This window comes from Rhincodon typus, chromosome 26 (assembly GCF_021869965.1).
Source record: "Rhincodon typus isolate 14 chromosome 26, sRhiTyp1.1, whole genome shotgun sequence".
NCBI classification, from domain to species: domain Eukaryota; kingdom Metazoa; phylum Chordata; class Chondrichthyes; order Orectolobiformes; family Rhincodontidae; genus Rhincodon; species Rhincodon typus.
Window position 1 is genome coordinate 12,368,750 of NC_063357.1, and position 72,089 is coordinate 12,440,838.

The 72,089-nt window shown below is 40.3% G+C and overlaps 4 protein-coding genes across 6 annotated transcripts in view; 1 reads left to right on the forward strand and 3 right to left on the reverse strand.

The window, feature by feature from the left end:
• exo5 (exonuclease 5) overlaps positions 1-12,935 on the reverse strand; it is a 13,322-nt gene extending 387 nt beyond the window's left edge. Inside the window, exons 1-6 of one of the 2 annotated variants that reach the window (XM_020530469.2) lie at positions 12,782-12,935; positions 7,516-7,612; positions 6,033-6,289; positions 4,035-4,139; positions 3,473-3,645; positions 1-1,350 (exon numbers count right to left, since the gene is read on the reverse strand). The exon at positions 1-1,350 is cut by the window's left edge and continues 387 nt beyond it. In XM_020530469.2, the coding sequence (XP_020386058.2) occupies positions 883-1,350; positions 3,473-3,645; positions 4,035-4,139; positions 6,033-6,289; positions 7,516-7,612; positions 12,782-12,935 (1,254 nt within the window). In that variant the 3' untranslated portion in view covers positions 1-882. Of the gene's footprint in view, positions 1,351-3,472; positions 3,646-4,034; positions 4,140-6,032; positions 6,290-7,515; positions 7,613-10,104; positions 10,495-12,781 lie in introns of those variants that run through there. The other variant, XM_048612634.1, reaches the window with a different exon arrangement.
• A 210-nt stretch (positions 12,936-13,145) lies between these two features.
• On the forward strand, positions 13,146-19,968 carry c26h17orf97 (chromosome 26 C17orf97 homolog). The gene is made up of 2 exons (XM_020530473.2): positions 13,146-14,057; positions 18,299-19,968. Exons 1-2 carry the CDS (start codon positions 13,844-13,846, stop codon positions 18,733-18,735), a joined length of 651 nt encoding a protein of 216 aa, XP_020386062.2. The 5' UTR covers positions 13,146-13,843; the 3' UTR covers positions 18,736-19,968.
• Positions 19,969-28,216: 8,248 nt separating this feature from the next.
• Positions 28,217-46,470, reverse strand: rflnb (refilin B). Of its 2 annotated transcripts, none has more exons than XM_020530474.2 (4): positions 46,353-46,470; positions 45,816-46,071; positions 30,005-30,114; positions 28,217-28,741 (listed from the first exon to the last, which is right to left on the reverse strand). In XM_020530474.2, the coding sequence occupies exons 2-4, from the start codon at positions 46,029-46,031 to the stop codon at positions 28,408-28,410; spliced, it is 660 nt and encodes a 219-aa protein (XP_020386063.2). In that variant the 5' UTR covers positions 46,032-46,071; positions 46,353-46,470; the 3' UTR covers positions 28,217-28,407. The 2 variants fall into 2 exon arrangements, with proteins under 2 accessions (XP_020386063.2, XP_048468707.1); XM_048612750.1 differs by having other exon boundaries at positions 46,202-46,438.
• A 20,016-nt stretch (positions 46,471-66,486) lies between these two features.
• Positions 66,487-72,089, reverse strand: part of vps53 (VPS53 subunit of GARP complex) — a 229,999-nt gene continuing 224,396 nt past the window's right edge. The window contains exon 21 of the mRNA XM_048612349.1: positions 66,487-70,200. Coding sequence (XP_048468306.1) covers positions 70,030-70,200 — 171 coding nt within the window. The 3' untranslated portion in view covers positions 66,487-70,029. The remainder of the gene's footprint in view (positions 70,201-72,089) is intronic.

Here is a 72,089-nt window from a genome sequence, read left to right on the forward strand (position 1 = left end):
GAGGCTTGTACTTCCAGAAAGTTAGTTCTTTCAAAAGAGGAAGGGGAAAGAAGGTAGGGAAGATGAAGGGCAGAAAATAAGTGATAGCTAAAAATTATTACTTTTTCTTTCAAACCCCCTCCTCAGTTTATAATCATGTTTCCCAAATTAGAAGGAATGAGAGGGTAAGATCAATAAGACGTTTTAGGTTGTATCATATAAAACTGACAGCAAAGAGCTGTGAAAAGAGAAATTTGGCAAGCCCGAGTGATGATGACCACTTGTATTGTACAACCTGTACATCATCAACACAAAATTACTAGCTCCACTTTACAACAATCACTATACTTCAAAATCATTTCATTGCATGGCCTATCAGATTAGAGCAATTGAAACTGTTTTCCTTTCCCCCACTTTTACATCAAGTATTTAAGGCCAGGAGACTCGCACACAAAAAATATGATGGGCAAGGTTTACATTTTTAAAGAAAGTGGCAGCATTTAGGCAGAGATCAACAAATGCTGAAAGAGACACTGACTCCTTACAACCTTAGCCTGTTGGAAATCACATCTGCCTAAAAGGCCACTTACTTAATGTCAATAGTTAACAGTATCACGAGGCACTTCACATACAAAAATACATTAGAGTGAAAACTGCTGTGAGGCAGTAGAAAGGCGTTAATGGAAATCCCCTCTGCAGAAAGCAGCATTTCCCAGACAATATTTGGCAAGTTATGTTCTGGGCAGCAAAGTCACAGAATGAAATCAGTATGCTGGCATTAATTGAGGAGCATTCAGATATTACTATGCTTACATCCTACAGCAGTACCGTGATGGTGGCTTCCTTCTAGTTAGGAGGCAAATCTGTTGGTCCCGGTTTAAAACCGGATGTTGATTGCAATCCTCATTTGCTTCGATTTGCTCGATTCTTTTGCGTAGCTTCTTCAGCTTTACTTTGTCTCCACTCACAAATGTCTGCAAAGTCACAGGACCGACATTTCCATGCCTCCTCAATATCCACACCCTTGGCCTCCCTCTGGCCCTTCCAGAAGGAGCAATAATGCTTTAGCTCACTTTTAACCCACTCCTCTTCAAAGTACACCACTTCTGTTCCAATTAGAGAGGCATCCGCTTGGTAACAGTATTCTATCTTCATGGTGTCAATATTGGGGATCTCTGCATACGTCAGGTTTAGCAACATTAAATCCAGAAGGTCACCGAACGTGTTTATGGAAAATCCCACCTTTTGGGCATGCATCAGAATCTCCGAACTAAACGGCTGCTCTGTCCGTAAGTGAAGGTGGTCAGTGATGGTTTCCTTGTTCAGTTGGCCTTTTATCATAGCCTCGAAGAGAAGTTTGTATATGTTAACCTGGTAATAAAAGGATTTAGTTTTATGAAATGATCAATACACAGAGCCAACATCACTCCAATATAGACTTAACATCTCCACAGATGCTACCAGAACGGAGTTTCTTCACAAATTTCTGTTTTTTTGTTTCCGATCTCTAGTATGCGCAGTTCTTTATTTCACTTCAACATACCTTTGCTATTCATTTCACACACCAAAGGTCTTCATTAGTTCCCTGGTTGTGCAGCATATTTTTTTTTAAAAAGCTTTATAATCCATGCAGAAATGACATGACAGTAATTTATAACTGCTCCCCAACTGGAATGTAGTGACATCATGTTCAATTTACCGAATGTGATCACAAAACACAACAACACCAGGAAATAAATAATGGCATTTAAACAGTGGGTTTTCTCATTGAAGAACTTCCCTTTTTAAGAGTGCTAAAACTGTTCTGTGTGGAGCCACAGCAGCGACAGTGCAGCAGCAGTGCCCCACAAGTATTAGTGAGAAATTGGTTGAAGGAGGAATATTGATCAGCGAGACTAAATGAAGCAGTATTTTGAATCAGGCAGCTATCACATTCGATAACTATAATTACAGGATTAAAAACCAGCACATGATAGAAATAAGAGCTTTTCCAATTGATTTCTGTAGTTGGAGAGAAACCAAGCTTCGTGTTTCCAATATATGCATAGTGTAGACACATGTAACAGCCAATTACTGTTGAATTTACGTATCAAGTCATTTAAGTCCAACCAGCAACTAATCAATCTACATGAAACCCTGTAAATCCTGACTCCTGCTTTATCAAACTGTACTGAATCACAGAGAGGTACAGTGGAGTACCAAGATTTTGTAGCTAGAGATTACAAGACAAAAATTGTATGGAAATATTATCTTTACTGTTTTTAAGGATATAACAACATTTTCTATAAATTCTATAATACAGAATTTTATAGTTTTAGAATATGATATTTTTAGAAGAGAATTAATCAAAACAAATATCAGGTCTAAAGTCTTGACACTTCAGAAAATCTAATCGCCTCCAAGATTTTTCGTAGTTAAATCATTAATAGTTGTTCTGACCATTATCTTGAGTTAAGAATATTAATGAATAAGTGAAAATACTTTCAAAGGGCATTGAGAGTTACCAGAGATTAATCTAAACGTGGTTCTCAAGCTGGAGACTACAGACTCCTTTCCAGGGGAAATCAGTAAGTGAACAAATGGGCAGCAGCCAGAGATGGGTCTGTTGTAAGGTCGGGGGGAGGAGTGAAGTGTAGAGGCCACAAATGATGTGCAGAGATGCTGGTTATCTCGAAGCACAAGAGCGTATGGAGCAGCATTCAGAGTTCATCGGGTAGACTTGCAGTCACCAAGGCTCCTGGTAGGCATTGGGTGAGTTCAGCTTGCTCACAAAAGGCAGTCTTTAAAAATAAATGTTTTAAAAAGGAAGGCACATTCACTTACCTAAAAACATTTCTAAAACACAACATGCACAACTTGAAAAAGAAATATCATACAATATTATGACCATAATTATTAACATATTTAAAGTTGGTCCTTCATCAACAAAGCTTGAGAACTACTGGCTAAACACAGAGCAAGAAAGGAAATGGAACCAAAGACAGCAATAAATCTAAGGAATTTTTTTTTTTTTTTGAAAAAGAAAGAGAACCCCAATGTTTTCCATGTCTAATTGAACTACTGGTGTGAGCAGATAATATTTAAATTTGACTTCTCCTAAACTCCAGCAACAGTGCACTGGACGTGTTTGTTCACTAGAGACTTGATAGGAGGCTTAAAACTTTCTGACCCATAGGTAAGACAGCTATCGAATAAGCCCAAGAGACAGTTCATGAAAGTATCTCCACAATCCCAACTCTGAAATTGCACTAATGTGCAGAGACTCCATGAACATATTGAACTGTAAAGTTAAAGTTAGTGTTGTGTTGATAATGACCCTACTAAGCAGTGGTACAAAACATAATTAGGATATATGCTTTATCAATCCGATTACCAGTCATTGTTGTTCCAAATGGTGTAAAGCATGATGCGAAAGGATGTTGTTGGTGTTTTAAATAACCCACTAAAGTGAGCCATGAAAACAGATCCTTTCCAAATTACTGCACCCACTTACTTGAAACAGATGACTCTTCCTTTGAGCTGCACTGGGATATGTTCGTTGACCACGAGTTTTCAGTTCACACAATTCCAGTTCACCTTTGGAATTATAGCACAGCTCATCAACAACACCAACAAGAAAAATCCCCTCTAGCTCTCCAAACACTGGCAGCTCTCGGACACGCTCTCCTATTCAATACACAACCAAATCACTTTGTTACAGTACAGTTGAATGGACAGCCACAATGACATTCACTACTCATGCTGATGGTTAGAAATTTGAGTCCTATGTTGACAATTACTCAAACTTGATTATCTTTCAGCTAGACAGTTTTCAGCTGTTTGCATAGGTGGTACATCTCACCATTATGATGCTGCTCATATTCTGAAGCGGCAAATTTTTTAAAAATCCTATCCAGCAGGTTTGGCAAAGTGGATGATGCTGTGGAAAATGCTACCAAAGCAGATTTCCTGGCTACAGTAAGATACTTTGAAGTATAAAATATGTTTGAGTTTTTTTAAATGATGAAAGAAGTTTCCTACTTTTAAGGTAAATACCTGACAATATTTTAACATACCTGCTTGCAAGAACTGGATCATTGAGAGAAGATTAAATATCTTCACAGCCCAGCTATCTTCCCGGCTCTCTACATTTATCGGGACAATATCCTGGATCTCCAATTCTAAAACAGAAGAAACAGAAATACACTTCACTGAAACTTCTCCTTTAATACCAGGACTACAGCACACAGCAGAATTGCAGTGTGAATTAAACTGGATAGATAGGGAGAGTTTAAGTCTGCCACTAAAAGTTCGAAAAATATCTACATTAAAAAGAAAACATTTCAGTCCCAGCCCACTTTGTTCATTAATGGAGCAGCACTGGTTCTTAAATAATTGTCAGGAGCAGTGATTCAATTAAATCTCAAGATCAGCCTTGGGTCTGCCAAGGCAGCGGTTTATTTAACAAAATGAACAGGTAAATGGGGCCTCATTCAGATGCAGAATCAGCTTCTGATTCCTCCTCTATTCATGTTAGATTATTGCAGAAAATAGTGCATAATACACAGTTCCAACTTCTGATCATTACTCTGTGTCCCTGCTGGAAAATGTGTGCCCTATAAATTATTTAATAGGAAATGGTCATTGTTGGCAAGGTCAGAATTTGTTGCCTATCCCCAACTGCCCTTGTACCGAGTGGCTTGCTCGGCCATTTGTGAGGGTAGTTAAGAGTCATCACATTGCTGTCAGTCGGATTCTCACATGAGCCAGACCACATAAGAACAGCAGATTGCCAGATGAGTTTTTATGACAATCATTCACCATTACTAAGATTTCGATTCCACCAGCTGCCACGATGGGTTTTCAATCAGTAATCCCCACAGCATTAGGTTGTACCTCTGGATTACTAGTCCAGTGACATTACCACTACACCATCGCCCCCTAAATATGTGGATAGGATTGGACTTAGTTGCAATGCAGCTCAGAACCAAATAACAAGCCCAAGCTTGGAAGCAAACACAGTCAAAGATGAAGTGACTGTGGACCCTCGGCACATTCGTGCCTTTAGAAGAAGGGGGATGAGAAACAAGAAATAAAAACATTGAAAAATAGATTCCCTCACCTATGAGCTGTATACGTAGGAAAATCACCAGGAAGTCAAGCGAGCAGATCAGTGCAACTATTATTTAGCAATATTTTCGGTGCATGCATAAAAGAGTAATAAGTCTGTTGACCATAGAGAACAAAACATTTTAAACTTAAAGTGGAAATTAAAAAGGGACACTTGCAAAAGTACACTGTGTATTTATGGTGCTAGGTTTAAACAAAAGTCAACTGCCAACAATTTAAAAAGGTGCTACTGAAAAATCAATATTTTATTTACTTGGAAGTACAGGATCACTTTATCTCTCTTACCCCTCCCAATTTTGAAGCTATTATATGCCTGTGTTGATATCAGTTGACCTTTGATCAATGGGGCCGGGATGGATAAATACAGCCAACCAGTAACAGGGAGCTTTTGAACTGGATGTTAGAAGGTGCACATGAATAACACTTGGCCGTACCAGCTTTCTTTTCTCTTTTCTGGAAAGCAGTTTATTCCTGTTTACTGATCTAAAAGGCACAGCATAGGATTTCACAGGACATGTGGTCCATGCCAGCTCCACTCAAGATGCTTCCAGTCTTTCCTCATCTAAATCCTCTATTCACTTTCTCACATTTGTCTCGTCTCCACTTAAGTACATCTTTCTATACACCTTAAACACTCAGTGTGGCACCAGGTTCCACAATCTCACCACTCTTTAGATGAAGAGGTTTCTTCATTCTCCACTAGATTTCTCATTGATTTATATTAGTGATCTCTGGTTAGGCTATTCCCCCACAACATTCTTTTTGCATCCACTCTAATTTTAAAACCAGTATTAAATCACCCCTCCCACCGTCAGCCAGATTTTGTTTTCCAAGAGCATAGAATTGTTGATGAAGGTCTGCATCTTAGGATCGTGTGGTTTCCAGCTATTACACCATGATGCTGGGACAAGCAATGTTCATTTCAGCGTTAAAAAAAAAGTTACCTCTTGCCAGGTGTAGACAGCTACCAGCTTTCACAACTGGAACTTCTTCTCGCAGTTGTTCAATGTGTGGCAGTTCCAGTCCATAAACCACTTGCTGCTCACACCAAACCTGTCTACTCAGGTCAGTGACATTCAGGTATTTTCGGCCAAAGCGCTCCAGCGGGATCCTTTCATCCTGCTTTCTCCGTTTAGTGCTACTTCCCTCAGGTGGCATTTCGCTTTTCTGTTCAGACTGATTGGAGGATTGCTCATTTCCACTGGGGTCAGGGGAGGGCAAGAGAAAGATTGATTGCCCAAATTTACTTTTCAATTATGGGGGCAGAAGCAAGCAAAGAACACCTCAGCATCGAATTCTCCTTTTAATAGGAAATACTTGTAATTAATGACCAGCTGTCAAAACCAGGGGTGATGTGTGGTGTTAAAGCATGCAATTATGGGACATTTTAATTATTAGATTGCTCTACCTGAAACAGAAACAGTTTCCTTCTCCTAAATAATCACTAGAACATAGGAGCAGGAATAGGTCATTCAGCCCTTTAAGTCTGTACACCATTCTAAATCATGGGTCATCAATTACCTCAATGCTATATGCTCATGTTGTCTCAAATCCTTCAATGTTATTGGTAACTGGAAATATATCAATTTTTGCCCTGAATTTACTTAATGACTGAGCTTACTCAGCCCTCTGAGGGAAGAGAATTCCAAAGATTCAACACCCTCCTCGTGAAGTAGTTCCTCCTCATCCCAGTCCCAGACAGTCTCAGAATAAGAGGCTATGTCACCCAGTTCTAGACACCGCAGACAGAATAAGCATCCTTTCTGTATATACAGTTTATCCCTTTTAAGAACTGTGTAACTTCCTATGAGACTGCCTCTTGCTTTTCTAAATTCTGAACAGAGAATACAGGCCAAGTATCCTCGTAGAACAGTCCGACAATCCCAGGGTTTAATCTGGTGAATTTCCACTGTATTCCCTCTACGGAATGTATATCCTTCCTTAGGCAAGGGGACCAGACTGCATTCAATAGTAGAGGTATGGTGTCACCAGTGTTCCTATACAATTGAAGCAAGACTTCTCTTGCAATTAAGGCAAATACACTATTTGTCTTCAGAACTACTTGTTGCACCTGAATGCTAGCTTTCAGTGACTTATGAAAAAAGATGTCTTTCAACACAACACTTTCCAAACTTTCACCCATTTAGTGTTTTGCACCTTCGTTTCTTCTTTCATTTCACCGAAAAGTATTAAAAAAGGATTTCACAAGAACTGCAATTGCCAGTGTTGGAGCCTGTAGGAAGGCACCAACAATGTTTTGTTTAACATTGCTAGAACAGCTGAATTGATAAAAAGCGTTGACACATTCAGCTATTTAAATGATAAATGAGCAATCTAACCCATATCTCCAAGCCAAGACTTATTATAAATGTACTATAAGGATTAGCCACAGTAATATATAAATGATATTAAATACTTAAAAATTACCTACAAATATCTTCAACAGTTCCTTGTCCAGTACAGCAAGATTCAGCAGATCTGCTAGAAGTGTGACCATCATCTCCCTCATTTAGTTCAGGTCTGTCTAGGAGATCAGAAATTAAACAAACAGGTCAGGATACATATTTCTGTAAACTTTACACATTCTCTTTTCAAACTGATTTAAAATTTCAGTTGTGCCAGAACTGAAAACCTATACTTCCCTCCAACTGGCTACAAAAAAGTTACAAAGCTGTATAATACTTCAGGAAATGTATATCTGATATTATAACTTCATACAACTATTAAGAAACATTCAGCTTGTTGAACTTTAAAGTAAATTGCATGCTCGTTCAAAAAAAAAATAAACTGGTTGACAGATAGAATGATACATAAGATTTAATGACAATAGGTGATGCAATTTATCAATAATTTCACAACTTTAAATGCATTCTTGGGCTGTCAATATTATTCACAAAAACAAAAATTCCAGCATCAATATCTGCCTAGTTGGTCAACATTTAACCCTCAACTCACCACTGAAATAGACAGTCGGTCATTGTCTCATTGCTGGATTTGGTGTGTGTAAATTGGCTGCCATTCTTTCCTACATTACAGTAACATTTCACAAATATTTAATTGGCTGTGAAGTGCTTGGAGACCTCCTGAGGTGCTACATAAATTCAAGTCTTCGTGCTTCCACGCAACCTGTACTTATTTCCAATTCTAGGCACTTACTACATCATGGGACAGCAATTACCACGAGTACTCTTCCATCATGCTAGCCTACATCAGATGGCTTGGGCCAGCTGACCACACATAGGCCAGTGTGCAGCATTGAGATAGGGAGCTGGTGGGAAGAATATCAGCAAGATAAAAAAAGGTGTACACAGTCAGGTTGACTAAACAAGATTTGATGTGGGTGCTTTCATGGGTGAGAGGGGGCAAAATAAAAGCGAAGTGATATCTGATGTGCACACATATAAAATCCAAACTCTACCAAATGATAAATGAATATTTATCAAGTCTATTCAGTCATAACTGGAAATAAGATCAGAGTCTTAAGTTTGGACAAAGAAAATTTATAAGTATACAGATAAATAGGGGACACCATTAGCTTATATGAACTTAAGTCTTCTATTTCATGAGTGTCCCAAGTTACTCCACAGGAGTGTTATAAAACAGAGACATTCAGTCACAAAGGTGACATTAAGTCAGATGACTGAATGATTGGTCAAAGAAGTAGGTTTTAAAAATGGCTTAAAGGAAGATACAGATGGGAAGAAGTGGGGACCTTGGGCCTGAGGCAACAGAGGGGATGTCTATCAATGATGGAACAGTTAAAAATGGGAATGCCCAGGCGGCCAGAATTAGAGGGACACATATCTCAGGGAATCGTGGGACTAAATGGGTTATTGAGGGATTTGAGAATAAAGGATGAGAATTTTTCAAGTGATTGTGGGTCAGCAAACACAGGAGTGATAGGGAAACAAAACCGGATAAAAGGTTAGGAAAGTTTTGGAAGACTTGGAGCAAATGGAGTTTGGAATATAAGAGACCAGCCAGGAGTGTGATGGAATAGTCAAGTGGTAATAAAATCATGAATGAGTGTTTCAGCAGCAATGACAGACTGCCATGCTTGCATCAATGGGTAGGTTCTTTTATAGTGAACAAGTCCAGGACTGGAACTTGAACCCAGGCCTTTCTGGCTCAGAGGTAGGAAGACTACCCATTGAGCCACTTAAGCCCATACCTTGATGCTGACACACTATATCAATCATAATGAAAATATATTTTGCCATCATACATAGGGCACAGAATTCAGGAAGCTCAGCAAGATGACAACACGCCTTTTTAAAAAAAAAACTATGATTTGTTGATAGAAAAAAATCTCAAGCTATTTCAATGAGCGAGACAGGTGATGAACTATAAAGACAGCTTAGGAAAAACATAGAAGTGACAAAGGATTAATCAAAAGATGGGTAGTTTAAAAAGAACGCACAAAATTGGCACTGTTACATCTCACTGGGATAGCATGTGAGCAATCAAGCTTGGCTATTCCTACAGTCATCACAAAATTTAACATAACAGCTCACAAAATTCCCCAATTTATCTGTCTTTCAGACCCAGGTTGACAGAAATCATGGACCAGGTTTCTGTACTTAAAAATTAGTATTTATTACAAATAAATAGATTTGGCTACAGGTAAATAACTATGAACCATCAATGTATAACTCTACTAGTTGAAACTCTAAGCACCTTATAAAATTCCCCTATACACACACCTACAGAGAGAATATAAAATACAGGAGTCATAGGCAGAGGAAGGCAGTCTAAATGGTCCCTGCTCAGCTTGTCCTGGCTTGCTGCTCCTCAACATTCCAAGTACTTTCATTTGCTCACAGGAGATACAGAGTGACTAGTTCACACTAATAAAGTATCTCACTTATTGGTTAACCACCACAGCTTACAGCAATTGAAGGGAAATAGACTTTCTTCAGGCGCAAAATGTTTTTACTGCAGAGAGGATACCTCCTTCTTTTCTAGAGGTCCAATGACTCCTACCGAAACATTCACACCCACAAGATGGTCAGTTACCTGGGAGCCAATTACACAGTTGTTGACAGGTGTTTGTTATTGGTCTGGTGGGTAGTGACCAGTTGTCCATCAGCTATCTGTTGCCTGACAAAAGTTCCATTCGTACACACCCCTTGGCTCAGGTTTGCCTGCAACTAGACTTCCCCTCTGCTTGAGCAAACAGCAGTTTAAAATAGCATTTACAATGAAGGTCAAGTAACTTGCTTCTAAAAAAAGTGTAGTATTCCTTTCCAATATCGTTGGTTTTTAAAACAAACAAACAAACAGTCTGTTCCGTTTTCAGTCCACAAACAAAATTACAGAAAAAATATACAGTATTTACAGCCTATCCTCAGGACCTCAAAACAGATTCTGCATTACTTTTTAAATTGTAACTACTGTTGTTTACTCATAAATCTGATAACCAATTCGAACACAACAAAATCCCACAAACAGAAAATCAGAGAAATGATCAGTTGAAATAATAGAAAATGCTGGAAAAACACAAGTCAAATTCCACCTATGGTGTAAATCTGAAATTAAGAGAGAAAATGTAGGAAGAAAGACATCAAAGGAGCAATACAGCTAATATTTGAGCTAATATTCAGCAAAGCTGAACTGGACTTGAAATGTTTATGGTTTCTCTCTCCACAGATCTGCCAGACCTGTTGATTTGCTCCAGCATTTTGTATTAGGCCAATTTTTGTTTTTTGTTAATCGAGAAGAATGTTGGTCAGGTTACTAAGAAATTGCCTGCTCCTAAAAGGAAGACTGGCATCTACACAACACATTCCACAACGACAGGACATTCCAGAGCACTTCACAACAAATGAAGCCATCTAAAAAGTGTAGCTGCTATAGTAATATTGGCCAATATGCACACAAGCTCTCACAAGCAATAACATGAGAATGATTTGATTTTCTGTTGTGGGATGTGACCTCCCTATTATTGTTCATCCCTGCCTGCCCTTGAATTGTGGCTAGCAGACCACATGGAGTCAACCACACAGTTGTAGGTCTGGAGTCACATATGAGCCAGAGTTGGTAAGAATGACAGTGAAGTAGATGAGGTTTTTAACAGCAACTGACAATAGTTTCACAACACAAGTTTTCAACAGAGATAGCAGGAACTGCCGATGCTGGAGAATCTGAGATAACAAGGCGTAGAGCTGGATGAACACAGCAGGCCAAGCAGCATCAGAGGAGCAGGAAAGCTGACGTTTCAGGTCTGGACCCTTCTTCAGAAAGAAGGGCCCTTCTTCAGAAGAAGGGTCCAGACCCGAAACGCCAGTTTTCCTGCTCCTCTGATGCTGCTCGGCCTGCTGTGTTCGTCCAGTTCTACGCCTTATTATTCCAGTTTTCAACTCCTGATTTTTCAATGAATTAATTAATTTGACTTTTCGCAAGGTTGAATTAAAAGGGTTAGTCTCTAGATTACTAATCCAGTGATATTACCACTAAATCACAGCCTCCCTAACTGCTGATTGAGGGATAATTACTGAACAGATGAGTGTATTGGAAGTAACTTCCCTGCTCTTCCAATGAGTGTGCTATGCTCTTGGTACTGCACCAGAAGGGAAGGTCAGCCTGAACTCCAATTCTGAATGCTACTTGAACGCAGACCCTTCTGAGTCACAGGAGTGTTTTTAGTTGCTCGTGGAATGTGGGCACCACTATTTTGACAAGCATCTATTGTCATTTCTGTGGATCTGAAGTCACACCGAGGCAGCAGTTTCCTTCCCATAAGACATTATTTAACCACATGTATTTTTTCCCAACAATTGACAGTCACCGTTAGACCTTTAACTGCAGATTAGAAATTGGGTTTCTGAATTAATAGTCTAGCAGTAATAACATTAGGCTATTGATTCCACTGCTAACGAATCTTTAAACAGCCACCTGAAAAGGAAAACAGTTAACAGTAGGGCCCCGGGTAGTATTGTTGAACAGACAGACCTAGGGGGTTCAGGCACCCAGTTCTTTGAAAGTTGCATCACAGGTAGACAGAGTGGTTAAAAAGGCATTTAGCACACTTGCTTTCATTGCTCAAACCACTGAGTATAGGAGTTGGGACATCATGTTGAGACTGTACAGGACATTGGTGGAGTCACTTCTGGAGTACAGTCTTCAGTTCTAGTCATAGGCTGGGACTTTTTCACTGGAGTGTAGGAGGTTGAGAGGTGAACTTATAAGAGGTCTATAAAATCATGAGGGGCATAGATAAGATGAATAACAAAAGTCTTTTCCCGAGGGTGGAATATCTTTAAGGTGAGAGAAGAAAGATTTAAAAGGGACCTTGAGGGACAACCTTTTCCACATGCAGTTCTGAGGAAGAGGACCCGAAACGTTCACTCTGATTTCTTCCTTCACAGATGCTGCCAGAACTGCTGGACTTTTCCAGCAACTTCTGTTTTTTTTCCACACGCAGAGTTGTTCGTATGTGGAATGATCTGCCAGAGGAAGTGGTAGGTGCAGGTACAGTATAACGTTTAAAAAACATTTGAACAGGTACATGAATCGGAAGGGTTTGGAGGGATATGGTCCAAATGCAGGCAAATGGGACATGTTAATAGTTTGGGAAATATGTTCGGCACGGTCGAGTTGGACCGAAGGGTCTGTTTCCGTGCTGTATGCTCTACAACAGACAGGATCAGCTTCACTGTAATGCTTCATCTACAACTATCAATGAACCAGGTACCACATTCGGCGCAGAACAAATCCAATTCCAATGCGAGGAGCTCCGCGTCACTAAGCTCCGGCTGCATCGTTCCAGTCGACTTCCGGCAAGTTTGTCCGTCCGCCTCAACCATCCCTCCAGCGCCTTCGAAGGTCGGTTCCGCCTCGGAGTTCATACTTCAGCCGCACTGAAACTATTCTTTACATTCCAAAACCGATCATCTCTCATTGCTTCCGCCGCCCCCGAGCACGGCTGAGAACATCACGGCTCTAAAACTGGGAACGGAAAACCAGAAGGCCGCCCGGCATTTTGTAGCCGCAGCCAGACGAAGCTCAAACCGGGCGCAAAGTGGGACGGCCGCGGAATGTTACATAAACCGAAGATGATTAGGGAACCGCGAAGCGAAACAGAGTCACCACCGTAAGATGTTGTTAGCTGAAAATTCCTGGAGGGTCCTTGACGATTTCAGTTTGTTTTTGTTTTAATTGGTACTGTGGTTATTTTTATGGGGACTATGTTCTTAGGCGGATGTATCAAGGGAAAGGGAAGAGGCGTTTCCATGGTGATGAGTCGTTTGGATCCTGAGAGTGACTAAAACACAACAGAGTGCAGGCTGGAGAAGTAGGATTTCTAGCTTAAAACAGTGAGAGAGAAGGGGAGATAAATCAACTAACTTTGACTGGGGAAAGAATGCGAAGAACAATAAAAAGAAAAAGTGATAGATTAAACAGGAAGCTGTCTGAGTAAGCATGAGGTACAGGCTGGCCTGTTCGCTCTAGGTGAGAGCAGTTGCTTCAAAGCAAAAGATCAAACGATATAATAATGTAATTTTTTAACGATAAAGAACTGGAGGGAATGACTATAAATTAAAATCCGGGACAGTTTGGAGGAGGAGGAAAGCGTTGAAAATAGTTTCATACTTAAATTCTGTTGCGAATGTGCTTTTGAGACCCAGGGATTAGTGCATCCAAAAATATTCTTTTGAAAATCCCTGCCCTGTAAAACAGGTCAGTAATATTAAGAAAATGAAACAAAAGATTCTTTGACATGAAAAAAAGAAAAAGGGGAAATTTATGAAATTGGATGCAAAATTGCAGGTTGAGCAAGATCAATAGTTATCTAGGAATGGAGGATAAAATACCTACCAGCAAATGTAAGATGAAGTCAACCACAAATCTGAGTGTTGAATCAGAAGAAAAGAAGAAAATTAAGAAGAGAGATAAGGCAAAGAAGAAATCCTCTACGACAAGAAGAAATTCTTCAAGTACTCCATCGACTTCAGATGAGACAGTTCTGGGTAGGGCACATTTCAAATTTGGATTATTAAAATCTAAGATTGTGAAATACATGGAAGACAAGGAATACACTGCCTTTAGTAAAAGTAACCATAGAAAACTGCAAGAAAAGTGACTGGTCTGTCAGCAACTTTGATGACAGGAGATAGCATTTTCGACTTGTGCACTTATTTAGGAATATAGAAGTATACTGGCATCAGAAAGTGAATTGGAGGGAGAAAAACTATAGATATAAAAAGACAACACAGAAAATGGCAAGGCAATTATCTGTTGGCGTTCAACCAAATTAAATATATTTTTAAGTGAATAGCTCAGGAGGAAGACTAAAGCAAAGGGGAAAAAATTGGAAAGTCAAAAAACTTTGGTAAATGTTTGAAATGAGAAGTAAACAGTGGCCCACGAAGCCTTAAAATGATATAGAGCTGGTCATCAGGGTTAGGTACAGCCTTCCTACACATCAAACTTCTTTTCTAGTGAAGAGCCTGAACTCAGCACCAACTCATCTCCCATCCAATCTGCTTTTGTTTCCAGTTGTGCTTTAATATCTTGCTAATATGGATTTTTCCTCCAATTTCTTTTATCGTAGCAATGTTTTAATGACCTAAACAGAAACAAAGAGGAATAAAAATAATAAGCGCTGGAGCAGAAGAGTCCAAAGGAGAGTCATATTGGACTTGAAATGTTAACTTTGTTGCGGTCTCCACAGATGTTGCCAGACCTGCTGAGTTTCTCTTGCACCTTCTGTTTTTATTTCAAATCTGCAGCATGTGTAATACTTTACTTTTCTAAGAAAGTAAGAGGACATGCTTTACTCCTCTGTATCACAGAATGATGGCATAGTATAGCCTGCTCATTTAAGAAGGAGACCATGACATAGTTTTCATGTCACTGGTCTAGTAATGCAACAGACCAGGCTAATGGTGATACAGGTTCAAATCCCAGCAATGGCAGCTGATGGAATTTAAATTCAACCAATAAATCTGGAATTGAAAGCTAGTCTCATTGATGGTGACCATGAAAACTATCATTGACTGTCATAAAAATCCATCTGGTTCACTAATGTCCTGAGAGGGAGGGAAGTCTGCCTTCTTTGCCTAGTGTGGCCATGTTTGGCTCCTGACACGGAGCATTGTGGTTGATTCTAAACTACTGTTTAAAGTGGCATTAGCAAGCAACTCTATTCAAGTGAATTAGGGATGGGCAACAAATGCTGGTCTTGTCAATGATGTGCTTGTCCCTTAAAGGAAGTCTCCACCAGCTCTTTTAAAGAACTCACCTGCTTTTTCTTTATTTCCCTGAATCTTTTTCTCCACCAAAAATTTATCCAATTCCCTTTTCTAGGATACTGAATCTGTTCCCATCACCTGATCAGGCAAAACATTCCAAATCCCAACCACTTGTTACATTTACAGCCATCACAAGCATTTTCTTTTTTCATTTATCTAAAGCCATCATTACTTTAAACTTTGCTTTCTCTGCTCTAAATAGAACAACCTCAGTTTCTCCAGTCTATCCACATAATTGTAATTCCTCATCCCTGGAAGCAATCTGGTAAATTTCTTCTGTACTTGCTCAAAAGTATTCACATCTTTTGCAACCACAGAAGTGTGATATTTAACAATTGCGAGATATGATTTTTCTGACTGAAGTCAACTTCATAGTAAAGTTTAAGTCACTTTTTTCTGGCATTATAACAATAAATGCATTTGAGTTGTTTTTCATCTTACAAACAAATTGTTAACTGTAAACCCAGTTTACTTCCAAGCATACTTCCTCAAGATGCTGGACAAAAGAATCATTTTAAAAGTCCCAAGTTTATTAATTTAAAGATAATTTACCTTCCCCCTAATATCATATAATTTTCCATGGAGACATGAAGCAAATGGCAGTGAATATATACAAATGTATTTGGACTGTTTCCCAGTTACCATCTTGTACCAGAGCTGGAAGTTTGCTGTAGAAAGCTACCTGAAGCTCAGCAGAGCTCAGATTTATTCTGAATCCATGCAATCTGTATAATCAAGTGTTAATTGCTTCTCATTACTGTATAATTAAAACAGCATCACGCACATGGCAAAACATTACTATAATAGGAATACTGCCAAATTCTTACGGTAGGATTATTTTATTGCAAATTGTATGGATTCCAGTAGATGGCATCCTGTGATTACAAGTTGTAACAGAACAAGCATGAGTTTGCATGCCTGGAATAGTATTGCTTAATCCTGATGTGAATGCTCCCCTTACTAAGTTACAGAATAAATAGGTACCTGGGAGTGATGGAGAATATTTACAGAATCACAGGGTTCATGTGGCACTGCATGCTAAAATGTTTCGTAAATGGTAGCTGAGTCACCAGACGGAATTTCAACTGCTAACTTTCTCCAAATAGAGTTATGTTTTATTATCATTACAGATTAGCTGTTTTATTATATTATGAGTGCAGAGTAAAACTTTATAGTAGTCACACGTGCAATTTTTCATGTCAGTATATGCACGATATAACTAGAGAAATCTGGTGGCCTTATCATTTTTTTCAAAAGGGAGTTCAAATCGCCATTCTTCAATACTTTCTTTTAAATAATTCAGAGTAGCATTAGCAGACATCCTAAGCAGATTTCTTATTTACATTCCTATCAGGATATGGAAAAGATATTTTATAATCTGGAGAGAAATCAAGGAGGCGATTGTGGCTGAAGAGATAAATGACAGTAAGTTGCAGGCTCATCTAGTGATGCTGCACTTTTTTCTGATCTCAGTGTGATGGGAGTGTTGCAATGGTTCGCTGAGCAAAAGCTAAATGCTAAGCAAGTACAAAATATTCAGCAGACATCATACTCCATATCTCCATCATAGAGTTATAAGAGATATACAGCGCAGAAACAGACCCTTCGGTCCAACTTGTCCATGACAACCAGATATCCTGCATAACTCTAGGCCCACATCTGCTCCTATGATGCTGCTTGGCCTGCTGTGTTCATCCAGCTCTGCACCTTGTTGTCTCGGATTCTCCAGCATCTGCAGTTCCTACTATCTCTTCCTCTAAACCCTTCCTATTTCGTATACCCATCCAGATGCCTTTTAAATGTTGTAATCATACCAGCTTCCACCACTTCCCCTGGCAGCTCATTCCATACATGGACCATCCTCTGCATGAAAAAGTTGCTCCTTTGGTCCATTTTCTATCTTTCCCCCTCACCTTAAACCTATGCTCTCTAATTTTGGACTCCCCCACTCTGGGAAAAGATCTTGCCTATTTACCTTATCCATGCCCTTCATGACTTTATAAACCTCTATAACATCACCTCTCAGCCCCAGATACTCCAGGGAAAATACCCCAGCCTATTCAGCCTATCCCTGTAGCTCAAACCCTCCAACCCTGGCAACATCTTCGTAAATCTTTTTTGAATCCTTTCTAGTTTCACAACATCCTTCCTATAGTAGGGAGACCAGAATTGTACACAGTATTCCAAAAGTGACTGAACCAATGTCCTGTACAGCTGCGACAAGACTGTCCAGTGTCTCTCTCTGCCTGATACAGTTAAGTAAAGGGCTAGTGATATTGCAAAAAAATTATAATTCTTTCAATGATAATGAATCTTCAACCCCGAACAACCTTTGGTAGTTCCGTGTCACAACAGTCTGAGTTGCTGCAATATACTTCCAATAAACTGTCTAAAACATTTCAAAAAAAAAACTGGAGGAGGAATCACCCCTCAATTTCTAATTAAGTGCTTTTCAGCTTTCTGGACTCATGAGGTCAACAACTTCAGACCATGAACTCTTTTTTTTCCATTTTGATCATTTTTTTCCCAGTATCTATATCTTGATTTCACAATTTTGCTTTCAGTCAGAGCTGACCTTTACTCTGCTTTTCACACCAATTGTGGAATAATGCTTTGATTCTTCATTACCATTCTTCTTTGCCCTTTGTTCCTCAGTAGCTTTGATCCCTAATCCTCTTTGCCCTCTAATCTTTTTCTGATCTTCACTTTTTTCTACCTGCTCCTTTCCCTATTTTCAACAGCACAAAATCCATCATATTTTCACCTCCCTTCACTTCCCAAGAAGTTGTATTGGACTCAAAACATTAAATCTATCCATAGGTCAGGCCAGAGCTGCTGAGTTTCTTCAGTATTTTCTGCTTTTGCATTATTTTAAAACTGACTAAAATCTTCAAATATGCTATCTCTTTATAATCAATCATTGCTGTCCAGCTCCTAACAGCTTCCTTTCTCTATAGCTCATAAACACCGGAAAAGCAGTAAACGGCATACACATGCTACATCTCCAAATATTGAAACGCCGTTTAGTCAAGGGGACACCAAGCAAAATCCAAAATCTAGGAATATCAGCGATAAAACCGACAGAAGTCAGGATTCAGATGGTGATTCCCTTTACTCTGTAGATCAGCTGGCAACGTCAATAAATGAGACTTTGCGGTGGGATGGAATTCTTGAAGATCCCGTAGCAGAAGAGGAGAGGATCAGACTTTACAAGCTAAATCGACAGCTGAGGTACCTGGCTGCCCAGAAAAGTTCTTACAAGGATATTGAACTTTGCCAACAGGAGCTTTCTGCTATTCGGTCTCAGAAGGAGAATCCATATATTATCAGCAGTAAGACGTTACAGCAACTAGCCATAAAGGATCACTGCAACTCTTATTTTGTGGGCCAATGATCCTGAAGCCAAAATACATTTTTGCCCGAGCCAGAGTCCCAGTTCATATCCCTCTAATCACAATGATACTTGCAGTTATAAAGCTCTGGATACAAATATGAAAGTGGTTTAAATTGCCTTTTTTATATGGTTTCTCAAATGTTCTGAAAGAAGATCTTAGGCTGAACAACTAGGACAAAGGAAGACTGTTGCATATCAAACCTCTTCAGTTTGGATTCAGAATATTGACTGAAATTATTAAGTGAACATTGACAATCTATTTGAGCACTACAGAATTCTGTAAAGACAACACATATTGAGCTCAGTGAAGAAAAGAAATTAGGGTTTTGAATCCAATTTGTGTTTCCTTTTTTTTCAGGGGGGGAATAGGCAAAATCGTTGTATCTTAATGGGTTAATTGGATTCCAGTTACTATTAGGTAAAATCAGTAGGCATTTAAACCTACAACTGCTCAGACTAATGGTTTCTTCCCTCATTCAAATTGCTCGTTTAGGTGTTTGAACAAATTCTCTCTGTGTAAATTATAAGCTGGGAGACCAAAGTGTCATTTTTCTTCATTGTGAGGTTTTGTTGTTCTTATAAGATGCTGCTATTTTGATTTGCAAGCAAGGTACAGTGATTAGTAACACACTAATCCGCTCCTGCAATCTCTCTTGAATGGAGTGAGCAGCCATGGAGGTGAGAAATTACTGTTGAGCCAGTTCTGGCTTCTCCCACACATCTTTGTATAGCCATTCCAGGTTTCATGTTGGCAGTACTCTGAACTGGGTCACCAACCATACCCTCAGATGATGTGTTATTTATTTAAGATGTGAAATTGTGACCAGTTGTATTAATATACATAAAGACATTTTAAAAACTGATAAATTCACAAGTCAGTGATATGTACTCAAAGATGCAAAGGGAGAACTTGTAATGTTGCACTAACTCTCAGCACGATTAGTGCATCAAAAACCTCATTTTGGCTACCAGTGATTTAAAGAGGGATTGTAAAACAGAGCTATTTTTAAAAGCTATGGTTAGTTTTGAGCACAAATTATTTCATACTTTTGTTTTGGTGAGTCAAATATATCTGCACTTTCAGCAGGAATTGTTCAATCAATGAAGATCTTGCCTGATTGTACATCTGACTTTTAGATTCAGCCTCAGGCTTATCTTTGTTAAATATCCAGCTTCAAAATATTTTCTATACTTCCAACATATATGATAGGCTGCAGAGTTTTGAGATAGAAAATTGACACTGCTTTTAGATGTAAAAATGCTTAAGTAAAATTATTTACATCAAAAATATATTAAATCAAAGTATACTAAAATCAATTGTCAAAATCAATTTTGCAATATTTGTACATTCAAATTTAACACATTTAAAATTATATATTTACATTTTTGTTAAAGCAAATGTTTTCAAAATACCTTTACAAGAAATTGCTGTCAGCCTCAAATGTTTTTCTAAACTATTCTACATACCAGCGATTCTTATTTTAAATTTGCCCCATGGTGCAATTAATCAAGGATTTGATAAGTCAGTTCACTGTTCAGTTGGTATGGATTATCACAGGTTCTGTGCTATGTTGCACGCACACAGAGCTGTCATTGATTCAAAGGGATGCAGTGGACTACATTTTAAAATACAACTTTCAAGCCATTTATCTAATTGAAAAATTTTACATTAAGCGATCCTATTTTCTGCCTATGCAATCATGGATGTCACTCCTTGTGACAAAAGAAAGCAAATATGCTCTCAGAACCAAAGTATCCCAGCATTCAAAGAGCACATGAAAGGACATTATTTGTATTCATGAGGCGTTATATCTAGATAGAGCTACTATGCTCAACCTCCTGTCCTGTTTGATTCTGTTAAGCTTCCAACATCTTATCCACTCCATCATCAAGATCACCTATTCCACTTCCATAATATTGCCTTTCTCTGTGTTTCAATTAAGCAGTTACTGAAACCCTTATTTTATTACTTCCAGATTCAATTATTATAATGCTTTCATAGCTGGCTTTTTATCTTCCTCCCTGCATAAATTTGAGATGATCCAAATCTCTGTTGCTTGAATTCCAAGCCTCACCAAATCCTGCTTTGCCATCATCCCTATACTTGTAGGTCTGCATTGTCTGCTGGTCCATTTTAAGATTTCCGTTATGCTCAAATCCTTCAGTGGATTTTCATCTCCCTTTCTCTGTAACCTCCTCCAGACATACTATCATCCATGATTCTGTATTCCTCTAACTCTGATCTCCTGTGCACTGCAATTCTATTTGCCACACCATTAACCATAGTACCTTCAGCTGTCTTAAATTCTGGTAATTGTCTGTCTCTTCACTTTTCCCTCCTTTAGGATCTTCTTTAAGTCTTACCTGGTCTCAGTGACAGTTTCTCAACAAATGTTATAGTGTCATTGGATGCTTGAGCAGGCTAGCAAGCCAGAGATTCAGTGGTAGCTAACAGCAATTAAACACTGGATCAGCAACTGCCTTGATTCAAATGAGATGAGTAATAACTACCTTTTATGTAACTAGTAAGTTATTTCATTTTACTTGCTTCTGTTTAATTCTCTTTAGATTCTCTTGCACACCCACTAATAACCAGCTTCCAAGGTGCATTGGCAGAAACCCAGAAGCAAGTTACCTTACAGATCGCCATGGATTATGTGCAGAGTAGAGACACAATTCGAAAAACAAAAGAGGAATGAGTGCCATATTGAGCAGAGTATAACATGCATACACTTTGCCTCAATTAAACAGAAGACACCAATAATGACATTAACATAAAACCAAATTATAGGCAATCCAGGGAAAAGGGCAAAAGCATGGATTACCTCAACTGATAGCACTGTGTGCTCCAATGTACTGTGATTGATTTTAAAGCGTAACCTATATTTCAACTGCAGTTTAAACAATTTTAATTCTGTTCTTGACCAAGAGAGAATACTGAAGCTTTGGAAAAAGTGCCAGTGATGGAAACTAGTCTCATTCACAGTACAAAGCAGTACTTCCCAAATATTTTCCCTATGACCCCATTTCAGGATTGAAATTTGTCATGAGAAAGTAATGAGGAAGGGAGAATGCCTCACTACCCCAGTAGGAGTCCCTATTCTCACTGAGGGAAGCCCTGTTATAAAGCATCTTAGTTATTAAGGAAGGCTGAGAGAGTTAGGACTCTAAAATTTATGGTCATGAATTAATTTGAAATTTGAAAAATAAATGGAAGAAATTAATGGTGTTCTAGATCATAATTTGGTCCTGCTAAATGGGGTAGAAAGGATTAGGATTGCAGTAGATTGCATTTAGGTTGAGTCTCAGGAAATTCTTTTCCCAGAGAACAGTGAATCTCTGGGACAGGTTCTGATCTCACACAGTGCATGCTAACTGGTCGAGTTCCTTCAAAGTGACAACCGTACAACTTCTGATTGCAGCAGAGACTAGTTGAGTTAGTCAGGCATTTTTCGGATCCCCAGCCCCACCAGAAATGGCCCATTTCTTAAATATTGCTTTTTGTCTCATCAGGATGTTACACTTTAAGTGGGGTGTGAATTTGTATAGATGTAGGGATATGCAGTACTGGGTATTGCAATCAACAGATCTGAGGTCTTTTTACCAGTCACTCACTCATTATTCATACATTCATCAGTTTTGTAGGACCTTTAATCACAGAGCCCAGCACAGGTTAATTTCTATCTTCTATAAATTTATAGTCAGTCAATATAAATGTGGTCCCAAATTAGTTCAGAGATGGGCAACAGTAAGACTCTGTAGTCTAGCAAACAATGAGTGGAAGATCATATCTTGTGACAAGGAGTTACTAACCAGCACCAGGACTCCAACTGATAACCATAAGTGTAAAATTTCTCCCTCACAAAAAGAACTTTATAGAATCTTTGAGTATATACACGTGTTCCATTAAAATGTTTTTTTTTTTAAATCATTTATGGGTTAAAAAAAAAAGACTCTGAAGGGTATGAAGATGGCACAAAATCATAGATTTAAAAAATAAACCTTTACTATAATAGAATTCAAGTTTAAAATCCATCTTCTGAATTTGATAAGTTTACAAAAAAAAACCACGCATGGTCTGACTGCTTTAGAATTTAAGTATTCCTCAAGAATTATTCTTTTCAATAGTTTGTTGTATTCAATGCTTTAGACAAATACATGTTGAATTATTAAAATTATTTTTTCCTAAAAGTTCTATCTGGCTTTATTTCTTGCTGTTAAAGGCTTGCAGTAAATTAATCTGGCTTGGTCCAAAGTTTTGTTGTGTGTTGTAATTTCAATGGAGGTACTAATGGAGCAACTCTGTTTAACTGCAAGGGCTGAAAAAGTTGCACTGACGTCATTGGGAGTCTGGGTAGCTCAGTTACTAGAGCATCAGACTTTTAATCAAAGGGTCCAGAGTTTATTGCTTGTGGCTCAGCTGTGGGTATTGTTGCCTCTGAATCAGAAGGATGTGGGGATTCAAGCGCCTAATTGAGCTTGAATTTCACCACAGTACCGAGAGAAAGCTGGACGGTTGCAAGTGTTCTTTGCAAGTGTTCTTTGCAAGACCCAAACATTAGATTGAGGTCCAGATTTCCTGCTATAAAATTGCAGGAGTTCCCCATAATTTTACACCAGGATGATTCCCAGCTTGGAGGAATTGTCTTATGAGGAAAGACTACAAAAAGGATGGGATTGTACTCTCTGGAGGTTAAGAAGAATGAGGTGACCTCATTGAAACATATAGGATTCTTAAGATGTTTGAGTAAATGCCAAGATGATGTTTCCTCTCATAGGAAACCCTAGGATGAGGGGGCATAGTCTCAGGACAAGGGGGTGCAAATCTAAGACAGAGAAGGAATTTCTTCTGTCAGAGGGTTGAGTCTCACAGAGAGCTTGCGTATATTTAAGGCTGAGTTAGGTAAATCCTTGATCAGTACAGGAAAACAAAGGTTTGAGGGAAAAGCTGGAAGGTCAGATCAGTCATTATCCGAATGAACGATGGAGTAGGTTCAGGACCAAACAGCCTCCTCATGCTCCTATTTCTTATGGTCTTATGGCATGGCCAGCTGTAAAAAGCAGGGCTTGAGTGACAGCTGTATATTTTTTAAAAATAATGCCCAACTGTTAGCATCATGTGTTCAACTCCTCAGTTATAAAATTTCCATTCATTTACTCCATTATTTCCTCATCCTCTGGCCAAGCAACATGATTGGCTAGCTCTTGGTAGGAACAAGGGTGGTCTCAAACTAATTTTATGCCCAATTTAACTTGTTGCATGCTTTATTAAATTCTGATGATACAGCCAAGATCTGGAATAGTTTGTACAGCTTTGCAGATTCACACCCACATCAAACCACATTATGGTGCTACACTACCCCAAAAGACATCATTTCAGTAAACAGAGGGCAATTAAATGCAAAATATGAAATAATCAGCACATTAATACAAACATTTATGGTATGAGCCATTTTGTTTTTAATTTGTTATTCACACCCTTTTCAAATCAAAGTTCAACAATACAAAAAAAAAATTCTAAAAAAAAAGGAACTTATCAAAATATATCCATGTCAGGTTAAACAATGTTCTGATATCATACAAGAGTAAATGAGTGACAGATAACTGAACAGTTTACCGTAGCAGGAAAAACACCTCCCAGTCATCAGCTCTAATCATATTCTATGAAAAGGGGCTATTGTGTTTTGGCTACAGTCAATTCTTTAACCTTTAGGATCAAGAAAAATTGAGAATGGAATAAAAGAATGCAAAAAAAAAAAAAAAACAACCACTTTACTACCAAATCACATAGCCTCTCGAATTCCTCATGCTCTGGAATGCTATTCCTGGCACAGGGCTTTCACAGTATTTGCACTTTAATCCAAACTGCAATACAATGAAGCCATTCTATAACTATCCATTTAATGTTTATAGACAGGGTGTGTAGCACACTTTCAAAACTCCACCTATAAAGTGCGTCACATTGAGTCGTGCGGAGAAAGAACTAGCATGACTATTGCAACAGTTTCACCTGATAGAAAAGTGTGGTTTATTGCAATTACTGAGCTAAAATCAAGTTTGGTCATTGTAATGTTCTTCCTCTGCTTAAATCTGCACATTGAAGCAATTTTAGACCCATTTTCTGCCAAATCTGGGCTACTAAAGATCAAGCAATACAACATTTCAATAAAAAAGGGTAGTCTGATGCTAGACATATATATCTTTGGGTAGAAGTGTACCTTTGGCCAAATGTAAAACATGGTGGAAAACAGCTGGTTACTTGGAGCAACATTGCAATACGTCCCACCTGCCAGCAAAGATGTCAGAGTCAAGACAGCACAGGGAGCCATTTGGCCCAACAAATCCATTCTGGCTCTCTAGAGCAATCCAGCTAGTCCTGTTACCCTACTATACCTCAGTAGCTTTGCAGGGTTATTTCCCTCAAGCACTGACTATTCTACCACCTATCAGCACAAATCACAGGTCATTCGCAATCACAGCATAAACAGTTTATTCTGCCCACCTATCTTGCTGAAAACCCTAAGACTATGTCCACTCATCCTTTTCCTCATCTACCACATTCAAAATAACCATCCAGTATACCTCCATCAAAAATCCTCGAAAAATATTTATAAACAAGTGAAAATGGGAAGTTTTGCAAAGTTGCAAAATCACATCCTGAACATGGGTTCAGAGCCACAATCTAAAGACTGATGAAAAGGGAAGTCAATTCCAGATAGCCAATGGCATAAAACTGCCAAATATAAAACTACTGTAAACTGAAATATTTACTGAGACAAATCAAGAAGGCTGAGTTGGGCAAAGGAAATTAAGCCATGATGTGCATTAAGGAGTGTTGGCCAAAACAAAAATGGAATTGAAACATTTTGGTGGGTTCTCACTTTGCAACTATTCCAGCTATAAAAGTTTGGAAAAGTGGCACAGTCATTGGATATAGATTGTAAAATGGTATTTCTGTTGCTCAACACATTATAACCTGCACATTTGGGATTTCATTCTAATAATGACTTTTAAAAATTAAAGTGGATGCAGTAGGATTGGGAAACGTTACTTCCAAAATTTCAGTGTAAATTTGAGTCCAAAGCTCTACGTCATGCTGGTTTGGAAGTTGTACATATTTCTACTGGTCCGAAGTCCAATTAAAATCAAACATTTCCAGTTCTAATGCCGGGTTTATCTGAAGTTTTTAATAAAAACAATATCTATTCAGAACTCGGCATGTGGAGCAGACTACTGAATTCAGTGTTAAATGACCGCGCCCTCTTAAATCTGGGTTAACATGGCTAGTCCATTTCATTTACCAACATGCATCAGCAGAGCCGATCTGTTTCACAGATTATCTGAACTATTTCAGGACAAGTGTCACATTTCGCGAAGATGCCAGAATCAGGTCTTCCCCCACCCACTTAAATCACTGCCGCAAAGCTGAGTCAGGTGTAAGGTATTCAGAATGCAACACATTTGTCAAGTGCGTGTGCAAACTTGAAACGATTACAGTTCATTACACTGTTCATCTTTGTAACTGTTCAACTGGGTTAATTGACCTTTTCAGTGCCAGCTCAAAAGCAGTGTCAAGTTCAACTCCATTCAGAGGCTTGAAAAAGTTACCTTTTAAAACACAAAGGTCAGTGGTGTTTGGCAATCTTAACATTGTAACCTTAATAAATCACACAAATGCAGATATATTAAAATATTCCACATTTATTGAGCCAGCTATATATAAAAAAGCAAGACCTCTACAGATTGTTTCTTAAAACTGCTTGGACTAACCTGGGGTATTTGTGCAAACATTTGTTGAACCACATTCTAAACAAGTGCGTTAGAGAAATCTTCCTTCTTTGGTCTTTTTAACCCCTCCAAAAAAAAAAAAAAATAGGAAGCATTCTCATTAGTACCCTTCTAAATATTACAAGTGCTTGAGCAGTTTTAAAGTGGCTGAACCCTCCCCAGTTTTCCCTTCTTCCCCCACCTCCCTAAACAAAAACTGGCTGTGAAGTATACCAAATACCCTATCCTCCAACTTTAATTGAAAGAAACATGATGTTCCCCCAATGCTAATATCCAATGTGTCTTAAAGGAACAGTCCTTTGTATCCATGCAACCTTTTATAATCTGTCACTCATTTCACCAGCACTGATTTGTTGATTCCATTTTTTTTTTAAAACAAAATCAGATCTAATTGGATTGGACAGCTTCAATGATCAGCAACTGATGATCAACCGCCCAAAATATTTCTCTTCTTTTCAAAGATTTCATCATGTTCAGTTTTGCAAAGTAAATCAGCTGCTTTAACATCATTTGATTCCTTTTTACTCAATGAGAATAAACCACAACAGTAGGAAAACATGCTTGATGTCAGTGAAAGGTAAATTCTAGCAGGTCAGAAAATTGCTCACAAGACAGTGCTCAATCAATGAATGGTGCAGGTAGGTAATGGTCCAGTGTAAGCAAGACTCATTCAAGGGGCAAGCAGATGTCTGAGAGAGAGAGTGAGCTCTCCTCATCTGCATCCATCTGGTTTGTCTATAATCAGGAGAATATCTCCTTTAGTCATACAAGAGCCATGTAGTTTCACACCTATTAAGAACTGGTTTTGATGAAAGCAACTGAAGTGGCTCCCTAACCATCTGGTAATGTTTCCTAAGAAACAATAGATAATAGCAACCCCTTACCACACCACCCCACCATAGTAAAGATAAATGAAACTGTTTTCAAGATAAGCAATTATGTTACCATTTACCAGGCAATTAGTATGTTTCAAAACAAAGTCCCATTACATTTAATTTCAGTTGGGCCATAGAGGAATTGTTCTTCATTCAGAGCTGAGGCCCACAGTAATATTTTCACAAAAATGTGGTTATCTGTGTGTAGATCACATGTACAAGCTCTTACTCAATGGTGCAAACTAGGAAAAGATTTAAAAGGTTCCACATTGGAACCCAATCGCAATTATTCAATTTATCATATTGGAGGGGAAATTCATTCCAATAAACCTCAGGCATACCTATTCCAAATCTTACACTGCTAATTGTACTTCAAATGAATTAATCCATGTTTCAAATACAGTATTTTCACCATTATTTACATGTTTCAAATGCACAGGAAATATTTCTATTTAACGATTAGAACAAATTGACGCATGCAGTGGGATTTCCTCAGAGTCACATCGAGTCTTTTGCCTGCAACCCAGTGTCATACCCAAATTGAAAGCAAAGCCTTCAGCATCTGCAGTCTCTGCATAGGCTGGTCATGGCCAGGTGCAGTCAAGCTTGACTCCTTCCCAACAGCCTCAGGAACCATGCGTCTATTCTGCCAGAGACTGAAACATGCTCCCAGTAAGTGGGCAACAGCTGAGACATTGCACCTCAACACCCATCTCCAGCCCATGCATGTTAGAATAATTAATATCATAACTGGTTCCTTGTGTTTTGCTTCCTTAATCTATTCCTGTCTTATACATAGTAATGGCAATAAACTCTCGAAGAGGAAATTCCTAAACTTTATTGTGCGATTAAAAAAGAAACACAATGTAGACTATGTTGCAAGGAGCAAAAGAAATGCAGTATTGAACAGATTCAGAGGCCACCATGGTTAAGAAGCTCTCAAACCGTCTAAAGATTGGATTTTTTTTTTAAATCCTCTTTCAAAAGAAAAAAGCAGGCTGTAGTTAAGTCACTGGCTATCCTGGAACACCGTTTCACTGCCATTGTAATCTGTAGCTTCAAGTTCCACACTAGACAAGAATTTCCGTGCTGCTTTTCTGCAGTTGTAATCCACGGTGGTAGTATAGACTGTCTTTGCATACTTTGGGTACACAATGATAGTGCTGCGGAACCTCCACGGTTTGTGTCGCGGCTCAAATCTCAGCTCCGTCTTGTAGTTCCGCCATGTGCAATTGGGAACGCAGATGACTGTCTGGCTGCAGGAGTCAACACCCAGTGTGTGCTGCAGGAGTATATTATTGACATAGTGTCGGTCTGAATCATACTTCACAGAGGAGGTGTACCTGGGAACATACAGACAAGGAGCATTTTATTCAAAGCATAAATTTTCCTACAGCATGCCAAAACACAAGAGTCTTACACTGGATGGTAGCCTAGAGGAAGAAGTAGCTAGGATGTTACTACCTGGAAACTCAACTACTGTGGAATCAAACATGCTTCTTTCCATTTGTAACAAAGCTGTCCAAGGCACCATCAGTGGGGAATTGTTTTAATTCAGTGACCCCAGGATGGCAAGTCTATCTAAAATTGTCAGAAAATGCATTTTTGACAGCTTGGATAGAACTTGCAAGGCTAGCTTACAGTCATTCCAAATTTAACAAAATGTCTTGTACAGAAATATCTTAGTATGATTTGCATTAAAATTTGACTTTTAGTTAACATTTGTTCCAAGTCCTGGTGCTTAAAAGCAGACTAGAATTCAAAGGATGCATCTATCCATCGCAGGACAATGGGAATCATTAAAAATATCCAGCAAATAAGCACTTCAGGTATTGGAATACCCCGTTCATGACTTAAGGAGCAGTTAGTCTCAAGACATTCACACTCGAGGAGATGCAGCAACCAATTTGTCAGCCCTACATAACCAACTTATAAAGGCGTGAGGGGGGTCAAAAGTCAAGCTGCTGGCTGATTGACCAGCTAAAGGAAAAAGGGGGGAAATCACATAGCAGGAGCACGTTTATTCCTTTTAAAATGGAGATAACCAAAACACCCGGAGAAGGTTTTACATTTAGCAATGTAACAGGAAAAGCTTGCCACATTTTATTACAAGATAGCAAGCAACAAAGTTTTGGTTGCAAGGCAGCCCATCACTGCCAGGAGGTTGGGGCCTTCTTATGGCGTTGTGATAGTGTCCCTACACCTGGATGGAGAAACCCAGGTTCAAGTCCCACCTGCTCCAAAGTTGTGCAATAACATCTCTGAACAGGGTGATTAGAAAAATAGGTTAAATAAAAAAGAAAAAAATGATCTGGTTTTGAGAGCATGCAGCTATTCACACTGATTTAATGAAAATATCTAGAAAATGCTCAGTTTTTAATGCCAGGTATAGTGCGGAAATGGAACGTGTAGAATTTACTCGAGTTATGTTGCCAGCCCTGTTTATCAGTACGATCGATAGTACCTGCACATGGATATATATAAAACCAACAGTAAGCAAAATTTGTCTTGCTCAATTATAAATCTTTTCCCATTTCACCATTGGAAAAGAAAAAAAAAAGCCCAAAACATCCTGCAATTCCAGCACAGGGTGCCATATTATTTACCTAATCGCCTTTGGTGGCAAAGGGTCCACTTCAACACCTTCTCCAAATGACAGTGGATGCAGCCTTGGCCCAAACCCTGTGATTAGGAAAGAGGAAGTAACTGGAGTGTCCTGAAACAGAAAATAAAAACAGACAAAGATGTAAGCATTGAGAGTTCAACGTGGACAATGCAGCCCTGTGAATCTTAACTCCAGAGGCAGAGGCAGTCTTTAACTGACTAGAGTGAAACTCATCAGTATCTGAAAAACAGCAAATTCCAATCAAGGAGGGGGGATAAAAATCTCAAATTTGCTGAACCTTAAACGTGATCTGGAGTACAAGTGGTGTGGCAAGTCAGTGATACAGCTGCCAATTTATCCCCCCAAATCAAGCACCTCCTTTAAGAGGCAAACATCTGTGTTTACAACCAGATGACATCAAAACATAACTAGTCGTTTGAGTTCCAAGAAGAGAAGTGCCTTGGAATTTGAGTTATGCCTCCATCAAGGAAAAGGAACAGTGTGGCCAACCACAATGACAACCTTCTGAACTGACACATTAGTAGTTGATAGCAAAAAAAGAGATGTAATGTGTAGTCAATGCCACTCAATCCCATTGCCTTTCAGCTGAACCAGCAGTCAACTGTATTTTAAATGCTGTAAAAAGAAGATTCCACTCTCCTGCTCCAATGCTCACATGGAACAGAATCCCATGGATCAGTTACAAGCTCCAGGACAAAAAAAAAAGAGATGACATTAGCCAGAGGCAATCAAATGTGACCACATACATGCCACCAGGGACAGGTTAGTGAATGAAAAATCAAATGTTGCAAAACTGATATCTAAACACTCAACAGGTGAGACAGTAGCAGTAGACAGAAAAACAAGAAAAGTTACCATTTCAGGTGGATAGCCTTTATCAGACAAGTGATAAGCAGTTGGCCAGGTTTCACTAATAGATTTAAATGTAGACTGACAGTGAAGTTTTAATCAATTATCTTGGGAAGCAGATCAGTTTTGTAGATCTAGAGTGTCTTCCCCTACCACCCATCCGAGAGTAAATTACATTAATGAGCTCTTTTCATTTAACTTCAAATTACTGGCTATGAAACAAAATTTGCATCAACTAGAGTTAATTTAAATGGGAGTTAACATCTTGTGTGCTCAAGAGGGTAACAGGACCCAAGTACCAGATAAACTGTACTAGCACCAACACTGGAATCTCACCAAGGATGACCTAGGACTCGTCACCCTTTGAAAATCCTGTTTATATTTGGGATTCTGGAATTTACAAGTGTTTATTCTGATGAATGAGCAGATTTTTTTTAGTACCGACTCAACTCATCTTGACAATGGTTTCCTGTGATTTATTGTTGCTGAGATTGCACTTACTACAAGCCTACAGCGTGTGCAGGGCCACACGTGTTCCCAGCTGGGATCTGTTCTGAAGCACTAAAGCCAATTAAGCAAGTGTGGCCACTACTGTAATGTAGGAAACATGACCGTCAATTTGGACGCAACAAACAGTAATGTGATAATGACTGGATAATCTCTTTTTTTGCAATGTTGATTGGGAGATGAACTTTAGACGAAACACTTCCAAGAACTCACCTGCTCATCTTTGAAATGGAGTCATGGGATCCTTTACCACCAGAGGTCAGACAGGGTCTTGACTTTAACATTTTATCCAAAAGAAAGCACCCACAACAGTGCAACATCCCTGCAGTGCTGCACTGGACTATCAACATTGATTTTTGTGCTCAAGTTAACTAGAATGGGGCTTGAACCCACAATGTTCTGATTCAGAGGGGGAGTGGGAGTGCTACCAAGTGCGCCATGTCAGACTATGGTCTAAATTCACAAGCCAGGGAGGAGACATTTACAGCTTTCTCCAGCCCAAAACATTTATTGGTTGGAGACTGAGGTTTTGAAGCATCAGGGTACATTGAGTGAGGAAAGTCTGGGAAAGAGATAAACTGCTTGGTGAGGTATTTGAAGAGGGAACACAGGTTTTTTTTTCCTGAGTATGAATGGCCCTGCTTTCTTGCTCTTTCATGGGCATCCCACAATGTTCTTGTATGGAGGTTTCCATTTCCCATTTCTATTGAGCAATCACACCTCCACCTCTGTTTTTGTCCCAAGTGTACAGCCCACATTTCCAAGAGTTTGGCTGTCACTGAAGTAGGTAATTAAATAAGTGCGTCAAGTCCACAATAGGCAGATTGTACAGATTTGTCAAAGCAGGTCTGAAATGCCAGCATTTTCTCATTTAATTTCCCATGTCTGCCACTTCCCTTGTCTTATAAAGAGATCAAGCAATTAGTGCCAAAAACTCTTTTTAACCATTCTAAATTTTCACAGGCTGTAAAAACATTAATCCACACTCAAAAGTAAATCTATTGCACAAGGCAGGTTGCCTTTTAGGGACTGTCTGGCTGGGAAGATAATTGCCAGTCCATGTAATTTTCCATCCATCCTCTCTGTATTCAGTTACTGACAATAAACTATTATCTTAATTCGAAAGCAGTTTCTCAAGACAAAAAAAGCTATCCTTGAATTTCCACTTAATTACTAAGCTCCAGTATTCAACTATGTGCAGAGCTGTCAAGTCACCTCCACAGGGACCCATGTAAACCACTTTGCTGACTGTTTCTAAAGTTAATAATGAAATAAGTGGTGCTTTCTACCCCTCTTCAAACAAGAAATAGGGTTACATCTCACCATTCTTTGGCCCAATAGGAAACTCAGCAAAAGAGTTTCCACACTTGTTAATATTCTGTGAAGTGCAGAAAATGTTAGAGTTACCAGAATACACACATGCTGTCCATAACAGAATGTGGCTTAGTGATGCCTTCCAATAGCCTATGATATGTTCTTCAGGTGTCAACTAGAAATGCAGCTATATAGGCAAAAGGGTGTCCACTTAAATTTATAAATACCCATCCCAGTAAGGGAGAGAGGGGAAAAAAAAAGAGAAAGAGCTAGAATTCAAGACTTGTTTATACAGGTTTTTTTGAATAAAAAGAGAGAAAACAGGTAACTGGAACTGAAGATCTGTGCCAGCACTGCATGCAGTTTCTGGTACATGTTCACTTTGTCAGGGTGATGAGAAAATAATCTCAAATGTATCAGCTCCAAATGGGCTTTCATAGTTCATTGTGCAGAATATGTAAAAAATGTACAAATTGGCATTTTTTTGTCTCCCTACACAAAAGGGAAGATTGCAGATATTTAGGTTCTGCATTTATGAAAAGGAAGTGACACTGTGGAAATCTGTTCAGAGAACACACTAAAGAGAACAGAAAAGGTAAATCTAGAGAACAACCTCAGCAAATCTTGATGGTAGAAAGACCGAGTGGGAGTTGATGGAGAAATTATTCAAATTAGCGAAACGCAGTTCAAATCCTTGCACCCATTTAATGCTATGAATGGGGGTAGGAAGATGGCACAGACAGGTTACGGTTGGCTTTCCTACATGAAATGGTCAAAAATGTCAGGAAATTAGGCAACAACTCAACCACAACCTTGCACCCAAATTTCCAATTAGTGATCCATCAGCTGAAGGCCATCCGAGGCACCCAGCATTTGAACTTTCCCAAGATTACTGTAGCACTGAATTCCAAAATGGTTGTTTTTAAAAAAAAAAAAACTTGCTTGTATTTAAAACCTTCCCCTCTTCCTATCAGAATTCTTTACAAGCAACCCACACTATTAATTGCCTACGGCAACTGCATGTTGAAACACAATGGCCAACTGCAACATTGTCCCAGAACTGCTTGCCCAGAGCTTCTGTTCCAGTTATTTGTTTACTTTCTGTCCAAAGAATTTGTGATGAGACTTTTAAAGAAGGTCTAGTTCTAGTTTTCCACCCTGCCTCTCTTTCCTAGGGAAGAAAAGGAGCTAGACTCTGTCTCTGCAAAATCTCTTCCAGTCTTAATGAGAATCAACATGCTGCTCCCATACTGTACGATTTCATGGCACAGTACAGTAGGTGCCTATGCACTGTATCATCTTTGTCTCATGGATTATATTTGTTCTATAGATATCCCAATAAACTGTTCACTCCCTTCAAGAACAACATTCTTTGGAAAGGGGAGTGGCTCAGGAGATTGGAAAAATACAGAAGCATGAGGAAACTCATGTGACCTCACACATTATAAAACGTGCCCTCACATATAGTGCCTTACCAATACCAAACACCCGAGACTACTCAAAATAATGTCACTTTTTGAAATTCTTATGTAGGCAGTCATTACCATCAGCACCCAGAAACAGAGGTAAATGGCTAGCTAATCTGGTTTCGGTAGTATTGGCTGAGGGAGGACTTTTAGCCTAGCCTTGGTCAATGCACGCCCAAGCAAATCCCACTTTTAAAAATGAAATTGAAAAGTCAAACAGTTTAAGCCAAATTAGATTCCATAAAATGGTAGCTGAATGTTGTAGCTGTATCTCCTTTGGAGATCAAAGTGAAAGCTATCAAGATGGCATTCAATATGCCTGACTGAGAAACTACGGAAACATTCAGATTCTCAAGAATGCATATTTCAACCTTTCTCTATCACTGCACCTCCCACTCCACGGTGGCAATACAGCTCTCCATTATATTGCAGGCCTGGCAGCAAAGTTACACCATGATAAACACAAAACTTCCTAAGCAACACTTTTTTGGGTGGTGGTTGGAAGACAAAACACCAAAGAACACAACAATGGTATGTTTTTTAAAAACGTTTTATCAAAAAAAGTACAAAAATACACCAGGAGGAACAATATGATTTGTTTAAAAAAAAAGTAAGTTACAGAAAGCTTGTTGCCAAGGCACTCCTGTTTACAGTTCTTTTTTTGGGCAACTCTGAACAGTTACCCAAGCAGAGAATAACATTCTCTTCACCATGATTTGAAAATCGGTTTTCCATTAATTTTAACTGCATATCATTTACAAAACTAAGGAGGATAAATTCAGTGACCCAAAATACATGGGCTTAATTTTTCTGTAAGAGTTAATTTCCTCTCCTCTCAGCTATACATCCTCTCTCCCATCACTTTGAAATGCTTTGCCTAGATTATCCAGGTTTTACTCTAAACATTTCTAAGCATTTCCAACATTTAAAGATAAATATTCACCTCAATGTGACAAATTAACAGATATACATGTGGCCAGGCTCTTCAACCACCTCCCTTGGCTTTCTGCTAAAAAGGTGTCAGCTGCTTCACATCCTTTTATAAAATGACAAAACAAAAAGTGCACTCAAATCTGGTTATCATAGTTTCATTGTATCAACAAATCACTCATCAGAAGCAAAGTCTGGTTGAGATTCTCAAGCATTTGAAGTCCTGTTGCATGTGTATGTGGCCTCCTACAATGCAGTGGGACGACCCCAAAGGATTTATGGCAATACTTTTACAGGTTTGCCATTTCAAATCATCCACTTAAAACTATATTGCTCAAATGAAGAAAAATAAAAAGTAATTAAAAGAAATTAAGTTTACCAATCATTTCATTAAGGAATGGTGACTTCGTCCATCAATTAACCAGACCTGAAGATGAAGTGGAGAGAAGTATTTGAGCTTGGTTTCACCAAACCTTTTAAAAAAAAGTGAAACCAAAAAATCAAGCTGGACTGAAGGAAGGAGGATTTAACAAAGGAAAAAGTCAAACCTGAGTTTACAGAGCAGATTAAGGACCACAAGCCAGAACACAGATTGAATTCCCTGCCCTCAAAGAGCTAGGTGACATTTACCTGGAGCAGTGACAAGAGTAATGGATGAACCCAAGTGTCTCTGATTTCAGGGAGGGGCAAGGAACAGTGAAGATTTCTACTGATTGCTGTTTAATGATTTCACACCTCCCACTTGCTAGAAAGCCACGCATGGAGTCGTTGGTTGAGGATTCAGTTTCAGCAGAGACACTGAAAATTCACCCTCAGGATGTGAGGACATTGAATAAGTGCTACTACTCATGAAAACTGTACATTGGAATAAGGCAGGATCCCACAGGGGGTTAGCAAACATTGGCAACAATAGCTGTGGGGAGCAGAAAAAAGAACAAAACTGTACAGTACTGTACTGGCTTACACTGTCCCATGCAAACTATTCCTTTAACCAAAAAATACATGATACATAACACATTGTCTGACATTTTGCTGTCTGGGTTGGAGGGGTGGGACTAAAGCAAATAAAATATCCTAAAGCTGCCAATCACTTCATTATCTCACTTAATCACTTTGTACACAAGCCTATGTTAAAAAGTGCTAGCTCTTAGCATCACTGAAAGAGCCACATGGACATGTTCTGCATGAATACCTGACTGTAAGAAAGAATCCATTGTGTTCTTCACTTCTCTAACTCAAAAGTTGCAATGGCCAGTTTTAACATCCACACATCTCAACTGGTCAAAGTCAGCACCGACTTCTCTTTGGACTCTCCATTCAACATGTTACAGAGTTGCAAGACCTTTGGCCCTCTTAGTCCCCAAATTAGTGCACTTTTCTTTATGAAGTGATTGTTTAAATGGCTGCACAAAAACTGTAGCAGGATGTGTAGCATGAGAAATATTTCAAGAAGACTGATCATTGACATTTTCCAAAAGATGATTTAGCATTCAAAACTTGAGATTTAGTCCTAAAGGTCGACTCACTTTAGTTTAAGCCAAACAATCTGTACGTGTTTTATTAAGAATGAAGATAAAATGAATCCAAAGTGATCAGGCCATATAATAAGCCCAACCCCCAGTTTGAACCTTGGGTGACTCAGCTATGGCTTCAAGTAGCCCCATCATCTTTTGCATATGATAAACAACAAGAGTCAGCCAGGTATTCTAATTGCTGAGTGCTTTCCAGTCACCTCTGTAAAATTGTCAGCCTATGGATGCTTGGCAAGACAGAATCAGATTTTGTCATCGGGCTCCTTGGTAACACTTAGCACCCCTTCCCTCAGAGTTCCTCCAGCTCCAATGCAGTCTGACTCCCTTCAAGAAGGGAGTCCACTTAAACCCAACGTTGATTATAATTCTCACTGCAGGAGCAGCATTAAGATCACACATAAACTGAGGAGGTCTTTAAGACATATGAATTAAAAGCTAGAAGAAATTAGTTCCAGATCAGCTAACTTCACGAAAGAACCAACACACATCCATAACCATTCGTAAAATAAACTTGGCACGTAGCCATTTTTTAAAAAAAATGTGCCAACCTACAAAGCAAAATGTAAATTCTCAGTAGCTGTAACAAAATCAAAACAGTAGTATTTGTTATGCCACCAATCCCAGAGTGCTATTTTGATAAAGCAACCACACAAATGAATCCCATCTCCGTCAATGCAAATTTATCAGGAAATAGAAGCACAATTTGAATATGTTCCATGAATAATTAACATTCATAAAAGCCTCCAAAACAAAATTTGCCATGTAAGGTACAATCTTAAAATATCATACATCAGAATTAGAAAGACACAAACAGATAACACTCACTAGCAGTCGGGTCAACGTTTACACAAAAACCCATTCCTAGTTAGAACTGCAAACATGGAATCACAAGGCAACCCAAATTTATTCTTGGCCTCACAAATGCAGGGGCTACCATCTCCTAGCTTAGAATCCACACTTAATTTCCTATGGAACTTCTCCCATCCCTCCCACTTCTAAATTGCAGGGTCTTCAATCTTTCTTTGGTTGGTAAATCCTCAGCTCAAGAGAGGCCAAGGTGGAAGTTATGAAAATGCAAAATCAGTACAACATTTATACACTTTCCAAAGTCAAGCAGAGTGTCTGCAATCAAGAAGCCACTACCTAGTTTTAAAGTCAGTGCCAAAGCTGCGAACAAGTCTTAACGTTCAATTCACGGTAGCAACTCCCTCCAACCACAAAAGTAACATCTAACAGCAACTGTAACTATCTACTCACACAGACAGTGCATAAAACAGTACCTGTATCTGCTCCATTTTGTCTAAACATTGCATAGATATTTGGAGGACTGTCACCTAGCTTTAGGTAAATAATTCAAATGGAATTCCTTTTAACCATTATTGCAACACCATCACCACCAATATGATTTGGATCCGGCTATGGTCCCTCCCTATTGAGGTCAAAAAGTTTGGGCCATTCACATTCAGATTTTTTTTTTGTTTAAAAAAAGAAATGCCAAGAGAAAAGGAGGGCAAGTACGGGCATTGAGATCAGTCTTAAAACTTCTGAGATGTTCAGGTCCTTTCCAGCCCCAACTCAATGTCAGAGCACCATCAGCAAACATTCAAACCTGTAACTCGTTCTGAATTACCATCATATCTCACTGCAGAGGGAAAATTAGACTTCCCATCTGTCAAAGGCAGGGGAAATAAACTAGAGACTGTTTTAACCTTGATGCGTGGCTTCCATAGCCCACTATCTAGTGGACCATTCCACCTTCTCAGTCAGTAAGAGAGTAATGAAAAAAATACAGGCATTTAAAATTAGAAAACACTTAGCTACTAAGTAAGGTTTTGACTCCTATTGGAGCACTCAAGAGCTTGAGGTTCAGCAGCTGCCAGACCGCACACCAAATCAAGTTTGGTAAGTTTTGAAAGTTTGAAATATAAAGAAAAACTAAAGAACTGTGGGTGCTGGAAATCAGAAATATAAACAGAAATTTCTGGAAAAACTCAATGTCTGGCAGCACCTACAGAGTTAAAGCAGAGTTAACACTTCGGGTCTAGTGACCTTTCCTCAGTTTTGAAAGTTTTGGCCAAAATTATTGGAGGAGTGTTTTACAACTATAACTGTATAATGGCTGAAGGTGCTAAAACACGGTCCTTTATTGAGGCAGGACGAACTGATATTTGGCACCTCCTACTGACTGATGGTGTTTTAACTTTCAAAGGACAATGCAAAATTAAATAAAAGTAGGAGCCACTATCATCTGCCAAGCAACTGGGGTGGCATCTCTGTACCTTGGATCACAGAACAACCAAAAATTAGTGACTTCTCCTCAAAAGTATTTCATTATTTGTGAAACACAGAGGGAAGTTACACATGGCAATCTCCCAAAACCAGCAGAATGGTGATCAACCAGTTTTGGTCGAGGGACAAATGTTGGCCAGGAAATCAAGTGAAATCCTTGCTCTTCTCCAAAGAGTGCTGTGGAACCTGTGTCTTGGATGGATTTGAATGACCTCTGTTTAATACCCAATCCAGAGAACAACATCTCAGCCCTACATCATCTTGATGGGCTGGAGTCTCGAGTCAAGTTTGAATTTTCAAGTTTTGACTCAACCAAGCTTACTTCTAAACTGACCCAGAAAAGGAATTGGAAAGTCAAAGTAAAGTCAAAGTAGCCTTCCACTGTGCTCTTCATTTATAAAGGAATGGGGTGGTGAGGCATCAAGAAATACTAGGCATTACTCACCAAGTTAATAGGTCTAATTTGCTGGGCAAGTGAGCTCTATTAAAATGAAATATTAAAAATTATATACAAAGATTCCCTGTATTCCAAGTTCCTGGATTGTTCCCAACAGACTAGCACAGACTGGAATGATACCAATGACCCACCTCAGTAAGGTTATTTGCAGGAAGGCGACATATTTCACGATCAGTTCAACGACAGCAAAATGGTCAGTTGAAATAGCAAGGTTACCTCTTAGAATCATTAAATACCGTACAAGCAACTTCCTTTTCGTTTGTTTAGACAACTCTTAACTAAATCTGGTGTAGGTCCAAACTTCTACTTTTTGTGTCAGCGTTCCTGTCATGGTGTATCAGTTACTGAAACTGGCAAGACTTAACCAACATTTAATACTCTTTTCTCTCTCTGGGAGTGAACTGTGGCCTCATTGATAACACGCTTCCCTCTGAGTCAGAAACTTGTGGGCTCAAGTTCCCAGTCTAGAGACTTGATTACAAAAATCAAGAGGACATTCCAATGGAGTACTGAGGGAGTGCTTGTCTGTCAGAGGTGTCACCTTATGGTTAAGTCTCCTAGGTGGAATATTAAGATTCCAGGCAGAGAGACAGTATTAACCAAATGGGCTGAATGGCAATTTTCAATGATGGACTGATAAAACCTACAGTTCTGAGATCGTGGCAGGTGCTTTATTCACACAAGATTTTTTTTCTAAATCATCCCTTTGATTTTTATGTAACAGATAAACTCAACCTTTAACACTCCAGTGAGATTCACAATTATTCTTTTAAAAACTTGAACATTGGCAGAGCCAAGCAATCAAAAGTTAAATTCCACTGCCTTGAACAGATTGGGACTGGCAGAATAATTTCACTTTTGGAAAAGGTTGGAATTTTTCTTGCAAAGAAATGGCAAAACATCCCCACCCTCTTTAAATACCTGGGAGTTCACATTCCATTATACAGGGAGTGTTCCTGAAGCTTTGTAAGAAGTGTTTGACAACAATTTTTAAAGGCAAACGTGTTCGGCAAGTTTAAAAGCAACATTTTCAAGACTGCGTGGGAGGATTAAAAATAAAGATACATAGAACAGTTTCAGCAGGCAGAAAGACTGTTCCTCAGAGATGAACAATCATGACTTTGTTTGACAGTATGAATTAATGGATCCAGTTCAACAAAATTCAAAATAGCACACAGAATGCTGAATGAAGATGGGTCTGAGAGATTCAGTAGAAACAAAGTGAAGTGTGTTGAAACAAAACCTGACTGTATAGGACGTGGCTCGTACTACAGCAGCACCACAGGTTCTTGACAAAATTCCAAATAACATACTAATAATCAATTCTGTTTAAACTGTGTTAAAATTAGATAAATGGGTCTTCATAAAGGCAGTGGCAAAATTTCTCTTCCCCTTTATTACAGATTCAGTGCTATAGAATGAACAATACCTTTCATCTTATCCATTCTGCCCCAATATGTCAATATACAACCTTTTTAAGATTACACAAGAAAGAAATGTCAACAAGGAACAAGGATTGCCAGGACTTTATTAAAAGGCAGGGTGGCGGTGGCGGTAGCGGTAGCGGTAGCGGTGGTGGGAGGTGGGTTCTGCCCTAAAAAGGAAAAAGAACAAATTAAATTAAAAATAGACTGGGCTGCAACCCAATGTCCTGTTGCTGACTTGTGGCATCCAAGTGATACCCAACACTTGGATCACGATCACGAGTGTCATCAGGTGCCAGACAGTCAGCCAGTCCCCTTCCAGTGCTTTGTGGACACAATGAACAAACACCAAAATCCAGGTCACATCGCCAAAAGATCTGAAGCCAGCTCAGATCAAATCCAGGCAATCAAACATCAGTAAATATTCAAATTCCTATTTCCCAACAACTAGACAAAGGGGACATTTGTAGATTCTGAAAACGGTATAACTAAAGTGGAGATCAAAACTCCCTCCTAGTCATAGAAGTTACACTTCCATAACAATTCACTGGCTGTTATTTCACATTTTGATTGCTGCCACAGTCAATGTTCAGACCCAAATAAACAATCCAATACTGATGGGCGTCTCAGTATTTGTTTTGTTTGCCATTGGACATCCAAGTAATTCTTCCATTTGTTTTGCTCTGGAAGTTAACCCAATAAAATATTGCAGACCCCAACTTGGGCTTCAGTCTGAAAAAGCACATTCAAATCTGAAAGATGTAGTTTCTTTTATTTTGAGTCCATCATTCAGGAAGCATGCTCTTGATTCACCACTTTTTCCACATAGGTACCAAAACACATACCCAATGAAAACTCCACTACAGAAGTTATTGTGTAGGCCCAGCTCCTGGTTTATCGGTAGCATGCAAAGTATTGTGCATCTTGTTAATTTTTATAAATGGAGGGACGCAGAAAAGGCACAAAGCAGGCTTGCAGCAGAGTAAAATGCCCCAAGGTGCTTCACAGGGCTGTTACACACAAAATTTGACGAAGTAGGAGATATTAGTACAGTATAATCAAGGAGGTAGATTTTAAGGAAGTGTCTTAAAACAAAGGAGTTTAGGGACAGGCATACATAGGACCAGAAGCCAGCATTGCAGTACAATCTAATGGCACTGCTGTCAAAATAGGGAATTTGTCAAAGGTTTTAATCTTGCACACAAGTCATTTGCAAGAATATAAAGGCATAGGGGAGCAAAGTTTTGTACTGTATGAGAAGAAACTGCTGTTTGGTTAGTAAGTGGACTCTGACTGGTAAAGTTGCTGCCATGGGGAATGCAGTTAGATGATGACTGACAGTTAACTGCCCAGCTTTGTTTATATTTAAATCAGACTGGTTGACCCTGACATCTCAGGGCAATGCCTTGAGAAATTAGTCAGAGATTAATTGTCACCTATTTGTTAAATTGAAACAGGCACAATGTGCATACGTGTTCTGTTTGCTTGCAAAAATAGAAGCTTTCCAATGACACAAAAGGAACATCTACAGGATAAAGTCATCAAGTTTCAGTATTGTCTGGATGAGATTAATTGCCTCTGTGCTGCAATAACTATGACCATGACACACTGCATCAACCAAAAGTGAAAGATTTAATTTCCAGTTGGTAGTAAGCAAGGGCAGTAGACAAGCTATTACAATTTGCCCATATCCTTTAGCAGAGGCAAAAGAGGGATCAAAACAACAAACAGTTCTGAGGAAGGGTCACTGGGCCCCGAAACATTCACTCCAATTTCTCTTCACAGATGCTGCCAGACCTGTTGAACTTTGCCAGCAACTTCTGTTTTGGTTTCTGAAAATAAAAAAGGTCCCTTGCTTACTATTACTGTCCAGTGATTTCTGTTGGACTGTGGACTGGATTTGGCTATGACAGCCTTAACTCAATTAGCCAATGGTCACTGTCTCAGCCCACAGAAAAGGGCCACTTGAACCAGATTCTTGGGAAGCTGCTGACAACAGTGGATCATAACAGCGATAACTGACCCTTTTAGGAGGGAAGATGGCAACATCAGTGTGTTGAGGAGGGATGGAAAGAGTCAGAATTGTTGGCTTATCATTGAGCTCTAAGTCTTAAACACATCAGGACATTACCATTTACCGATTCAGTGTCCCAATAACATGCATTCAGGTCCAGACAGTTTCCTATTGGCACCCATATTAGAAAGCATGTATGCTAAATGCAGCCTTTGAAGACATCAACAGCTTGCATCCACCAGCTGACTGAGAGGTCTGAAACACCTTTTTATTTTGAGCTGGGGGAAGCAGAGAGAGGAAAAAAAAGTCTTGCATCCGAGGAACCTCAGTATTCTGTGTAAAACCACAAAATATTCCCATGCATTCAGATCAGCCAAGGGCGCCTCTTAGGGGCAGTGAGGAGATACTGCTCATACTCCACGGTAGAGATGGATATTTTCTGAAAATCTCAGTGAGATTCCTGTTACCAGATCTCTCCGGGTAAAACCACTTCATCCACAAAGGACAAAAAATGGTGAAGGATTTCACAGCCAAGAAATGGAACACTTACTCCATTGCAAATTTCAAGGTCAGGTGCATCAACATTACCAGATAGACAGCAAAGTGTTCTATTCTACTGCAGAGGGTCATCCTTCACAAACAGAGAGAATTCCTCCACTCTCCACAGTGGCAGAGATGACATTTTAAAAAATTAAGGACGATCTTTTTGAAACACACAGGATCCTGAGGGGGCTTGACAGGGTAGATGGTGGAAACATGTTTCCACTAAGTGGGGAAAATCTCGAACTAGAGGGATGTAGTTACAAAGTAAGGGGACACTCATTTAAAACCGATATGTGAAGGAATTTCATCCCCCAAAGGATCGTGAATGTTTGCAATTCTCTACCCAGATAGTGTAAAGACTAGAGCAGTGGTAGTATTTAAAGAACAGGTAGATTGATTTTTGTTTTGAAATTGAGGAGTTTGGGCTTTGAGGAGACAGCTCAAAAGGAGGGTGGCGTAGGGTAGATTAGCTATGATCTTGTTGAATAGCAGGGCAGGCTTGAGATCTGAATAGCCCACTCCTCTCATCCCATTTCTTCGGCTCTTACGAAGGGTGACTGCACTGAAGATTGAGATCCACCCAGAAACAGGTTTAGACTGGTTGAACATTTTCAGTGGGTCTTAAGAAAATTGAGGGAGTGTTTTCAACTAGCTCAACTCAATCTGAGCTGTACATAAAAGGGACAAGAGACAAATGGAGAATGCAATTTGCTAATCGTGCTGCACACTGAACCTCGCCAAACTGGGGTGAAGTATCACATGCAGACTGAAAGATAAGCAATACTTTGGGTACATAGCCTCCAACGGGACAGCAAGGCATTAGGACTCAAAAAAACCCTCGTTGCGTTATGTCTCTTGCCTCCAAAAGCCACCAATTTGGCTTTTCCCACATCAGCCATTCCCTGGGGAAGACCGGCCTTTTGAAAGCAGAATGGTAAGTAGCTTCATAATATAGACCCACACTCTCAAGATTGACAGCACTTGAGGCCATCTCATGTTGGCTCTTGGGGTGACTTGGGAGGAGAGAATGGAGTCAGTTTCTTAGCTGCCTTGGCGTTGGTTTATTTTAACTAGAGCAATGACAAAAGCATGGGTTTAAATCCTACATCGCTGAAGTCACCACAAAGGACTCTCCTCAACCTCTCCCTTCACCTGAGGCATGTGGCCCTTGGGTTAAACCACCACCAGTTGTCTGTCTGTTTCTCCGAGAGACCAGCCCTATGGTCTGCTAAAATTCTGGCAAAATGTACCTTGACATGTAAGCTCTCATTATGGGTCAGAGTGATGGGAGATCTTTCAAATCAACAACTTCAGCTATCCTCAGTCTCAAAACCCAGCAAGGAAGGCAGCCTGTGAGTCAACCGATTTTAAAGACCAAATAGGTTGGTGAAGAAGGGTGTTTCACAACCGATGAAGGGAGAGGCCAGGAGATGAAAGCAGATCACTGGTTCACGACTGACAGACATGCAGAGGCAATGAGCAACATGGTGCAACTCACCGGTGACCAACTGAGTTATTAGCATTCACGGCGTGGCTCAAAACGTGTCATTTGACGTCAGTAGCCTCGATTTCTCATTCAGCTGTGACTTGACGTGATGTCTAATGTTCGAGACAAGATCCAATGCATTGATAAATTGGCAAAAAAGTGACACGTGTGTTGTTGGCGAGGAGGAATAACGCACGCACCCACCAGCAGTAATCCACACCAGCACCTATCATTATCCACCAGGGCAAATAAATCCCTGGCCACACACACAATAAAAAAGAAACAGGTCTCTTCTGACATTAAAACTTTGCTGCGACCACGTTTCAAAAAGGCTACAGCCAGCTCACCCAGAGATTTTTTTTTTTTAACCGCCAGAAGCCCTCAGCTTCCCTCAGTATGCAGCTGGAAGTTTAAAAACCAAACTCCACGACAGGAAAAGTAGTCGGTGACTGACCCACCGCCCCCCACGAGATAAACCACCAACAGAAACAGTGAACTTGGGAAGGCTCGTTCTATGGTGTCCCACTTCTCTCGAAACATACTCTTCAATTAACTGAGTCACAATTAACACCAACTATCCCCCATCCACACACGGGGGGGGAATCTGAGGAAAGGCATCTATAAAGGTGCAACACCTCCTCATCTCAATAGCTCTCACAAAATGTTCAAATCGCTACTTATTTTGTAAACGTTAAATCTACGACAAAGTCACCTTGTTCACCACTTCAAGGCTTCTCCTAAACATTCACATTTTGTGAAATCTACATAATGAAACTGGCTCATTTGTCCACGGAGTTGCATTAACGTTAATAATGAAGGCATTAATGACATTTGAAAAATCGATGCAAATTAATTTTCAACCCGCAGTGCCCAGCTGATTCAGCCCATCAATTAAACACGATGTGGGAGCAAATTGCTGAAATTTGTACTGAAATCAGCCCATCTCCCTAAACACTCCAGTGTTCACTGTATGTACCTACCGTTTGTAGCGACTGTCCCCTTCTCTGTGGGAAGCCGGCGTCCTCCTGCTCGACCAGCCGGTTCTCTGCACCTCCCGGGGACGGCAACCAAACGCTGGGCGTGGGGCTGGGGCTGGGGGGAAGCCCAGAGTCGGGACTATCCAGGACCCGCTCGCCCAGCCGCTTGGGCTCCACTAGAGGACCCGTTACCTCCTGCAGGTTCAGACTGCCCACCATCGCTGCTTTTCCGATGATCTCGCCCCAAAAGACCTCTCGTCTATATGTGTATGTGTAAATGTACAAATGTTTCAAATAAAAAGGAAACGTGCAAAATTAATACTGTAAAAGCACAAAAATCCAGTGGCCTGCAATTCCTTTTATATTAAAAAAATGTTTTACAAAGTAACCTGGCAGTAATGCATTCAACTGTTAATTGCTACTGTGTTATACCCCGTCAGCTCTCTCTGTGCCTGTGTGTGTCTCTTTCTCTCACACACACAGACCTGAATGCTGGTGTGTAAGCACTAGAGGTGCCTTGAAAAATTGCAGGAGCCTCACCGAAGTCAAGACTCTTCCCAGCTCAAAGATTTCATTGTTTCTGTGAAGCTGCTGATTAGAGAGAGAGAGAGGCTGAAGGGAACGCCCGCAAGGCTGCACATTGGCTGGGACTCAGGATCATGAGTGGGGCGGGGAGGGGGGGAAGAGGCGGAGAGAAATGAAGTTTGAACTTAGGACAACCCACAACAAAACTTTGCAAAGTCGTCTCAATGACCCGCTGAGTGCTGGCAGGAACGCCCCTTCACCCTCTCACATTTTAGCAGCTCGCTGTCAAAGACCAAGAAGCAAGCATTTGTAACATGATTTTATTTTAAAAGGCCAATATGGACGGAATATTTATAAACCCAGGCCGTTTAGGTCTGGTTGGGGGTGTGGGGAGGAATCTGCTCACGGGAGGAGAATGTGGGGTGTGTTCTCATGTCTACACAAACCGCATAGTCTTCATTTTAGTAGAAAGGTGGGCGGTGGGAGTTATGGTTAGGGTTGAACATTGAAACCTGTTACAGCGAGGGAGTTGGATTTCAAGCTTATTTCCCCTTGACTTTGCAGCGAGCACTTTCAGGTCAAGTTAGATCTGTGAGGTAGTGGTTTGAGTATTTGAGATGGGGATAAACATGCATGCCAATAGGAACTGAAGTAGGCCATTCGGCCCCTCAAACCTGCCCCACCATTCACGACTGATCTGTTTGGTTCCGAATTTCATGTTCCCCATCTAAACCGTCTCCCCATCACAGACCCCAGAGCTGCTCCTGAACAAGTCCCCCAGACCCTGACCCAAGCTATAGCAGCGCTCACCTGAGAGAGCTAGGTTCTGGTTATTGACAAAGCCCTGCCCATACCCCTTGTCCTGGGCCCTAAACCCAATGACCTTTGATTCCCTTGCCTACCCATGCCGTGTTAAAAATATTCAATGAACTTTTTTTTGAGAATAAACCGTCCTTCACTGTACATTTCTGTCCTTAATTGCACTCAGCCGTTTGTCCTGGCCTCTCTTGGTAAGACTATTATTTTTATTGCTGAATTATATGTTAGTGTTTTGATCTGAGTCAGGAGACCGGGGGCTCAAGCCTCAAACTCATTTCACTCCTGAGAAGGAATTTTCAACCCCACCAAGCAATATTGGACTGAACCCAATCTTGCAATTTTTCAACTTTCCAATCCCATCCAATGTGTCTAATTTTACTGTGCTGTAAGAAAACGCTAAAGAATTCTTCACATTTTTAAAGGGGCTAGCGTGGATTTATAAATGAGGTGGTTGCGTGTGAGAGGGAGGACAACACTGCATACATGAGGTGAAATTTCTTCAACCAAAGAGTTGTGAATCTTTGGAATTTTTTAGCTGGACATTCCATTATTAAATATACTTAAGGCTAAGAGACACTGGTTTACAGTCTCTTGAGTAATCAAGGGATATGGGGAGCAGGTGGGAAAACAGATTTCAGACAAAAGATCAGCTAAATGTATCGTTAAAAAACTGAAATCAAAGAGGGTTTTGTATGCAGTGTTGCCCTCCCTCTCACACGCAACCACCTCATTTATAAATCCACGCTAGCCCCTTTAAAAATGTGAAGAATTCTTTAGCGTTTTCTTGTCAGTGCTTTCACTGGCTGTTGTATTTTGAATTGTTCACCATCCCTGATGCATTTTATTTTACTTCCAAAAGTGAACTGGAACATTGCTTAAACAAATCACTGTTTTCAAAGCCTCTTAGAAAGCCCACATATTTCCCCCCACCGTTTTTTATATGTGTGTCTGTCACACTCCATGCTGTTGCTAAAAAAAAGTCTTCATAGCAGCGCACATCCTCAAAGTATCCTACACAGTGGATTTCATGTGATATGCAGTCAGAAATGTTATGTAAGCAAACACAAAGACAAATTTTCACAAGCAGCAATTGAGTTAACTGAACTGTGAATCTGTTTAGAGTAAATGTTGGCTAGAACAAGAACTGTCCTGGCTTTCTGGGAAAGGGAGCTGTGGGATTGTTCCCACATCCAATGTGACAACCAGACAGGCTCTTTCTTTAGGATTTTACCCGAACAAAAATACCATCCTCAAGCATTGCAGCACTCCATCAATGCTGCACTTACAATTTTGGCTACAACACACACTGAAATCCACGAATCTCTGATTCAAAGAGTGCTATCACTGCATCAAGCTGACGTTTGAGAGGACATAGGAGTTTCATAAAATAGAATCCCTACATTGTGGAAACAGGCCCTTCAGCCCAACATGTTGGCACCGACCCTTCGAGCATCCCCATATGACCCACTGAGCCTACACCTCCCTGAACACTACAGGCAATTTAGCATGGCCAATCCACCTAGCCTGCACATCTTTGGACTGTGGTAGGAAACCAGAGCACCCGAAGGAAACCCACACAGTCGCGGGGTGCAAACTCCACACAGACGGTCGCCCGAGAATGGAATTGAACCTGGGTTCCTGGCGTTGTGAGGTAGCAGTGCTAACCACTGAGCCACTGTGCTGCCCCTAATGATAGCAGGATACTGGTTCTGCCTGGTTGATTTTGGATTTTGATCAGTTCTATTCAAGAGCTAATTTTTTGGAGGTGTCTGATTTTCGTAAGTGAATTGGAATCTTGTCACTGATTTCCCATCATTCATATTGCATTTATCTCCCCTGAGAATGATTGAAAAAGTAATTTCCAACATAAAAAATTGACAGGTAAGAAAAGACCATCTGGCTTATTATAGAATCCCAACAGTGTGGAAGCAGGTCATTCAGCCCATCGATTCCTCCAAAGAGCATCCCACCCAGACCCACCTCCCTAACTGTAACCCTGCATTTCCTGTGGCTAATCCACATAGGCTGCACATCCCTGGACACTATGGGCAGTTTAGCATGACCAGTCTACTGGACATGCATATCTGTGGATTGTGGGAGGAAACCAGAGCACTCAGAAGAAACCCACGTAGATACAGGAAGAACATGCAAACTCCACACAGATAGTCTCCCGAGGCTGGAATTGAACCTGGGCCCTTGATGCTGTGAGGCAGCAGTGTGCCACAAACTTGTCCTTCACTGTAATAACAGCATAATCCTTTCTAAATACTCCCATCCTCCCTTGTATGTAACTCCAAACCTCCCTCCAAACACGGAATCTCCTGGTGGAGGGAAAAAGACTAAAGTCTTTTGGTGGAAGGAAAAAGCCAAAGGTCAGAAAGAGAAAAACACAGTTGGGAAAATTCCTTTCTAACCCTCTCATGACAATCTATTCAGTTGATCGCATGGACCAAGCATTATCCAGAAAGGCACTTGCCTTCTCTAAGCTGCGATCTGTGTCCCAGCCATGAACCCATGCCGATCACTCTGAAAGTGTGTGTGTGTGTGGAATGGGAGAGCATTGATCTCTGTTGCTCTCACTACTTGGCATCATTTGGCAGCTGATTCCATCAGCAGGAGCTTCAAACTATTTAAACAAACACAACACAGACCTCTATTTACACAGAGGATGTTACAAACATACTATAAAACCTCCACATGCCTATGTCGAGCCACTGGAGACCTCCCACGTTTCCTTCTTCCACATAACCTGGCCCCTTTCCAGACTCAAACCTACAGGCAGACCTTGCACATAATCTGAAATGGTTTTAACCGTGAGGTTTTATGTCCTTCATTATTCTGTAAGGACTGTGTAATCTTGTAAACATTTGTATATTTACTGTCTCTAATTTAATGTTTTTAACAAATGCTGTAACTATCATTTATCTGGGTTGAGTAAATTGTTCACTATTAGATGACAGTTACAATTAACCACTTTAAAATGCTGCAAATCAGGAACTGCACTTCATTGTCTGCTGTTGTCCCAACAGTTCTGTCTCCAAGATGTCCCAGGAAGAGGCATTGACGGCCTGTTTTGGGGAAAGGGACCTGGAGGTGCTGGTAGATGGGATGGCAGAAAGGAGGGGCATCCTCTTCCCTGTGGACCAACAAAGGAGGCAGCCAACATGGGCAAGCCTAAACCCAGTTGGCAGTCTGGGTCAATAACATTTTATAGATCAAATGGAATGCCCAGCAATACTGCAAGAAGGTCGGTAACCTGCACTCCACAAGATTAAGTGCCATCATCTTCTGCTTGTTATCTCACACTCACTACTGCACACACCTCCCACCAAGGTCAGTGGTCTACAACACGCACTGCTTTGTGCAGCATTCCCACTCAGTGGCTCTCACCCACCTCATCTCCCCAAACTAACATCCCTTCCTGCCCTCTGCACTTTCTACATACTCAGTCAGGACACTTCACCACTTCTCCCGCTCCTGTTCTGTTTCTAACAGTTCTTGCAGCACTTTCACCTTCCTCAATGCTTCCTTTGGTCTTAAGAGGAAGTGTCACATGACCAGGTAGAGAGGGCCAAGATGGATTGGGGGGTGGGGGGGGTTTGTGGGCTGTGGCTGACATTTGTGTCCTCATGCCCGCTGAGGAGAATATCCTGAAAATGGCTGCAGAGAGCTGTGATCACTGGGAATGTTGCTGAGATCCCTATGTTGAAACAACCAAGCTTCATTGTGCTGTGCTCCTGCACGAACTCCACTGTGAACACATTCTTTAGATGCTGAAGCTCCTACCTTTATTCTAGTATCAATGGCCTCTCTTCATGCAACAGGCACGAATGTCACCTACACAACCTCCACCCTGAAGCGGCCAGTGCCTCATATTATCAGCTGCTCCCCCACCCCTGAGGAAAAGGCCACAGATCCTTCAAAGAGCACACCGAAAAAGCCTTCTGCATCCTCCACCAGCTCAGAGACTTTCACCTCCAGGAGATCTCCATCTAGATTAGACTTGGGAGCACACTCTCGTGAGCAAATCATTGCCGTGTGTCCACAGCTGGGCAAGGGAAGAGAGGCCTCAGCCCCTGGCATTTGGAGGATTGCTAGAGACCAGGAACCTGTTCACACCCAGGCAGGAGAGGAGCCTTTGGTGTCGGCCATTCATAACTTTGACAGACGGTCACAGGAACAGCAGACAGGGTGGGCAGAGACATTCAGTAAACTGAAGGCAGAGGAATCCACTGATGTTATCAGTACTGTGCTGTCTCCATCATCTGTGCGTTTGGTGGACAAATTAGCAGCTGCCATTCATACTCAGTCCAGCAGAATACTCAGCGGCTGCCAGAGAAGTATGCCAACCTGCACTCCATTGCTTTAGTCGTCAGTGATCAGAACCTATGCCACAGCAAGGGAGATGCGACGGACCTTGACCTCACACAAGGTTCCCTTTCTCTCAGAGGGCAGAGTGATGCCAGACGGTACTTAGCTGGAGTAGCAATCCCCCTAGAGATCTCCTCTGAGTACACTCGAGGTTCCCCTCCACCTCCCCCCTGCCTTTGGTCTCCAAACCTGCAGAAATTGCAGTTGAGGATGGTGCGCCTGCATCTGGGCAGGATTCTCTCAGTGTATCTGGACTCTCCGGCCACAAACAGGTAACACCACAGAGCAGGCTCCCTTCCCCCTGCCTGCAAACCCCGGTACTGCACCTAGTAGCAGGGCAAGTAGGAAAAAAAGACACTGATTGCACTTACTGGCATGGGTAACACATCATTGTATACACTACGTTAACATTTACACTTACAGCTGTCAGATTTCTAATTGACTATCATTTTAGGTGCAGGCATTGGTTACATGGCTACCATGTCAAAGTTAAGAAGCCTGTTTCCACATCCCAAGAAGGATGGATGTTATATTAGTGAGGCATTGCTCATCTCTGAGAAGTATCTTGGCTAGGCAGCAGATGATTAGTGATCCTCAACTCTTGTGTCCATGAGTGCAGTGAAGATTTAGCACTTTACTGTGGAGATCACTGAGGCTGAAGGTAATATGAACACTTTGTAATAGATCCTTGCCTCCACTCCTGTTCCATACTTATGGCCACCTTGCGTATAAGAGTATGTGATCGTTTATGAGTGCGCACCTCTCTGGAAGCATAGGTTAATTTTACCTACATGTTTATTTCGGGATTGCATACTCAATGAAGGATTCATTATGACCAATGTTCAACTACCATTCAGACCCAGCCTAATAGGCTGCGCCCCACAGATTAAAAGAAATAAAACGTCCTCAACTTGGTGTGAGTGCATTGGCCACTATTTTTCCTCTGTATGTTCATGAAAGGGATATCATGTCTGACAAATTAATTATAGTTCTTTAAGGAGGTAAACGCAGGATTGATAAAGGGGAGCCAGTAGATTTAATACATTTGAAACTTCAAAAGGCATTTGACAAGGTTCTGTACATGAGGCTACTTTTGATAAAATAAGGACACATTGTTGTTGGAGGCAGTATATTAGCATAGATAGAGGAATGGCTAGCTAATAGAAGACAGAGAGTTGAGATAAAGGGGGCATTCAGGATAGCAACATGTAACTGGTGGAGTGCCGCAAGGGTCAGTGCTTGGGGGTCACGGTTATTTACAAATATATAAATGACTTGGATGACAGAAGTGAATGTTCTATCACCATGTTTGCAGATGACATAAAAATAGTTGGAAGGCAGGTAGTGAGGATGTTACAAAGAGACTGCAGAGAGATATAGACAGGTTAAGTGAGTGGAAGAAAGCTTGGTAGATGGAATACAATGTGGAAAATGTTACATTATGCACTTTAATAGGAAGAATAGAGGAGCTGAATGTTATTTAAACGGGGAAAGCCTGTAAAAAAATATTGTAGAGTAGGATTTGGGCATAACTCACCAAAAGCTATCATCCAAATTTAGCAGGTAATAGGGAAGGCAAATGTACTGTTTATTTTAAAAGAAATGGTGTACAGTATAAATGTTGAGAAGTCTTGCTAAAACTATACAAGGCACTAGTCAGATCAAGCTGGAATGTTGTGAACAGTTTTGGTCCCCTTATCTAAGGAAAGATACACTGGAATAGACGGCAGTTCACTAAGGTTGCTCCCTGATATGGGGAGACTGTCTTAGGAGGAGAGGTTGAATTGGCTGGGCATGTGCTCATTGGAGTTTAATAGAAAGAAAGACAACGTTTTTGAAACATACAAGATTCTTAGGAAACTTGACAGGGTAGATGTGATCAGGTTGATTCCCCTTATGGGAGAGTCTAGGATCAGAGGACACAATCTGAGTAAGGGATCACACATCTAAGACAGATGAGGATATTTTTTTTCTCTGAGGGTAGCGACTCTGTGGAATTCTTTATCACAGAGAGTTGTCAAGCTGGGTCATTAAGGATATTCAAGGCTGAGATAGACAATTTTAATTCGTAAGGGTATCAAGGGTTCTGGGCAAAATGGAATTGAGGATTATCAAATCAGCCATGAGCTCATTAAGTGGCAGAATAGACTTGATGGGCCAAATGACCTACTTCTGCTCATGTGTCTTACTGTCAAGAATGTCACAGACTGTTCACTAAAGACCAAAATAAACACCAATCTCAATTGTTAGTTTTCTAATCAATATGTTAGCACATTTAGAAATATTTGAGAGTTTTTTTGATTTATAATTGCCCATGGTAACCAAGAGGGAAGTATTTCAAACAGCGTAGGTAGCAATTTGCTGTTACACAACCCATGCCAAATTACTCTTAAATTAAAGGGGATGGGAGCAGGCACCAAAGGAGGGCAATAACAATTATGTTTATGCATCTGGGAGAACAGAATGATAATTGGTTTCATCTGGCAAGTCGGGCAATTAGTGTGGCACTCGCCTGATAGACCAGAACACCTCATTATTGTATACAGAAACGTATCTACAGTGTGTTCTCAGTGTATTCTTCAGAGGCTATATAGGGGTTGATTTGCAATCTTTCTCCCAATGGACCTGGGTCAGTTGAGAGCAAGCAGCAATGCAGAGTGAATGATTCAGCAGGTTTGCCACTGGTGCTGTCGGGTGATGAACTGATACTTCATTTACTTTGACGAATAGGAGTTGAATTCTGGGCCAAGGGAAAAATAACAATTTGGAGTTGGGCTCCAACTCACCAAGAGCAAGTTAAGAATTTGGAATAAACAAAACCCACTGCGTAGATGCTGCCAACTCAACTCTCCAATCAATGGCAGAAAATGCTACCTATCCACTTCTGTCCCACAATCAGTTTATTAATCAGTTAACCTCAGAAGACCTTGTATTTGTGTATTCTTTAAAGAAGCTTCATCGCACTCCACAATGAATTCAATGTGTTTAATGCACTGAATGCATTAGCCACAGGCAGGGGACTCAAACATAAGTAGATACAAGGCATGCATGACTGTAGTGAGGTGAGATTGGTTGAGCTGATCTTGCCAGTTCTGTGCAATCTTAACAGAGGATGCTTCCATGTCAAAGAACTGACAAAACCTATCCCAATTGCTTAGTTGTTGGGGTCTTGTTTTCCTGAATTCTTGACATTTCAAAGAGGGAAAAAGGGGATTTAATTTCTATTGAGTTCAGTTAGACACATTTAGATATAAATTGTCTATTATATATTTAAACCTGGAATCGTGTAAATAATTTTTCTGTTCTGGCTACCTGCATTTTGGTATGGTCAACACCTCAAAAACTTTAGATCTTCTAAATCCTTATTGACAAAAGTATAAATACAAAAATTAATCCATCAGGGTGTTTGGAATATGGGGATAAATGAACATATCATAATTTCACCAATAATTATTTGAATTGCCCACTCAGGTGTAACCCAAGCTATTTGCAACTTCTGTTCCCCTGAACACATTCCAGGACAACACATAGACTCCTACAGCATGGAAATAGACCTTTCAGTCCAACTCATCCATGCCGACCAGATATCCTAAACTCACCTAGTCCCACTTGCCAGCATTTGGCCCATATTCCTCTCAATGCTTCCTATTCACGAACCCATCCAGATGCCTTTTAAATGTTGTTATTATACCCGCCTCCATCACCTTCTCTGGCAACTCGTTCCATACATGCATCACCCTCTGCGTGAAAAAGTTGCCCCTCAGGTCCCTTTTAAATCTTTCCCCTCTCACCTTAAGCATCTCTTACTACACTAGATCTACAGTCTAGGATCCGTGTGTTTTCAGAAACATTGTCAATAATATTAAACTGTGGAAAAGTTGGAACAGTTTCAGTGCCACTGAGGCCCTGTTTACTAGGTCGCCAGAAATATGACTCTTCACAGTTGTTTAATGATGTGTACACAGTGCCAGGCTTACTCTAAAACTGAGTCTGACAGCTCCAGTAATGCCAGCACTTTCTGAAAGGCCATAATGACCGTCTTTGTTGCTTGGAGACAAAGCAGGAAAAGCACACTCTGGAGTCAGATAAAATGTCTGTTTTACTACCCCAATATAAGTATGATGGATTTTTCATACCATTTTGGAAGGGGGTTGGGGAAGAGCATGAAAGCAAAGAGAGGTGGATACAGCTGTGTTAGTGCTAAATCTTCCACAAAATACTTTGGTGATCCTAATGGCTCATTCAGGATGAAGTACAGGCTTATAGTAGTGCCCAGCTGTTCTCCAATGTAACCCAAAGCCCCACACATTAGTGGAAGTATTTTTATGTTTTCTGCCACGGGGTGGATAGCCATGGAAGAATCTAATTTACACTGCACCCAGTGACAATACTGAAGATTAATATAATCTGGTAGCATTTAAGTAGACAGAGCAATACTAGAGCAAGACTCAGAACAAGTGTGGGTGGGTAGTGGGAGGGCTTCAGGCAGAAAAGTGAGTTTGTGGTGACAAACCTATCCTTGGCCCCCAAGAACAGAAATTTAGCCCAACAGCTCTTGAATTGAAGATCCCATTGGGAGGGGGTTCCAATCCAGAAACAACCCAACGTAAAAATGTCGATGATCTCCATTGCCGATCACCAGACTGGACTCGGTAACAACAACTTGTATGTTTGTTACACCTTTAACCAATTGAAGAGCTAATGTTCTTCATAAGAAATTTACTGATGGGTGAGTAAAAGGGTCGCAGAGAGTTTAAATTTTATATTTCACTTCAGAACAACACTAATTCACTTGGAACTTCTCATGTTTAATCCATTTTTAAATTTAAACTATATTCTATTGCTGAGTCTTTATGCAGAAATTGCCCTTGACTGCTGGGATAATCGTAGCTCCAAGGTGAAGGTTTTCTGCCAGAACCAAATTAAAAAGAATATTTCCTTTTGCAGCTCACAGGCATCTGTGTGGTTTCTGGCTGCATTCCTTTGTAAAACCATACTCTATCACTTTCTGTCCTCCACGCACACCCACCCCCACAGCCGCACCATGAAATTGGAGGTTCTGTTATAGTAGATGTTTGTGAGGAACACATTGTTAATATTATGGCTAGTTCAGACAAAGTTAGGCCACAACCAGCTATGCAGAGATAAAACAAACTCTCCCATAAATTTCTGCGCTTTTTATTATAAAGTATAACAGATTCCATTTTCATTTTGCAGCATGCTGAATGATCATACCTAGCATCTGTTAGCTTTTAAAAAAGGACCAGGATGTATATTAAATTGTAAATGACCACAGGATGTCCCAAAACACTTTACAGCCAATTAAGTCCAGGACTTTGACCCAGTGATGAAGGAATTATAATATTTCCACATCAGCATGTTATGGGTCTTGGAAAGAATTGGCAGTTCCCTGTTGCCCTCATTTTTTGAGGTGGTACAGGTCATGAATTAGAAAGGTGCTGTGGCAGGAGCCTTGGTCAGTTTCTGCAGTGCATCTTGCAGATGGCACACATTGCTGCCACTGCATGCTGGTGGTAAAGGAGTCCATGTTTCAGGTGGTGAACGAGGTGCCAAAGAACAGGGTTACTTGCCCTAGTAAGGGTTTTGGTCTTTGAACTGTTCTTGGAATTGCCCTGCTTCATACAAATCGAAAAAATTCCATCACAATTGTGCTTTGGCAGGAAGGCTTCAAAAAGTAAGGAGGCAGGTTACTTGTCGTAGAATTTCTTGCCTCTCTCTGCTCTCTTGACCACTGTTTATATGGATGATCAAGTAAGTTTTCTACCCCATGCATTTGTACAGGCTGGATCACTGAAAATATTTAAAGAGTAGGTATATACATCTTTGAAATGTCAAAAAGTGTAGAGCCATGAGGAACTGATTGCAGTTCAGCCCAGTGTTATAGAATGGTAAGATAGGCTTGAGGGGATGAATGGCCTACACTTGCTCTTATTTCTTATGTTAGAAATGTTTATGGTTAATGGTAACCCCCAAGATGTTAATTGTGCTGGAAATTCAGGGATGGTAATACTTTTCAATGTTTAGAGCTGGAAGAAATTAGCTTCTCTCATTGGACCTGGTCATTGGCTGGAACCTCTGTGGTACAAGTGTTATTTGTCATTTAGTGACCCACGTGCGAATGTTATGGAGACTGATGTGGGAACGCCGGTGTTGGACTGGGGTGGACAAAGTCATTTTTCAGCAGCAGATGGAGAGGTGACAGCGAGGACCAGGGGGCTGCCGGGAATATATTTAGGCAGCGGCTGAACCCGAGACACTAAACGTGTAGTGTCTCCCACCTGCCCTCCTCATCTAACCAAAAAAAAAGGACTCTGTGTTGTGTTGGTAAGATAAGGTTTTCATACTTTTTCTATTTCTTCTGTATTGTGTAATTGGTTAAAAATTTACTTTTTTTTAATTTATCTATTAATTGGTTATTTGAAAGGACCATAGCAGAGAAGTATTAGAAAGTATTTAACTCATAAATTGAGATAAAGTAATAAAGTAATTAACTAAGTAGAGATGGCTGGGCAGGTGATGTGCTGTAGCTGTATGATGTGGGAGCTGGCTGATCCCATTGTGAACGGCAGTGACCACATCTGCAGCAAGTGTTGGTTGCTGGAAGAACTCCGGCTCAGAGTTGAAGATCTGGAATCTGAGCTTCAAACACTGCGGCACATCCGGGAGGGGGAAGAGTTACCTGGACGCTTTGTTTCAAGAGGCAGTCACACCTGGTAGATTAACTAATTCAAATTCAGTTAGTGATCAGGGACAACAGGGTGTGACTGCAAGTGAGGCAGGTAGGGGGATCCTGAGTTCAGGAGTGGAGGAGCCTCAGCTTTTGACCTTATCCAACAGGTTCGAGATACTTGCTCCCTGTGTGGATGAGGTAAAGGGCTGCGGGGAGGATGAGCCAGCTCACCGCGGCACCATGGTGCAGAAGGCCATTCAAGAGGGGGGAGCAAAAAGACAAGTGGTAGTTATAGGGGATTCTATAGTTAGGGGGATAGATAGTATCCTTTGCAAGCTGGATCGGGAGTCCTGCATGGTGCGTTGCCTGCCCTGTGCCAGGGTGCAGGACATCTCTGACCGGCTTGAAAGGATATTGGAGCGGGAGGGGGAGGATCCAGTTGTTGTGGTCCACATTGGGACTAACAACATAGGCAAAGCTAGGATGGAGGACCTGTTTGGGGATTATCAAGCACTAGAAACGAAATTAAGGAACAGGTCCTCGAGGGTCATAATCTCCAGATTACTGCCCAAGCCACATGCAAATTGGCTTAGGGATAAGAAAATTAGAGAAGTAAACACGTGGCTAAGGGACTGGTGTGGGAAAGAGGGGTTCCATTTCATGGGGCATTGGCATCAGTTTTGGAACCGGAGGGATCTGTACCAATGGGACGGTCTCCACCTGAACCGATCTGGAACCAGTGTTCTTGCAAAATGGATAAATAGGGTGGTCACTAGGACTTTAAACTAGTGAGTTGGGGGGAAGGGAAGGGGAAAACGACAGGGAGTATGATGGTAAATAAAAAGGTAAGTAGCAGGTTAGCATGTGTGCAGGAGGGTTAAAGTTCAACGCAGACTATGAAAGAAGCAAAAAGGAAGGATAACTCAGGAGATATTATTAGAGATGTTGGAAATCATAAGGGTAAGAAAGCTAGCATAAAGGCACTTTACCTGAATGCTCGTAGCATTCGTAACAAGGTTGATGAGTTAACGGCACAAATCATCGCAAATGAATATGATTTGGTAGCCATTACGGAGACATGGTTACAGGATGGTCACGACTGGGAGTTAAATATCCAAGGGTACCAGACTATTAGGAAGGACAGACAGGAAGGTAAGGGAGGTGGTGTAGCTCTGATATTCAAGGACACCATCAGGGCGGTGCTGAGAGATGATATAGGTTCTATGGAGAATGAGGTTGAATCCATTCGGGTGGAAATTAGAAATTCTAAGAGGAAAAAGTCACTGATAGGCGTAGTCTATAGGCCACCAAATAATAACATCACATTGGGGCGGGCAATAAGCAAAGAAATAACTAATGCCTGTAAAAATGGTACGGCAATTACCATGGGGGATTTTAACCTACATGTAGATTGGTCGAACCAGCTCGGTTAGGGTAGCCTTAAGGAGTTCGCTGAGTGTATCCGTGATAGTTTTCTTGAACAGTATGTAATGGAACTGACGAGGGAGCAAGCTATCCTAGATCTGGTCCTGTGTAATGAGACAGGAATAATTAATGACCTCATAGTTAGGGATCCTCTTGGAAGGAGTGATCACAGTATGGTTGAATTTAGAATACAGATGGAGAGTGTGAAGATAAAATCCAATACCAGGGTCCTGTGCTTGAACAAGGGGAACTACAATAGAATGAGGGAGGACTTGGCTAAAGTAAACTGGAAACAAAGATTTTATGGTGGGACAGTTGACGAGCAGTGGAGGACTTTCAAAGCAATCTTTCAAAGTGCTCAGCAAAAGTATATTCCAACGAAAAGGAAGGACTGTAAGAAAAGGGGTAATCTGCCATGGGTGTCTAAAGAAATAAGAGAGGCTATCAAATTGAAAGAGAAGGCATATAAAGTGGCCAAAAACAGCATGAAACTAGAAGATTGGGAAAACTTTAAAGGTCAACAGAAAGCCACAAAAAGAACTATAAGGAAAAGTAAGATAGAACATGAGAAAAAACTAGCACAGAATATAAAGACAGATAGGAAAAGTTTCTATAAATATATAAAACGAAAAAGAGTGGCTAAAGTAAACGTTGGCCCTTTAGAGCATGAGAAGGGGAATTTAGTTATGGGATATGATGAAATGGCCGAGGCATTGAACAGGTATTTTGTATTGGTCTTCACAGTGGAGGACACTAATAATATGCCTGTAATTGATCAAGAGACAAAGGTAGGTGAGGACCTGGAAACAATCATAATTACGGAAGAGGTAGTGTTGGGCAAGCTAATGGAGCTAAGGATTGATAAGTCTCCTGGCCCTGATGGAATGCATCCCAGGGTACTAAAAGAGATGGCGGGAGAAATAGCAGGTGCACTGGCGGTAATTTTCCAAAATTCGCTGGACTCTGGGGCAGTCCCAGCAGATTGGAAAACAGCAAATGTGACGCCACTGTTTAAAAAGGGAAGTAGACAAAAGATGGGGAATTATAGACCGGTTAGCTTAACCTCTGTAGTGGGGAAGATGCTCGAGTCTATTATCAAGGAAGAAATAGCAAGGCATCTTGATAGAAATTGTCCCGTTGGGCAGATGCTGCATGGGTTCATGAAGAGCAGGTCATGCTTGACAAATCTTTTGGAATTCTATGAAGACATTACGAGCGAGGTGGACAATGGGGACCCAGTGGATGTGGTGTACCTAGACTTCCAAAAGGCCTTTGACAAGGTGCCGCACAAGAGGCTACTGCATAAGATAAGGATGCATGGCATTAAGGGTAAAGTATTAGCATGGATAGAGGATTGGTTGACTAACAGGAAGCAAAGAGTGGGGATAAATGAGTGCTATTCTAGCTGGCAGTCAGTGACTAGTGGTGTGCCTCAGGGATCGGTGTTGGGACCGCAATTATTTACAATCTATATAGATGATTTGGAGTTGGGGACCACGTGTAGGGTGTCAAAGTTTGCAGATGACACTGAGATGAGTGGCAAAGCAAAGTGTGCAGAGGACTGTGAAACTTTGCAGAGGAACATAGATACATTGAGTGAGTGGGCAAAGGTCTGGCAGATGGAATACGATGTAAATAAATGTGAAGTCATACATTTTGGTAGGAGTAATAGTAAAAAGGATTATTACTTGAATGGTAAAAAGTTGCAGCATGCTGCTATGCAGAGGGACCTGGGTGTCCTTGTGCATGAATCACAGAAGGTAGGTCTGCAGGTACAACAAGTAATTAGGAAGGCAAATGGAATTTTGTCCTTCATTGCTAAAGGGATTGAAATAAAAACCAGAGAGGTTATGTTGCAGCTGTACAAGGTGCTGGTGAGGCCACACCTGGAGTACTGTGTGCAGTTTTGGTCTCCTTACTTGAGAAAGGATGTACTGGCACTGGAGGGGGTGCAAAGGAGGTTCACTAGGTTGATTCCGGAGTTGAGGGGGTTAGCTTATGAGGAGAGACTGAGTAGATTGGGATTGTATTCATTGGAATTCAGAAGATTGAGGGGGGATCTTATAGAAACATATTAAATTATGAAGGGAATAGATAAGATAGAAGTAGAGAGGATGTTTCCACTGGCAGGTGAAGCTAGGACAAGAAGGCATAGCCTCAAGATTAGACGGAGCAGATTTAGGACTGAACTGAGAAGGAATTTCTTCACCCAGAGGGTTGTTAATCTATGGAATTCCTTGCCCAGTGAAGTAGTTGACACTACTTCAGTAAATGTTTTTAAAAAGGTAGATTTTTTTTGAACAATAAAGGAATTAAGGGATACGGTGAGAACGCGGGTAAGTGGATCTGAGTCCATGAAAGGATCAGCCATGATCTTATTGAATGGCGGAGCAGGCTCGAAGGGCCAGACGGCCTACTCCTGCTCCTAGTTCTTATGTAAAAGTCACACAACACCAGGTTATAGTCCAACAGGTTTATTTGAAATCACAAGCTTTCAGAATGCTGCCCCTTCATCACTGAAGTGAAGAGAAGACACACAGGCACGGACTTTATAATCAGAGAGATCAAAAGATCATATAAAGGGTGTGAGTGGAGTGTCAACAGGCCGAATAATAAATCTCTGCAGGCGATCAAGAGTGTCAGACTGTGTGGGTAAAGTGTTAACAGCTGAACAACAAATGGAGGGATGAGCTGTAACCCAATTAATTAAAGCAGGGATAATAACAAAAAATTAAAAATAAGGTAGTGCTAGAGACAAATCAAATGGCTGGAATAACATGATAGGTATAAGAGTCGCATGCTGAGGGTCTAATTAAAGTAACAAGTAATCCAAAACTGTACAAACTAATTAAGGTAGAGAGATCATAGTTATCAAGGTGATGTGTCAAAACAGGGCTGTAAGGAAGATTTTACAAATATAGAACAGTATGGTGGGGTTACATGTAATGCAACATGAACCCAAGATCGCGGTTGAGGCTGTCTTCATGGGTATGGAGCTTGGCTATCAGTCTCTGCTTGGCGACTCTGCGTTGCTGTCTATCTCAAAGGCCACCTTGGAGGACGCTTACCCAAAGATTGGAGGCTGAATGTCCTTGACCGCTGAAGTGTTCCCCATCTGGAAGTGAACATTCCTGTCTGGTGATTGTTGTCACGTCTGCATGGTCTTGCCAATATACCATGACTCGGGGCATCCTTTCCTGTAGTATATGAGGTAGACAACGTTGGCCAAGTCACATGAATTTCTGCTGTGTACGTGGTGGGTGATGTTTCCATGTGTGATGGTAGTATCCATATCTGAATTGATCAGAGTACAGGTCACCCCTTCACTTGTTATTCAGCCATTAACACTTTCCTCACACAGTCTGACACTCTTAATCACCTGCAGAGACTTATTATTTGGCCTGTCGACACTCCTCACACGATTTGTATGATCTTTTGATATCTCTGATTATAAATTCTGTGCCTGTGTGTCTTCGCTTCACCTGACGAAGGGGCAGCATTCTGAAAGCTTGTGATTTCAAATAAACGTGTTGGACTATAACCTGGTGTTGTGTAACTTCTGACTTTATCCTAGTACAGACTGCATCAATATCTGAACAGTTGCAAATAGAGCTGTACACTGTGAGATAAGCAAATATCCCCACACTGATCTTGTGATGTAAGGAGGTCATCGTTCCAATAGCTATGATGGGTAGGTCTAAAACACTACCTACAGGATTCCTGCATCAATTTCCTTGGGCTGAGATAATTGACCTCCAACATCTACCCTCCTCTGTTTTGGATAAGACTCCAGCAAGTGGAGATTTTTATACTGTATTTTCTTAATGCTGTGTGGTTGCCTCTTTAAGAACTCTCTGGGCAATTAATGATGGCAATAAATGCTGGCCGAGCCAGAGACACCCACATCCCAGGAGCAAATTTAAACAAAAGTACATTGACTTCAAGGACAGTCAGTTCCCCTCACATCTGTAATTCATCTATTTTCTTCACACTTAGAACCAGTTGGACCTGACATAACTAAAACTGAGCATCAGCAAGAAGGTTATTTGTGGCCAAGTCACCCTCAACAGGACTGTTGAAGACACCGCCCATCACTTCGCTCAGGTCAGTGTTTTGATCGGAAAGTAATTAACCTGACTGGATTTGACCTAGATTTTGTAGGCAGCAATTGTCCACCGCAACGGGGTAGATAACATCATGGAACCAACTTGCCAAGAGGCAAAGGTACTTCTGGAGCTTAAGTGGGATGTTATGGGGAGTTGGCGCCTTTGCTTATCCAGTGCCAGGCTTCTTGTGTTAAGGAAGGAGTATCTGAATATTGACTTATGATTATGATAGATATATTGACTCCACACGAGCAGCAGAACATGTGCAAGGTAGGACAGTGTGAGATGTGGAAGGAAATTTAGAGCTAGCAACTTAAACATAGATGAATGTAGCTACCTAAGCTTTGATATGCATCACAACTGGAGAAAAAGACCATCTTTAGCCTAGTTTTTAAGGCACCATTTAAGCAGCCATCATGCAGGCAAGTGCCATGCAAATAGTGACATTGCTTGTCAAGTTCTGAACTGCTTTTCCAGTGGTCAGTTTGGAAAGATCTAAAATGAACATTTGAAGAACAAGACTTTGTCCATCAAACAAGGTGCAATTTTCCCCATTCTTGAATCTGAAGTTTTATTTGACATCATGAAGATGTTCAAACAAATTTTCAGTAAGACATTCAGACAATATTTTGAAATCTCATTCCTGATGAACAGCATTGCTTGCTAAGTAGGCTACAGTTTGGGAATTATGGCACTTGTTTTTAAAGGACTTCGCTCAGGTTGTGGATGCGGTTGTTCGTTAGCTTGCCAAGCCGGTTGTTCTGTGGTGTGCAGACATTTCATTACCCTTCTAGGCAATATCATCAGTGTGACCTCTAATCGAAGCATTGGTGTTCTGCTCCCTTCCGAACTTGCATGATCCTCTGGTGTGATGGATCGTGTCACTTCCAGTTCTGTTTTTCAGCCGCATACTGTATACGGGGTCTAATTCTGTGTGTTTGTTAATGGAGTCCCATGTTGAGAACCAGGCATCCAGAAATTCCCTTGCATGTCTGTTGTTTGTTTGTCCCAGTTGAACTAATGGCCTTCATTGTCTATGTATAATCGACACAAGCAAATATTGGTCGTGTCTTTTTATTGCCAGCTGGTGTTCATGTATCCTGGTCATCAATTTCCTCATTTGTCCACAGGATTCTGTATAGCATATTAGTCCTGTTTACGGTCAGTATGGTGTCTTTAGTCTTTGATGCTATTCATAACCCTGCCTGCTCTCCATAGCCCTTCAATATACTCACCCACATATTTATATAAAATGGGCCTTTGCTTTTCACATCACATTCACAGTGCCCTTTCCTTCTTTGCAGATTCGGATTTAACAACTAGCAGTAACTCATGTTCTAACTCACTAGCAGTGGTGTTCAGCCATAATTCAGACTAGGAACTGGAATTTCACCTTGCAAAGGAAAAAGATAATGTAGCTAAATAGTCACTAAACATGCACTTCATGCGAAATAGGAGATTTAGCTGTCTTTTCATTATTTTAATGTAAGTGTTGGCGGAATTATGATATTATAGTCATGTCTTTTTATTTAAAATGTATTTAACAGGTTGATTAAGACACGGTCCATTTACAAGACAGTATTACACAAGTTTTAGTCTCTTACTGTTTTACATTTATCCAGAATGACAATTAAATAAAAGTCCATTAAATCAAAATAAATACATCACATCTTCTCCGATTTGTTACTTCCAACTACTGTATATAAATTCAAACCTTTCATAAAAGATGCAACTTTTAAAAAAAATCTTTTCTTGTGGAGGTGCACACTTTTGCTGCGGTACAGCTTAATAGGTGACAACAGCTCTCTGGTACCTCACCCAAGTGACCTAGGTTGTGAGCATCAGAGCATCTTGATCAGACGTGATGCAGTCCCGAGTTGGACATTCTCTCATGCACACACAGAAGCACAGCTCTTTCTGGACAGGTTGTGCCTAGCCATCAGGAGTGTGCGCTCTGGTTGATTTTTCTGTTACATGGTTGGGCACTTGTACCCAAATGCTGACTTGGTTGAGTTCAACAAACAGTCAATACAGAATCAGGCATATGTCCTTTTTGGCATGGAATGCTTGTACAATATATCAGCAATCAGGCATAATCAGATTACTTCAAGTTGCAAACCTTAACCCTAAAATAAAAGTTATGCAAAGTCATCAAGCTGGACATGGATGGACAATTGACTGTAACCATTCTCTATTTTAGAATCATGAGTTAACCAAAACACAATTTGGGTTATGCCAAAAATTCAATGTAGTTTCAGTCATGTGGAATTAATTATAATCATCCCCCAAAGTTTACTTGCTTAAGGGCCTGCAACAATGAATTTATAGACCAAAGATCAACAACCTTAAAATAACATTATGCCATAGTTGAATGGGACCTTCATATGACATTCATTTGCATGCAATCTTACAAAGCTTTAACAATTAAAGCGAACAGATAAGACCCTACTATTGAAGTAACAAGTAAAGAAACACAATGCAGAGGGATCAAATACTTTGCATGCAAGTGTCACATGGTATAAGTTCAAGGTGATAGTGTTTTGTGGCAGTGTTCTCAACAATAGGCTCTGGACACAAATCAACACTGTACAATCACTCCTTTTTTCCCCTTTGGCTGCTTTAGTTGATTAAATCAATTATTTATATTTCAGGTTGTTTGTATTAAAATTAAAATGAATTATAATCAGTTAGTTGACAACCCTAAATATCACACCAACACAAATAAACACTGACAAAATGAGATAAATATATCTTTACTGGCCTACGTGATGAAATAATATGCAAACAGTTCCAACAGTGCAGTTATCTCCCAAAAATACACCACAGGCTCAAAACAGCATCATACAAAGTTTAAACTGTTCTGCATTTCTGACTTGCATACCCATGTTAGAAACCGTGAAACTGGACATAAACCAGAAATAAGTAACAGAAAATTTACATCCTGAAATCAAATATATAAAGTCTAGTGGAAGAACCCGGATTTAAATAAACTTAGTGCTACACAAACCAGGGAAAATTAAGAAAAGGCATTCCTGGATAAACTGTTGCTTGTAAGGCCTTTCATTCACACTGGGACACAAAACAAAATGGACATTGTTTCTCCAATCACAGCCAGTGTAAAAGACAATAATAATGTAGCCAAGTATCAAGACTGCTCTCTCTAAACATTGGTTTACCACGGTTTTTGCTTTCTTTTGGGTTGTGAATATCTCCCTCAATTCCAATGTTTTTACTTTGGACCTGGCTGTGAAAACAAAGCTTAGGTTATAGCTTGCAATCCCATAGCCTTTCCGGGTACTGGCCACCAATGCCTTGCACAATGTTATAGTGGATGGTGTCAGGTTTCCTCACAAATATCAAATGGCCACCTACATAGCTTTAATGCACTTCTTTAAAGTGGCGTGTTTCTTACTCTTGTGCAAAGGAACAAAAATATTTTACTCAAGTCTCAAAGGCAAATGGTTGAAAGCTGCATACAATAGGTGTTTGACAGATCTGTTCAGCAAAAAGAACCTGTTTTACTCTTTCATTATTGACATCCCAGAACAGTCTGCATCCAAAGATATACTTTGTGAAGTGAGTTACTGAATTTACTTCATTCAAGTGTCTTGTGTTGATAATTATTTTATTAAAATCTGAATTTTTAACACAAGTACTTTCTCCAATTGATGCAGAAGAATTATGCTGATCGTATTTAGCTTTCTTGAATTGGGTTCTATTTAGGTGAATTCGTTCTGCTTAACAGATTCACAGTTGGGCCACTATAACTGGGCACAAGATCAAAAGTGGGGGTGGGGAGAGATGAGGAGAGGAATAAGACATCTCAAAGGTTCCATTCCCCATTGCTACCCAGGTGTCTCCTGGATGTAAGATGAAAGACAAAAAAAAGAGAATAATGATAGGGAGGTACTGGACTGTACTGGTCCCTACGGTAGAGCAACCTACAAACATTCACTATCTGGAACGGTACACCTGAATAAGGTACTGACGGGCTGTATATGTTTCTGAAACTGTACCCAACCAGCATTAGTGCCTTCACAAGACAGAGAAAGAATAAAGTAGCATATAAACTTGAAACAATGTTGACCCCATTAGGTATATTTTTCAGTGTGATAGAGTGCAACGGAGAGAGAAGTTACTGGTAATCTTTTTCCAGGTTTAAAATAATGTGCATTGGCAATTTTAAAAAAAAAAAAAATTTATTATATCCCCAAAACTTTAAAGTCTATTGCATGAATTGACAATGACTGTTCAAGTTTAACACTGAGCAGTTCCAAGGGGATTACAGTCTATTTAATAATTCAAATCAATTTTTTGTGCTAGATAATTCAAGTTGAGTGTCAGAATGTAGTGCAAACACATTGAACTCAGATAATTTGTATAAAGTTACTTTGAATAATTGTAGCCTATACATGTCAATACAAGTAAAATTGTTCTGACAACAGTACTGCATTATGCATTCCATGAGGAATACAGGAGAATTTTTTTATTTACAGAAATGCTAGAAAATGCAATCTTGCAGTTTCAAAAACAGCCTCTCTTCCCCCTATAACAGAAAGTCCTGCTTGTAAGTATTTGTGTTATGGTGGTAGGGGTGTGGTATATTTAACAGCTTCTGCTCTCGAAGTAATAGAAATGAACTGCTCAGGAAATTTAAAATCTCCTCACTATTTTGAAACCAGCATTGGCATCAACAACAGTTTTTCTCAGATCAGACTGAGTATGGGTTTTATACAAGATACACTTCTCACTATTCTCTCCCAACAGCAAGTTTCAGATCTATTTCAATACTAGACTGATGAGAATTACAATTTTTCTATCACTTAATGCTGTGGGGCAGTTTATGTTATGGGGACCTATTTATTTGGAACTGGTTTGAGACTTTCAAATTTACATTACTTGTAACTCTTCTAGTTGCTGAGGTCTTTCAATGTGAGCATTACTCAAGATCAAACCCAAGACAGAGTGAAAAAGAAGTGTTCTCATTCTCAGTGTCCCTTCATCCTTTTATGCGTCAGCCAGATAAGCATTATCTGTGAATTAGATAATTTGAACTGTCCTTCTCTCACATGCCCTTCTGTAAGAGATTTTATTTTCTGTATAAGCAAATACTGACATCAACTTCAACATTAAATTCAGAGACTAAGTTAGCACACAAACTCTTGATTCTCCACTTGCGAATCAAACATTCAGCTACTTGAATTACTGTTCTGCCCTAATTCTTTTTAATTCATTTAAAGAGCTTGAGGATTTTGTAAGCGTCAACTATATTTTATAAGTATCTAATATTGCCTTTTCAGAGTTAAAAATATATGTAATTACACTACAGTTATAATAAGTGGCCCATTTTTGGATTTCTGGGACTACAGACAGTAATGGCATTGGAGAGAGTTTGCATTCTGGCCCTTAAATGGTTACTGTACTCAAAAGTCCTGGTAGTAGTCTGGAAATTTCTGGACTGCATTTCAGAAAATACACTCTAGGATGTTACAGAACCTAAACACTGAACATGTTGAATGTAGTCTTTCCTTTGAAAAAAAATGAAATTGTATTGGTCAGTTAAACAATTTGGGTTTCAGAACCTCAGTGATCAGTATTTATACACAATTTCCAGTTGGTCAAGCATGTATTCAGAATGGGGGGACCTTTGCAATTCTGATAGAACGGACTGTGTTAATTCATGAAGAGCTGTGGGCACTGTCTTTATAGTTCCAGCCAACTACTGACGGGGTCCACTGCATCAAACTCTTGGTTCACTGCAACTCCGTGCCTGCATTCAGCCCATTACGAACACAAAGCTATCCTTTGTGCAAAATACCAGCAACAGTAAAACTCACCAATTGTAATTTTATGTACATTTGTGTGAATTTTGAATCTCTTGTGCAATGTCAGAACATGAAACTGCTCAGGCAACTCAAAATTCTGACTCAAACCCAGAACAACAGAACACAAGGTGGACAATGAGCAGTTGGTGACAGTCTCTATTCTGGTCAGTTGGAGATTTCCTCAGCTGGAAAGGTTACTCTAATTGCAATGGTGAATTCACATCTCCAGGAACAGAAACTAGACAAACAGGATGGCTGCTGCCCCTGTGACACAGACAAGGACGAACAGGAAAGAGGAGTTGGTGCTTGGGTATATTGGGGGCTGGGCTGGGCTGGGGAGGGGCAAGATAACGAGGATGAGACACAAGGAGAAGGGAAAAGGTCCTATGTCAGTTTCCCAACCGGAAACAGCAGTTATCTCATAAAGCCTGATCTGTGCAGCTTTTGAGCTTCATTTACAGCCTCTTCTTTATGAGTTTTTCCAGTTTACGGATCCTGGAAGATTCTTGTTCGGGGGACGGTGCAGATAGCGACGTTGTTAAATTGTTCTCTCCGCCTGAAGGAGGAGTGGGTAGCCTCTGTCGGAATAGTTCCAGCATGCTGCTTTGTTCACTGCGCTTCAGACCCTGCAACACCAAAAACAGGGAATTGTAGCAAAATAACAAGTAGATTTACAAGTAGACCATTTAGTTACACTTAGATTTGTTCTGACAAAAAAAAATTAGAAGCTGATAGGAATAGTACCGAAGCATCAGGTCAAGCTGGAGGAAGATAAAGTGGGATGGAGTAGTCGATTGTGCTGACGAGGTTAGATGAAGAATGGCGGGAGGAGACATGTGGAGCATAAACAATGACAGACCTATTGGCTGAATGTACTGTTTCTGTGCTGTATCTTCTATGTAATTATTCCACACCTTATTTAAGGTGGTTCGTTATCTCAGTCTCAATGACTGCACCTCTGCAACCACCTCATATAGTATCTCAGCCACTAGATGTACTCTTTGGTACACTTCACTAATTAAGGGCTGAGTTTAATTTTCAGTCACTCATGATTTTATGATTTCAAATATAAAATATTTTTTTTAAAAATCCACTTGAATTGTTTTTATTGGAGTATGGCAGACTTGAGGAGATGTAATTAGAGGGCAGTGTGCCAATAAACTACTATTAAATGATACAATGCAAATTCTCACCAGTGATTTTCCACTTCAGTTTACGATCATGGGCATGCTGGCAAGGACAAAGGTGAAGAGCAACATCGAGAGAAGGCCAACTTCTGAGAAGCTGTGGGATTGGGGTGATGGTGGGGGAAGCATAACTACATGATGATTGACAATCATCTTGGTTCCTGTGACTGACCTCTGCATGTCTTTATACATCATGCATTCTCAACTATCTACAATTGTACTTGCATTGACATGCTATTTGCACAGCACAGCTTATCAGCAATTACAGGGTTATCTCGTGCCTTTCGATGGCTTCTTCACCAGTTTGCCCTTAAACGATTTGAAGTCTCAACCTTTTGCTAAACCAATATGGCAGCCACTGTACCACTGTACCTAGTTCTTTCAACATGACCCTCTGATCAGGGAACCTCTGAAATGATACTTAAACTTAAAGCAGAAGGCTGCAATTGCCCAGCGTTTGAGGCAGAAAGGTAAATTTGGATGAGCCATGTCAGATAAAATGTCCCATCACTAAACAACCAGTTTTATTCTTCTTGATGTGGACAGACCTCCAGTAAATTTAAAACACAGTTTTTCCTGTTTGTCTCAACGTTACAAGACATTGATTCTAACACCATGTTCCTGCTCAATGCTGCCTTGGACAAGATGAGGTGAACACATTACTGAAGTTTCAATTTAATGTGCAAATTTATCCAATATCCTTCTGAAGTGGGAGGATACATTGGATTCTAAGTTTTAAGTTAGTGCAGTGAGTGGTAGTGAGGAGTGTCATTAATTTATTTAATAATTAACCATAATTAATTATCACAAAGTATTACCACACATGAGGCGGCTATTCAGCCCATTGAGTTTGTACCAGCTCCTCAAATGGGCACTGTCACTTGGTCCTAAATCTCCTGCATTTCCCCCCAAATCTTTGTACATTATTCTATCCAAATAAAACTGTCCAGTGCCATCTTGAATGCTCCAATTGAAGCTGCCTCTACCACATTTCCAGGCAATGCATTCCATACCCTAACTACTCACTGTGAGAAAAAGATTTCTCTCATACCTTATTTGTTCCTTCTGCAAGTCACTTTAAATCTGTGCCCTCCTGTTTTTGTTCCTTCATGCAGCGGAAACAGTATTTCCTTTTCCACTCTATCCACCTTGCTCATGATTTTCAAATCATCTCAGATGTCTTCTTATTCTTCTTCTCTCCAAAGACATCAGTCCCAATTTCTCCAATCCATCCTCATAACCAAAATTCCTCATCCTTGGAATCATGCTTGTCAATTGCCTCTGCACTCTCTCTAATTCATTCACATTCTTCCTATAGGGTGGTGCCC

What these genes read in the sequence shown, in the direction of transcription:
- c26h17orf97 (XM_020530473.2), top strand. Translation starts at nt 13,844, where the DNA reads ATGCAAAATTGCAGGTTGAGCAAGATCAATAGTTATCTAGGAATGGAG. An exon ending in TTCAGATGAGACAGTTCTGG is followed by an intron (nt 14,058 to 18,298) that starts GTAGGGCACATT and finishes CTTTCTCTATAG; the next exon opens with CTCATAAACACCGGAAAAGC.
- rflnb (XM_020530474.2), bottom strand. Translation starts at nt 46,031, where the DNA reads ATGGTGGGCAGTCTGAACCTGCAGGAGGTAACGGGTCCTCTAGTGGAG. An exon ending in GGGGACAGTCGCTACAAACG is followed by an intron (nt 30,115 to 45,815) that starts GTAGGTACATAC and finishes TTTCTGTTTCAG; the next exon opens with GACACTCCAGTTACTTCCTC. An exon ending in TTGCCACCAAAGGCGATTAG is followed by an intron (nt 28,742 to 30,004) that starts GTAAATAATATG and finishes GTATGTTCCCAG; the next exon opens with GTACACCTCCTCTGTGAAGT.